Source organism: Pinus tabuliformis, chromosome 5_2 (assembly GCF_031772625.1).
Source record: "Pinus tabuliformis cultivar Carrire ecotype Pingquan chromosome 5_2, CPIR1, whole genome shotgun sequence".
Lineage (NCBI taxonomy): Eukaryota > Viridiplantae > Streptophyta > Pinopsida > Pinales > Pinaceae > Pinus > Pinus tabuliformis.
Genome location: NC_142306.1, coordinates 56,281,461 through 56,353,549, shown reverse-complemented (window position 1 = coordinate 56,353,549; position 72,089 = coordinate 56,281,461).

The following is a 72,089-nucleotide window of genomic DNA, read 5'->3' as shown; positions in this document are numbered from 1 at the left end:
GGAAATACTTAAATACTTTAGTGAAAATTCTTAATTGCTTTCACTGGTTTTTTCACCTGTTTGTGTTATAAATCAAAAATTTTGTTGTATGAAATATCCAAATGGCCCTGTAAGTTTCACCAATTCACCTCAAGGTTTCTAGACACCTACAGCCATAGACTCCATTGCCCAATGATATTTGACTCTTTGAACATTATATCACAAGACCTGAAAGAAAATCTTCAACCAAAACATAAACAAAACCTGTGTATAATACCTAGCCTAAAACACTATCATAACAGATACAAATCATAAAGAGAGAGCCCTCTCTGATCACACTTTGGCTAGAAGCAGTGATCCAAAGATTGGTTAGTGGTTACCCCGGCCGTATTCCCTTGGGAGTCATAGGGAACAACCTGGGTGTTAACATAATTGGCGACTCCACTGGGGACTTCTTAAGATTTTTCAATTACTATCTATCTTCCAAAGCTACCATCAAGCCTGAAACTAGCCAAGAGGCCTTAGAACTGTTTCTGTAATACAGGGACAGCTTTAGGGAAGAGCTAATTAGGGAATCTTCATCCTAGCTTTGGAACATATATAGCCATTCCAAAATTTTCATCCAGTCCTTGCATATATAAACTTCTTGTACTAATTCAAAAGAAATTAGAAGCTGGCTCCCAAAAGAAACCCAAGGCACACTAGGGCAAACCCTGACCCTAATCAACCTATCATTGTTGATAATCCAAATATCATTCCAAAGAACATTAGGAGACAGCAAAAGCAGGAGGAGCCTGCTGAGTCAGATATAATTTCAGATCAGCCTATCTGCATTCCCACACCCTTCAAAGTTCTTTTCCGGTCCACTCCTAGTTCCCCTAGTTCATCATCAACACCTCAAAGCCCTCCTCTTACATCTTCACCCACTGCACATACTCTTTCAACCAGTTCCCCATTTGTTACCCATCCCATTAACCTTGCTACACCAGTAATCCCTGCTGTCCCATTTATTCCTGTCAACCCTGTAAATCCCATAAACATGGCCAACAGGTATGCACCTCTGCAGATACCAGCTAATGCTCCAGCTCTACCCCAAGACTACCAAACCAAAATCTCATTTTTTGACTCCCATGGCCCTTTGACAGCTGTCCAGCATGCTAAGAAGATGCAAGACCACTTTGAGACCTATGAAATAGATGATAACAGTGTCAGGATGAGAATTTTTGTTCAAAGCTTAACTGGGGATGTTAGAACTTGGTTCAGATCCCTCAATGCAAACTCCATTGCAACACCTGATCAGCTTTACGAAGCCTTTACTGAGAGATGGGAGAAGAAGAAAGATCCTCTCCACATACTTGGTGAATACAACACTATTAAAAGAGGTCCCCAAGAAACAGTTTTGGAATATTGTGCTAGGTTTAACAATGTATATAATGCTATCCCACAGAACTTAAGGCCCCCTCCCGATTTGGCCCTGTATAACTTCCCTGACGGTTTTGATTCTGATATGGCCTATCAATTGAAAGAAAGAGACCCCCCCACCCTTGAAGAAGCTCAAAGGGTTGCAGTCACTGTAGAAGCTAACCTAATTGCCAAAAGAAACAGGGCAAAGTTGGAAAAGAAGACTGGCTTCAGAGAAGAGCCCTCGGGTTTTGATCAAAAGCTGGATGCAATACTAAACAGCATGAAGTGATTGGGTGAAAGAGTGGAATCAGTTGAAAGAAAATCATCATGGGAAGCATCACAAAGCAACCCTCCTAGAAACCCGAATTTTAGGAGACCTCAAAACCCAAACATAGGAAAGACAAGTGCTGACCAAGACATTAGACCCCCTTTTCAAGAAAACTATGCAGAAACTTCCACAGCCAATCAGCTCAATGAAGATCCTGAAATCAACTTAATGGGTCTGGATGGCAAAAGCCATGTTTTCCTAACACAAGAAGACCATGAGGAGGATGAAAGCAAAACATTCCAAACTAAATCAGGAGAATCCTTTGACTTTAAACAAGGATATGATACTGCTGTCTATGAAGTCCATAAACAGTATAAACTGAGGAGTAGGACTGTGAATGTAAACCAGCCCGACAAGATAAAGGATAAACAGAGGTCTAAAGAAACCATGATCACAGAACCCAATGACAAAATAAACTTTCCTGCCGAAGAAATTGTAGTTGAGGAGGTTACTGAACTGCTGTCCCCACTACAACAGCCCATGGCAACTTCGTCCTCTCACCCTGATTCAAATTTTACCCCTCAAGACATGAGTAAAAGGGGCAGGTCTCAAAATCAAGATGAAATCCAACAAGAAGATTTAATGAACAAAGAAAAGACTGGTATCCGTGACTCTAAAACCCAAGTTGACAAACCTTTCGACCTAGGCACAGAGATTGGCAAGCTAAAAATAGCAATTCCTCTCTCAGAGCTAGCCAAGCATGACATATACAAACAACAGATCAAAAAATCCCTTCAACTCACTACTAGCAAAGATGATGTAAATGTGCTAGATGACACTCCAGAATTACTGTTTGGCCCAGAGGTAGATGGAAAAACAATGGTCACGGGGGTTTTACCTTTTTATGTCAGCCTGCATGTTCATGATAAAATACTACATAATGCAATGTTCGACTCAGGTGCCTCGCACAACCTTATGCCAAAAGCAGTCATGGAAAGATTGAACTTGGATATAACAAGACCATACAAAGACCTGTTTTCCTTTGATTCTAGCCAAGTCAAATGTTTAGGCCTAATAAAAGATTTATGTGTGTCTCTGGTTCAATATCCCAACAAAACCATTCTAATGGATGTTGTAGTCGCTGATATCCCACCCAAATATGGGATGCTGTTATCAAGATCATGGGGAGCCAAGCTCCAAGGTTCCCTGCAATTAGATATGTCATATGCTACTATCTCTGTCTTTGGGCAACCAAAAAGACTGTACAGGGAAACACTCATGAAGTATATGGTCAGCAGTGAAGAAAAGCCTCAAAACTTTCCAATATATGCTGTCCATTCGGACATAGACTCCTTCATCCTCTTCAATGACAGCACAAGCCTCTCAAACAATGACATTAGGACCGAAACACTCATACAAGAACAAAACATTGATCAAACAAGTATCACCTGCCAAACATTAATCGGCCCAACAATACACAGTATCCCTCCTCTAGTTGTCAAAGACTGCCAAACAAGTGATCAAACTGTCCTAGAAAACAAAATGGAAAAGAAACCCCAACTCCTGCTTACATTGCCGTCCCATGAACACATTGCTAAACCTCCTTTTCAGCAAGACATCCTGTGGGTCCTAGAATTTGATGGCTCAGTTAACAAGCTAGGGGCAGGAGCTGGAGTGTGGATACATAACAAAGAGAAAGACTATGCAGAAGGCAGGGCTTATAGATTGAATTTTAGATGCACTAACAACATGGCAGAATATGAAGCTCTGTTGCTGGGCCTAAAGCTAGCAAAATCACTACAAGCTCCTAAACTCTCCATCATGGGAGACTCTGATCTAGTAATTCAACAAGTGAAAGGAAACTTTGTCACCAATGACAAAAGATTGAGGTCCTACAGATCTGCTGTAAATGAAATTTTAGAGACTTTCTCTGAGTTTGTTATTACAAAAATTTCAAGGGGCCACAATCTCCATGCACACAGCTTGGCAACGTTTGCCAGCACCTTCAAATTCCCATTAGAACCCAATAACTGTTTCACAGCCGAGGTCAAATACAGACCCTCTATTCCAAACAATGTCAAAGAATGGCAAGTATTTGAGGATGACATGCAAATAAACAATTTTTTAACCTTGCAACAAGAGTTCACAGGATTAAATATTGACATTGATGGAGCAAGTCAATCACAAATACTTGATGGAGCAAGTCAATCACAAATACTTGATGGAGCAAGTCCGTCACAAATACAGTTTCAACAGTCTGCTCACCCAATGTCACCTAGAACAGCAAAACAATTACTGAGTCCAACCATTTTCAGCAATGAAAACATTCAGCAAATTCACCAAATTGACTGTGAAGAGATGAGCAACGCTGAAGCTGAAATCATACAACTCAAAGACAATTTCCTTCCAGTAGGCCTTACCCCACTAGAGGATATTTTTGACTCAAATGACATCCCTAGGAAGCCAAAGATGCAGCCATTAGATGCAACAGTTGAAGAATGCAACATTGGTACCACTGACAAGCCTAAAATAATAAAGCTATCTGCCTCTTTGCCCCCTGATCAAAAGCCCAAATACATTGATCTCTTTAAAGAATTTCAAGATGTTTTTGCTTGGGGATATGAGGATCTAAAGTCTTATGATACCTCTGTCATCCAGCACACCATTCCCCTCAAGCCTAATCAAAAACCATTCAAACAGAAATTGAGAAGGATCAATCCTGTGCTCCTTCCTTCCATTGAAAAAGAATTACAGAAAATGTTCAAAGCCGGTATCATAGCACCAATCAGGTTCTCTGAGTGGATTTCAAATTTGGTCCCTACAAGAAAGAAAACTGGTGAGATTAGACTTTGTGTAGACTTAAGGAATTTGAATCAAGTATCACTCAAAGATAACTACCCTTTACCCAAAATGGATCACATTCTTCAAAGAGTAGTAGGCGCTTCAAGGATATCATTGCTTGATGGATTCTCAGGCTTCAATCAAATCCTAGTGCATCCTGATGATCAAGACAAAACTGCATTTACAACCCCATGGGGAACTTTCAAGTATGTGAAAATGCCCTTTGGATTGAAAAACGCAGGGGCAACGTTTCAAAGAGCAATGGACATTGCTTTTGCAAAAGAGATTCATGACTTCTTGGTCATTTACTTAGATGATCTTACACCCTTTTCAAAATCTGACCAAGAACACTTGAAACATTTGAGACAGATTTTCATAACATGCAGGAAATATGGTATTTCCTTAAACCCCAAGAAGTCATTATTTGGCTTGGAAGAAGGGAAACTCTTAGGGCACATTATTTCAAAAGATGGCATAAGAATTGATCCGGACAGGATACAAGCTATCCTACAAATGCCTCACCCAAGGAATGTCAAGGAGTTGCAAGGATTCTTAGGGAAAATCAACTTTTTAAGAAGGTTTATCCCTAATTTAGCAGAATTAATCAGATTACTAAACAATATGCTAAAGAAAGATTCAAAGGTCAAATGGACTGTTGAAGCAAAACAAGCCTTTGAAAGCATAAAATTGGCCTTGACTCAAACCCCAGTGTTAACCAATCCACAGTTTGACAGAGACTTTATCATTTTCTCCTTTGCCTCCCAACATACTATTGCTGCTGTTTTATTACAGAAAGATGACCAAGGGAATGAGAAACCTATTGCCTTCTTCAGCAGAGCTCTTAGAGATGCCCCTCTAAAGTACCAAATTATGGAGAAACAAGCCTATGCTTTGATCAAAGCTATTAAAGACTTTAGGATTTACATCCTTTACTCCCATGTTGTGGCTTACGTACCAAGTCCTATTGTCAAAGACATTCTCACCCAAGAAAACTTAGAGGGCAGGAGAGGAAAATGGATTGCCAATATATTAGAATTTGACATTGAAATAAAACCTACTAAGCTGATAAAAGGGCAAGGTTTGGCCAAATTAATGACAGAAGCAAATTTCCAAGCCTTAGATATCAATCAACTGGACAGTGAAACAGAGCTGGCGACTCCAAAGATCAATGTAGCCTTTGAACAATCTCCTTGGTACTCTGATATCTGCTATGTGTTACAAAACCTGTGTGCTCCCCCAGGACTGTCCAGAACTAAGTGTAGGTTCCTAAAAATGAAAACATCTAGATTTTGTGTGATGGATGGAAATTTACTTTGGAAAAACCATGAAGGAATATTGCTGCACTGTCTAATGGAGAATGAAACTAACAAAATCATGCAAGATTTCCATGCTGGAGACTGTGGTGGACATTTGTACTGGAAGTCCACTGTGGACAAGATATTGAGGGCTGGTTATTACTGGCCCATCATGTTCTCTGATGTGAAGAAATTCACAGCCTCATGCCACAAATGCCAACTGTTTGAAGGCAAAAGACAGTTGCTGCCACTTCCCTTAAGACCCATTGCAACGGAGAGACCTTTTCAACAATGGGGCTTGGATTTCATTGGGGAAATTCATCCTTCATCTTCAGGCCAACACAGATGGATTTTAACAGCCACAGACTACTTCACCAAGTGGATTGAAGCTACCCCATGCAGACAAGCAAATGATTCAGTAATCATTCAGTTTTTGGAAAACAATATACTGGCTAGATTTGGCTGTCCGGACAAGATAATAACAGACAATGCTGCTGCCTTCAGATCCAAGAAAATGGTGAACTTCTGCCACAAATTTCACATTACTTTGGGTCATTCTACTGCTTACTATCCTCAAGGAAATGGCCTCGCTGAATCATCAAACAAAAGTTTAATAAATATCATAAAGAAGGTGCTAGAAGAGAACAAAAAGAACTGGCATAAGAAACTAGTCAATGCTTTATGGGCAGACAGACTAACAACAAAAAGATCAATTGGGACCAGCCCATATGAGTTAGTCTATGGATTAGAAGCCAAATTTCCTTCATCACTAGGAGTACCGGTTATGAAGCTTCTGCAAGAAAGTCAAGCAGAGCCAAATGATATGCAAAGGAGGATCAATCAGATAATTTGTTTACAGCAGACCAGAGAACAAGTTTTCAGCAGAGTGCAGACATTACAAGAGAAACTGAAAAAGGCCTTTGATAGAAGAACCAAAGCAGAAGATTTCAATGTGGGGGACAAAGTCTTAAAGTGGGATGCAAGAAGAGAAGAGAAAGGAAAACATGGAAAATTTGATTCTTTATGGAGAGGACCATTTGCTGTCCAAGCAGTACAAGGTAACAACACCTACTTCCTCAAAAGTCTGACTGAAACTGACTTGGATGAAGGTCCTGTCAATGGCAGGATGCTGAAGCATTATTTTGATTATTTCCCATGATTGCAACATCAGGTTCCCTTGTATATATGCAGATGTACATATTATTTCTATTTAGATTGTAAAAATGCAGTTTCCTAAGCAATTCACCAAACAGCAAGAGGCAAATAGAATCAGAGGTCTTCCAAGAAAGAAGCACACAATTTTGACACATTAATGCAGTAAAGTTCAAAGATTGGTATGGGCAGCTAAGGAACAAGGCAATCTGACCTGCTGTTCTTGGTCTTTCAAAAGAAAAACCATCCCCATGTGGAGCCACTGTTGGATACCTATACCAATAGGTTTCATATTTCATGATTGGCAAGAGAAAGTCCAAATATGCTCTGCTTTGAGTTCACAAAGATCCCATATTTCCTAAAGATAAAGAAGGTGTGTAAAGTGTTTCAAATGTTGATGACCTTATTTCAAATTTTGATGGATGATCCAACAGTCTAATCTGGATCATGCCATGTGTTCAATTTTGTGTTGTAGACTAGAGAAAGAAGTCTGTCCAAACTGTTTAATCTTGGCAGACAACTAGTTTAGGTAGAGAAGAAAAGGATCCCAACAGCTTAATCTGGGACCTTGGAAGAGATAAGGGTAGAAGTAGATAGAAAAAGCAAAAGAAAAAAGCCAAAGAAAAGAAAAGACAAGTAAGGGTTTGCAAGTCCAAATGCACCCTCCAAGAAGAAATAAAATGCTAGGCAAGTAGCTGGGTAGGTAGCTGGGGTTGCAGAAAGGTTATCCCTATCATTGCAAGATTGGTGATGGTGGGCAGCAAGGCAAAAGATTACAGCTGGAAGCATGACTAATTTCCCTCACTCCCCTCCAATTTCATTTCTAACATTCCCTCACTAGCCTGAGATTCATGGAAAAGACTAAGTTTTCATGGTGGTTCTTGATCTTTAAAGGCCACATTTCTTGTCTAAAAATCTTTTCATCTTGATCTACTCTTGAAACCAAGCTTGTTTCACATAAACTCAATGGTTTCCACATCCACTTACCCCCTCCTCCATAACTAACACTTACCCTACTATATAAATCCCTTATATCACCTTTTTCCCTAATACTACTAACACCAAGGTGTATAAATCCCAGCATTATCTACATATTCTCCTTTTGGCATTATAGCCAAGTAAATGGTCTAAGGGGACTTCAGTCCACCTGGGACTGTGGTCAACCTTGTCTTGGATGTGCTCTGACCTCTGGTTATGAGCAGAAATCCTCTCCCTCAAACCCTCACCGTCTCTCTGCTGAAAACGCACAAAAACCCCGTTTTCCCATAAAAACCCTTGAAAAAGCTCAAAAAACCCAAAAACTGCGGAAAGACCCACTTTCCTATAGTCCTCCGCCCAATTATTAAATTGAACATTTTATTACGCTGGCGGGACCCCTCCCCAACATGCTCGACCAGTCGGAAGGCCCGTTAGTCGTCAGATCTCCGTCGCCCAGATCTAAAGGTGGGCGGTCATTTTCACTCCCCGACCTGCCGACCTTTAGCGTCCGGGGAAAGTGGTTTCGCCCATCCCGTACAGGGGACGCGTGGCAGGCGGCGGGGTTGTTCGGAGCCCCCCTCCCCATTACCGCCTTTGCCCAAAGGTGGTGCGGGGAACCCGCTTACCGCCACCCCTAATACCACTTTCCTCCCACGTCAGTTGCACGTCACCCTGACGTCACCTCGCCGGTACCCGCCCCAGCGTCCCGTGGCCCTCCACGCGGACCCACCACTGTACCCGCCCGCCACCGTGTCCTGCCACCCTGGCGAACACCTCAGCCGCCACGTCACCTCCGTACCTGGGCCCCGCCATGACGTCATGCTGACGTCATCAGCGGAAAAGCGCCAAATGCACACTTTGGTCAAATTTAACGATTTAAACGACTAAATGAGTCGTTTTCGCTCATTTTCATGCGAAAGAGAAACTAGCCGTTGCCAACAGATGCTGCGAAACCTCTCACTCAGCCATCAAATTCGACAATCCGACCATTCAAAGTTCAGAATTCGACGGCACCAAGTCGCCACAACCCGGCCAGCGAGCTTCCAAGTCGATTTTCCAGGTATTTTGCCATTTCCTTCCACTTTGCCCATGAATTCCAATTCTCTGTAGAATTCACCATTAAAGACTGGTAAATTCACTTAATTCAGCTCCACCTGAGCACCTAAACCAAACCCAAGCAACTTGCCCCATCCCTAAGCCACAATTTGACATTGGAGAAATCAGTTCGCGGGTTAAAACTGCAAAATTTGCCCCCGAGGTACTTGGCATTGTTCCCTTTTGCCAAGTACAGGCCACCTGCACTCTTCCTAATAAATTAGCATTGTCCCTGCAGCGTCCCCTTAGGCAATCCACATCCCGGAGATTTTACAGCATTTTACCAACCTGCTTACAATTTGACACTAGAAGAGGACATCACACGGTGTACAGTTTTCCTGCTGCTTAAGTCTTCAAAGACTTATCAAACTTTTACCTCTCCCTGCACACATACAGATTAAATCATGGCAGCCTCTGCATCCTCTTCCCTCAGTGTTACTCCACTGAATCAGACCAATAAGGAACTGGAGGCCTTGCCATTTATTGACAAGGATTGTCTCATCAATGACTTTGAGGGGGACAGGGACTTTTTGAAGACCTTCACTACACTGAGGGAAGACCATAAGGAGGGATTTGGTACAGATGGAATGTGGGAGTCAAACCTGCCCTATTACTGTCTCCCAGCTGTGAATGTTTTCCCTGAAATCATTCACTTATGTGCTCAAAACTATGATCTGGAGCACAGAGCTGTCAATACTCCATCAAGGAGGATCCTTTTTTATATAAATGCTGAGTCCATCAACAAGATGTTGCAGTTTGATCAAACGGAGTTGCTAGTCCCATTCTCCATGAGGTACTTGCTGGAAGCTGGTGACAAGATGACCAGTGAGGAGCTGCAAAAGGTCACCAGGAACTACATGAGAGCTGAGTGCCAGCCTACAGGGCCACCCCCTTATCTGCATGAACATTTCAATGACTCAGGCAGGCTGCTACTAGACATGATAGCCTATGTGTTAGGTTACCAAAACAGTAAGCATGTGGATCAAGCCATGCTCGTATTGCTGTCTGCTTACAGCCCACGCCAACCCCCTGCCCGAAAGTATAACTTTGCTAAGTTCATAGCCAATAGGATTCATGATCAATTGAGCAAAATGGACAGACAGGGGGTCTTCAGATACTCAGCTTATATCTACCACCTGTTCATGTTTTATCATTCTGAAGCTTTCCCATGCTACATCAGAAGGCTGGATAACAAAGGAGAGAGGAGATCTGTCATTTTCTGGACCTCAGTCTATCATGAAATCACAAATTCACCCTATACCTACTGTGAATTTGTTGACCAGTTTGTATACCCAGTCTCCTGCATGCTTATGAAGTCCCCTCCACCCAGAGTATCTAATGAGATCAAGAAAGCTTTGCAGCTGTCTAAGAAGTACAAAATAGGTGATTGGTACCTATATGAAAACCATACTGTGTTCAGAGTATATGGCTGTGAGCTCTGTCCATACAGGCTACCCAAGTATGTTCCTATGAGATTATTTGCCTTGGAGTATTACAGGCAATTGATTCAGTCAGACCTTACCCATTTCCACAGCTCCAAGAAAAAGGCACACCTTAACTTCAAAAATGAGTTGGGTCCTTTCATCATGAACAAGAAGGAAGGATGGGAATCTGCAGACCTGATCCTCAAGGACAAATATAAATTGTCATACAGTTTTCGATGGGTCCCTTATGACCCTCAAGGTTTCATCACTGCTAGGAGAACTAAATACAGACTCCTAGGGATTAAACACTGCCACTACCCACACATAGAAAAGTATGCCAACTTACAAGAATGGCAGCTGGACACTCTAGTTGAGAGCTTAACTGAAGAAGAAAGAATGCTTAGAAATATGAAAGAACTTGAGAAGACAATTGACCTGGACTATGTGCTCCAGGTACCTTTCAGATTGCCTCAATCAGTAGGAGGAGGGACCTCAGTTACCAGGACAGCGCCGCAGACACTCTCTACAGCAGCACCAGGCTTAGATAAAGGAAAAGGAAAAATGGATGCAGAGGATGAAGCAAAAAAGGAACAGTCAGAGCAACAGTCACAGCAAAAGATCATCAAACAGAACAACAAACAGAGCAGCAACAAGGACAAACCATTCTGCCACAAACTGGGCTGCCAGAAAACCCCCTAATGCAAACACCGCCACCTGAAATTGAGCCATTAACTACCTCAGTTTTGCAGACCCCGGCACATGAAGAGAGGGGTACTAAAAGGCAAAGAGAAGAGTCCACTCCCCTCAGTGGATCCTCCCACCAGCCAGAGGCCAAAAGGCAAAGGGCAGATTCCCCAGAGGTGGAAGACATCACTGAAGATGTCTTGAACGATACAGCAAAGGACAGGGAAGGCAGCCAACATACAGGGACAAGCTCCTTTCAGCAGGAGCAGAATTTACAGCTTGGTTTGGAGGTGGCATCCTCTTCTCAGCAAAGCCATAAGCTTAAAAGTGCTAAGGCTACCTTCAAAGAAATCAAGGCAGCAAATGAGTTATTGAGGGCTGAGGTTTACAAACAGTTTATAGATGCCACTCCAGCCCAGCAGGAAAGGTTGATGTCGGTCTACGACTTCAAAGAGGAAAAAATGATATTCAGCCATTTCAAACCCAAGGGGCCGCACCCAATGACAACTGCAGATTTCATCAAAACAAGGGTGGAGGTCCTGGCCAAAGACATACATCCTATGGACCAAATTGAGCTCCACAAGCAGACTGGGGAGATGGTCTATGCCACCTTGGTAGAGAAGGCCACATTAGCTCATGAGCTGAAAGAATCTTTGAAGAACACAAACACTCAACTAGATTTTGAGAGGTTGTCCTCTAAGGCCAAGGACAATAGGATAAAATCTCTTGAGGAGATTATTGTTGATCTAGGACATGACCCTAGTGATCCAACCGGGGTAAAAGCCCTCATAAAGAAAAAGGATGATGATCTAAATGCCATGAAGAAGAGGTTGAAGCTGTTACCTACAGAACACCCTCAGACAGCTGAATTGCAAAAGGAAAAGCAAGTTAATGAACAACTTGACCTCTTATTACAGCAAGATCAAAGAATCCAAGAACTAGAGAAAGAGCTGGAAGGAGCATTGCAAGACAAACAGGGAGGATCTACACTCCAAGTTCCTCCAATAGATTCCACAACAGCAACAACTTCTGGGGCAGCAGTGGCCCCCACAACAGAAGCAGCAGGTACAACAGCAGCTACAGATGCCCACCCCAGTGTAGAAGAATTAACCAAAGCTGTCAAAGCAATGGAGCTATAGGCGGATGAAATAAGGAAAGCAAAAGAAAAACTGGCAGAGATAGATGCCAAATATGACCAATCAAAGATAACGGTAGCAGAACAGGGCAGACAGATTAAGGCTCAAAAAGATAGAATAAAGGCCCTGGAGAAGGAGCTCAATCTGGAAAATACTATGGCAGAAATTAAAAGAATCCTGTGGAATAAAATTACCCAAGCTATTATCAAACAGTGGAAATCCATTAAAACAATGCATGAGCATATGGATTTAATTGTACAAGCCCAGACAGATGTCCAGAGAGCCAAGACAGTGTTAGGAAACAGACCTGAGCAAGCTAGCCAATTGATAGAATTTTTGAACAGGCAAGACAAAGAGGAGCTGGCAGCCGTTGGAATCACCAACAGAACAGAGGCCATCCTCATGGCTAAAAAGGTGCTAACTCTCAGAGGTTATGTACAGACGGCAGAAAGAAAAAGTTATGAGATACAGACTGAAGTTGAAGATTATAAACTCAGAATGGGAATGCTACAAGCAAGAGGACTGCCTAGCCTGCTGAGCAGCACAGGAAAATTAATCAGCAGAGATCAATTTACAAACAGGGTGGCCGCTTACATTGAAAATCAAATCACTGCATCCAGCAGTACTTCTGAGGAAACAGTTCCTCCAACAGGACAGAGCTTGTACACTAAGCTTGAAGGCTCATTTTTTGTTGAAAATGAGGTAAATCATTTATTTGAAACTCCTCCTAGTTTTTTCAGATATACAGAGCTTGACGAGACTCTAATTAAAATTCGGAGGCACCAAATGCCTAAGGAGGACTGGTGGCAGGCCATGCTCCAAATTTTGCCACGGTAGTTTCAAGACATTCGTCCACTGCCAGCTCAGCTCACCAGAAGACAAGTGTAAAAGGATTAATGTTTGAAAAGCATCCAAAAAGTGATTCATCACTAATGATGACAGCTCGCCACATTTTGAACAGCACGTCCCCAACCGACTCAGCAGCTCCCAAAGGCCAAAAGTATCTTCTGACAGAACATCAAGACGCCTTTATTTTGTATTCAATGCTGTAATAAATTTCTGATAAAAATATCTCAAAGTTGGTGAGGATATTAAGTCTGAGATAACTAAGAACTCAGATATTTTTGTAAAAATCGAAGTATATATTCACCCCGCACATAAGCTGAAGGGGTTGTTGTTATTTTCATTTTGGAGTTCTCACTTGCTGTAAAATTCTGAGAGAAATAATACAAAGGGTGAATGGAACTTCCAAAGCTTGGCGTACCTTGATGCATTGTGATGAATGGTGAATGTTGCAGGATTCCAGAGTGTTTCATAAAACAATAAGTCTTTCTTAAATCTCTGTGTTACATGTTTTTCGAGTCTTTTGTTCTCTTTTATTGTTTAAATGTTTTACACTTAATAGCAAAGTAGAAGAATAGTTCCAGGATTTAATCACTGATTACCCTGAACTCAATCTGAGCTATTATCTATGTTTTCCTCAGATACAGTGAATGAAGTGTAATTCTTAATTGTTGCACTTTAAAACTATATCTTTTACAGTGATAGACTTTCCCAGGAATTCAAGTTTGCTCCTGAGACATCTATCCGTTTCTCATATCTAGTTTGGTGGAAATACTTAAATACTTTAGTGAAAATTCTTAATTGCTTTCACTGGTTTTTTCACCTGTTTGTGTTATAAATCAAAAATTTTGTTGTATGAAATATCCAAATGGCCCTGTAAGTTTCACCAATTCACCTCAAGGTTTCTAGACACCTACAGCCATAGACTCCATTGCCCAATGATATTTGACTCTTTGAACATTATATCACAAGACCTGAAAGAAAATCTTCAACCAAAACATAAACAAAACCTGTGTATAATACCTAGCCTAAAACACTATCATAACAGATACAAATCATAAAGAGAGAGCCCTCTCTGATCACACTTTGGCTAGAAGCAGTGATCCAAAGATTGGTTAGTGGTTACCCCGGCCGTATTCCCTTAGGAGTCATAGGGAACAACCTGGGTGTTAACACAGTGTTACTTGGGAGTAGGAGCGAAAGCGAGGAGCGGGAGTGACATTTTCAGAAGCTCCCGGTTTGGGAGCGAATCTCGGAGCGTTTTTATATAATATATATATTTTTTATAATTTTTATATTTTGATACATATATGTCAACAAAAACATGTAGAATAATGAATTAGATATAAAAAACATAAAAAAAAAACATAGATTGAACCATATAACAACAATCATCTAGATGTTATAATCTTCATCAACCACGTCCACAAGTTAGTAACATAGTAACATACAACATATTGAGTCTCATGATTCATCAATCTGAAAGTTTTAAGCTTTCAAAATTCAATATATAACATTTATCATCATTGATCACCAAAGTTGTACTTATAAGCTAAGTGTAACCATTACAACAAATAATATCTAACATAAAATGAAATGTTATAAAATGAAATGAAATGAAACAACTTTCAACTTTCATGAAGCATCATATTCATAATTCATTACTAATGAGTTATAATTGCCAACTTCAAACTTAAATTGTCATATATTGTTTAAAAAATTATCATAATAAATATGAAAGAGCTAATAGTTATAAAAGCTACTAGAAACTAGAAAAGAGAAGTAAATCTATTATCTATTTCTTATGCTCGGGCCTCTTGCCACCACGAGAAATGTCTAATGTTTTAGTCTTGTTGGAAAATCAGGATCTTTGTCATTAATATCACCCTCTAAGCATTAATATCCAGAGGTATCTTTGTCATTACCTCTGTATCTGTATAGGGATCTTTGTCATTAATATCACACTCTAAGCATTAACATAAGATAGAAAAAACATAGCATGTCAAGTCAAGATTTTGTTCGAGTGATGCGTACATTTTTAGGAGAGTCATGATAGAGGAGTTCAACAACCAATGTCACTAACATCAAGGTACGTAGAGGGATTGGTTCTCTTGATTAAATACGAGTTCCATACCCTAATACATGACAAAATTTAATGGAAACATTGTAATCCCCCAATCCTGAAATCTTGAAAAACTGATAAGTCCGCTGGATTTTGAATGAAATCTAAAATTCTACTTTCTCCATATGAAATCCAATGAGGTCGGAACCACTCTCAAACATCCTGAGTCATTTCATGGTAATGTTAAAAATTTAAGTAAAATGATGAAATGAAGATTAAGTAGAATGCCACTTTTACTCTAAGAATTTAAAATTACCATGAATAACATATCAATACTAGGGCCTAGACTTGATCATTAAGCTACCCCACTCAAAAATTATTTGTTTCTTAAAAAAAAATTGCATTTCAAACATTACTACAAAAAAAAAATTGCAAAAAAGGCAAAACGCTCCTGAAAAGGTAGGGAGCGAATATTTTTTTAGGCAGCGCGCTCCCAAAATCGCTCCCTTTTCGGGAGCGATTATGGGAGAGCGCTCCCGACCCTCTCCCGAGTCGCTCCCGCCCGGAGCGCGGATTGGGATCGGGATCGAGGGGGGGTGCATGGGCGCTCCCCCGCAACACTGTTCATGGCAAATTTTTGCTGCTAGTTACTTATATTCTTCGATTCGACCTTCCACACCTGTCAAGAGAAGATCATACAGATACAAAAGAATTATTACAGGCTCACCCTTCATAGCCTTGATATAAAAGTTTAGATCAATAGACCTCTTTGTGAAGATCAATTTTTGTAGGTATGCATCTGTTGTAGAATCTAGGGCATGCCATTATTAGTGAGATTCTTCTTTACAAGATAACAATTTGTGATGTTTTGTTACAATTTTATCTTAGCTTGATATTCATATTATTATTAGTGTGTGATTGCTTCATCAAAATTCTATCAAAAACAAAATAGGAAAGAACACAAAGTATTTGGCTTTCTGCCAGGGCCAAAACCTCTCCCTCTTGGAGAGGAAAACCCGCATGAAATTCTTCTTATAGAGATTCCAATTGACAAATACCAAGACCATGACCCTTGACACTATCTGCCACTCCAAGACCAAGGCATCAATATTCTTCTGTATCACTACTGAGATCATCATGATTGTTGCACCATTGAAGCCATCACTGTTGCATCACTGAGATCCTCACTGCTGCTTCTTCACCATGTCAATGACGTTTATTGAGATTTTCATTGCGATCCTTATTCTATGCTTTCATTTGTGGACCAAGAACTACCTTATGACAATCACCATGATGATTGTTTCATCATACCTCCATTATTGTATTCTAGCCAAGATCATCATCAAATTAATTGTGATCATGCCGAGAGTGTATTTCTAGACTGTGATTACAACAATGAGGTATTATTCCGAGACAGTGAAACTATATAAATACAGTGAGGGTTTCGAGCCCTTCTTCATCATATGTATACATTGATTGTTATGAAACAGGTCCACCGAGATTGTGATATTGAGATCCTTACCTTCCAGTTAGGCCGAGACTATAGTAGTTACTTCTAATTGTGTCCACACTGTGATCTTAATTCACTACCATAATTATGACACTGATCATCTTTGTCACTGTTGTTTCTGCGTCTCTTCATCACGACTGTGTGATTCTCTTCTTACATTGATTTCATCATGATACCTTTGAGTATTCTAGGATATACCGAGATCCTTATCATTTTATTTGTGCCGACACTACAACCTTCAAGGTATGTCGAAAATGTAACTAACACATAACTCCTTGCGTCCTCTTGTCATGCGTTCCTTAGGTCCTTGTGATCATGCGTGTTGTCATGTGATAGAGTGGGACTAGCCTGGGTTTCTCTTCTGCTCCTTATACCCATCTCAGGTAGCAGTCAAGCCCGAGTTCTGTCCCTCCCTTGATTCACATATTTTCTCCCATATTCACCCGAAATTTCAGAGAGAAATGCGAGTTCTTATTTCTTTTGCGTTGACCCTAGACGGGTATTTATAGTGGTTCATGCTCCTATTTTGAGCCAACTTGAACTTGTGAACCGACGTGTCTATTGCTCAAGATGACATGTCATTTGGTTATGTATTTAATTCATTTTTGGAGCCGACATGAAGAATTCTTTATCGATTTGCTTGCATACTTCTTGAGCTTGCCAATGGAGGATTGATCTTGGTCTTGGAGGGCTACTTTGACTTGAATACATTTTACATAAGCTCTTAAAGAGCTCCTTCATACATGACTTGACTCTTTGACTTCATTAATAAATTCTAAAGACATCAAGAAGTTGTCTTTGACCTAATGACACTTCTTGCTCATGAAACCCATGTAGCAATATATACAAAAATAATTTATTACATCATTTGCAAATATGATGTGATTATGAAGACTGAACCTAGTTATACTTTCTTCAACACTACCTCTTAACTAGGGAGGTATTCATAATGGTACTTGGTCATTCTCAATTTGAAGATTTTTTCATAAAAATATCGGATTTGCAATCTATGTGTTATAACATCATTTCAACCAACATTGTTTTCATTTAGCAAGGCCTTAACTAACAATCCTATCTCTCACTTAGAGCACACAATGTTGGCGAGACCAATGAGTGATAGACACACATCATCATTGTATCTCTTAGGGTCATACCCACTTGGGTGTTCTTTGAGTATGCCCTACTAGGACTATTCTGATCTTGGGTTCCTAGCCCTCAAGAATATCGGTTCTCTTGCCCACTCTTGTCTTGGATTCCCTACCACATCCTCAAGGAGTGTCGAATGCCATATGATTACACAATCCTCCATTCTTTCTTCCAAACAGAAGAAAAGAATGTCGTTTCTAACTCTCCCTCTTAACCATGGATGAGTTCCAAGTTTCTTTTTACTCAGAAACTTACTCGAGTTCCTTTACTCATAGGAACCTCCCAGAGCTCCCTCTTACTCAGGGACACTATCATTAGTACTTTATAGGGTCTTCTAGTTGATTGATGATCCAAGACCTTGATGTCATAAATTTATTCATATGTAGGGTTCATCCATCCATCACTTTTCTTCATCATGTCATTCCTTCTTTCCTAGAAAGTATCCTCCTTAGCTTTACATCTGGGGCTTCCTTCATAGGGCCATCTATCTTCACCTTTCCTTCAACGGTGATTGCTCTAGATTACGAGGTACATAGTTGTGACATCCTTCGTAACTTTTCTTACCATGGCCCTACACACATACCGAAACCTCCAAGAGGTCAAAAACCAAAATCAAATCACATATTACCTTTTTGGTGATGGCCTTTTCCAGTGACATCTTCTTGTAGGTATCAACAACCTGAATACAAGTCGACACATCTCCCAAAGATATTTGTTGTCAAGGGTCTTCATCTTTTCAGACTTCCACTAGAGTGTCCATATCTTTTCGGGAGATTTCCTAGTCAAATCTTCCTAATCCTACGGATGTTGATTGCCTTCATCATGGTTGCATATTTCACGATCTCTTCCATCGTCACATCTTCCATTCCCAGGATCTTTCAATCAAAGTTCTTCAATTGTAGTCAACCACCTCATACTTCATATGAGGACATATTATGTTAATTTCATCTAATGTGACTTATGTCTTTCTGCATCCTTTTAGAGGAAGAGATATTTTTCCTCTTGATCATGCTTGATCCATGTTACCTACAATGATATGTCATGACACAACCATTTTAAATACAAATACAAGCATACATACCTCATTTTTCCTTCAGGCTTATTCCAACAACTTTCTTGATTGAAAAGATCTTCAATTCCTTGATCTGCTTCAATTTCTCATGTCATCGGACCATCATCTCATGAATTTCAAAAGTTGGATTTCCCGATGAAGCACTTGTTGCCTTCTCAGACTAGGGGATCCTCCACTGAGTTTTCTATCAGAGAATCTTCAGCATCTTGTATATCCCCATCTTGCAAGTGTTTTTCTTTGACCTGGATGACTTATTCATTTCTTTAATGTCTAATGAGGTTCCCAAGAGCTATGTCCTTCATGTTTCTCATGGTGATATCACGAGCTCTTGTTTCTAATGCTTCCATGATGCCACAATGCATCTTCTTACCATGGTCATATCAACAAGGACTTTCTGACAGGATCATTTTGAGAGCGACACCATCTCATTCATAATGGAGATCTCTTACTCCCTCTTTCCTTGGTCCTTTTCTTCAACTTCCTCAATCCTTCAGGCGGTATGAGCTCCTCTCCATAATATATCCATAGTATTGTCTTGTCAACCTTTCCTGCACACATGTTTGAGTCCTTTCAACTTGTCTTTCTCTCTCTGGCATAGAGACCACAAATTGTTGATTGAGGTAACCTTCATGTTCATGGACAATTGTTACCTTTCTTATCCATGATGATTATCTTCTCATCATTTTCCCAGATCTTGCAATTGAGATTTCATGAAGATATTTCGTCATTCTTTGATACCTTCTTCATTGCATTTCAGAAAGTATATCTTCTAACATTTCATGTAGCTCTTTTATGTCTCCTCTCTTACTACATAGGAAAGAGAGAACCTTAAGAGTTCTTATGAATTCAAAGGAGACCTTGATATGTTCAATGAATTTTATTCTCCATAAGGATTCTGTCAAGGACCTTAGATAACCCATCTATCCTATAGATCTCCTTGCAATCATGAATTCATTGAACCAAACTTGATTATAGAATGAAAAGATACTCATTTGATATGTGAAGATGAAATCTTGACCCTGATCATGATGGTTGTTGATGACGCAGATGTATTGATGCTTCCACCAGATGAGATCCTTGATAGGAAGATTGCCTTCTTTGCCTTTGAGCTATCTTGATATACAAACTACTGATATAGTTTGGCTTCATAAGGAGCCTTGAAGTATGAAACATCGATTTGAAGTTTCTTGTCATGATGTATGAAGACCCATCAGTTGGAATAGTTTCTATATTGAGTACTGCCCATATGAATTGCCTTCAAATATGTATCGAAAAGTTCAGAGGATCCAAGATTTTAAGACTGTGTTCTTTTTTAGAAATGGAAACAATCTAAGTTAGTGACTACCGTTGGCATGTTGTAGACCAAAACTGTGGGAGGTACCAAAACTGCTATCATGTATCCTGAGATCTGAACACTTCTTCTTTTGTTTGATGTGTACCAAGACCTTTGCTACTGAAGACTCCTAATGTAGACTACTTCTTTAATCTAGGTCTTGATTCTTGAATGTAGATCTTTATTTCTACAGCTTGATTTGATGCTTTGTTTGAAATTTGATCCTTGAATATCTCCTTTTATTTTTCCCTTTCTTTGTATTTTGAACCCAATCGCTTTGATACCATGTTGAAGAATCTAGGGCATGTCATTATCAGTGAGATTCTTATTTACATTATAACAATTTGTGAAGTTCTTTTAAAATTTTATTTTAGCTTGATCTTCATATTATTATTAGTGTGTGATTTCTTCATAAAACTGCTACTAAAAACAAAAGAGACAAGAACACAAAGTATTTGGATTTCTGCCAGGGCCAAAACCTCTCCCTCTTGGGGAGGAAAACCTGCACAAAATTCTTGTTATAGAGATTCCAATTGAAAAATACCAAGACCATGACCCTTGACACTTTCTTCCACTCTAAGACCAAGAAATCAATCTTCTTCTCTGTCACTACTGGATCATCATGATTGTTGCACCATTGAAGCCATCACTGTTGCATCATTGAGATCTTCACTGATGCTTCTTCACCATGTCAATGAGGTTTATTGAGATCTTCATTGTGATCCTTATTCTATGCTTTCATTGATGCATCAAGAACTACCTTATGAAAATCACCATGATGACTGTTTCATCATACCTCCATTACTGTATTCTAGCTGAGATCATCATCACATTAACTGTGAGCATGCCGAGAGTATATTTCTAGACTGTGATTACAACAGTGAGATCTTATTCCGAGACAGTGAGACTATATAAATACAGTGAGGGTTCTGAGCCCTTCTTCATCATATGTATACATTGACTGTTATGAAATAGGTCCACCGAGATTGTGATACTGAGATCCTTACCTTCTAGTTAGGTCGAGACTATAGTAGTTACTGTTGCTTCTAATTGTGTCGAGACTGTGATCTTAATTCACTGTCATAATTCCGAGACTGATCATCTTTGTCACTATTGTTTCTGCGTCTCTTCATCAAGACTGTGATTCTCTTCTTGCATTGATGTCATCATGATACCTTCGAGTATGCTGGGATATATCGAGATCCTTATCATTTTATTTGTGCCGAGACTGCAACCTTCAAGGTATGCCGAGAATGTAACTAACACAGAACTCCTTGCGTCCTCTTGTCATGTGTTCCTTAGGTCCTTGTGATCATGCGTGTTGTCATGTGATAGAGTGAGACTAGCCCAGGTTTCTCTTCTGCTCCTTATACCCATCCGAGGTAGCAGTCAAACCCGAGTTTTGTCCCTCCCTTGATGCGGATCTCTGCTCCCATATTCACCCGAAATTTCAGAGAAAAATTGTAACGAATAAAATATATAAATAATATAAATATAATGTAAATGATAATAATCATAATTATTTATTAGTTAAGTAGTAATTAGGTTGAAGAGGCATGTCTAATTGAGACATGACTCTTCATGAAGAGACACTTGCCTGATATATAAGCAAGCCTCTCGTTCTCATTGTAAATCATTCATTCTTATACACATTTAATATAATATTTATATCCTCAATGGATAACTTCATATTCCAAGTCTTCTGGAGTAATTAATTTGTAGAAGGAACTTTGTTCGCTTCATTTGGTATTAGAGCAGTTCGGTCCTCTAGATTGTTTAATCGGTGCACAAAGCTCGTTCTCCGATCCAAGTCGTTGGGTATCGACTCTTCGTCAAAATTATCGCTATTGCAGTTCAAGCGTTTCGCTAAATATTTGGGGATTCTCCGTCTCGCTACCAGGGCTTTGGCTATATATATAACAAAAATAATAATAAATATTATTTAAAAAACAAGGTCACAAAAAAAAGAGAGATTAAAAAAATATAAAAAAGAAATCAAATTCAAAAAAGAAAAGAAAAGAAATAAAATAAAATAAGTGCATAATAAAGATAAAAGGGAATCTTTCCAAGTATATTTAAAACTTTTTACGTGGAGAAGCACGTGGTTTTAAAAACAACCCATGGTAATTGCCCATGGTATTTTAAAAAACAAAAAACAAAAAACAAAAGGAATACATTTTACTTTTTATGTGGAGAACATTTTAACGGAGGTTTTAAAAACAACCCATGGTATTTTAACATCGTGACCGTGTCATATGAAAAGACGTGACCTTTATATTTATTAAGTTGAGTGACATTAAAATTTTATCAAGGAAGTAATTAAGTATATAAAAAAGGGACCAATTTACTATTAAAAAAGAAGAAGTGAAACTATTATTATTATAAGATAATAAAGTTATTTTGAAAAGGGCACTTAATATAAAGAAATATATACATATATAGAGGGAAACAATATAAAGAAGTATTTTTTTTGTTGACACCTAATCCTCTGCGATTGGGTGAATGTGGAATGTGAACAGTCATCAAGAAGATGAACTGATCAGTCACATTCATGTATATAACAATAGCTACCTAATGAAATTTATGAATTAGTTTTTTGCCTAGTCTGGAGTTACTCCTGGTCTGACATGGTATCAGAGCCAGTCCTAAGAATAGTCGTAACTCCTCTCATTGATTCTCTGCGCATGAATACCTGAGCGCTGCCTCTGTCCTGCGTCTCATTGATTGTCCTGAGTCTCATTGATTGTCCTGCGTCTCATTGATTCTCTGCGCATCGGTTTCGCTGCCTCTCCACCGCTGACAAAGGCTCAGATCCCAGCGTGGTTTCGCTGCCTCATCAGTGTATGAAAGCTCTGGGTTCATGTCACGATTTGTTTTAACCACTCGCGTATAGATCAGTTGACCAGTCTCAAACTTTGGTGTATACCTTTTTTTGTGAGCCTTCAACCCAATATTTGTTTGGCTTTGTATACCTGAGCCTACCAACCTTTGTTACAGTAACATTGTCACAGTCCTGACGAAGACCGCCGCCCAGTCTGAGAGTCTGATTATCGAGTCGCGTTAGGTCTAGCACTGTGTCTCCAGGAGCCAGAGTTTTGTCTACGAAGGGCGAAGAAGCGCCGGCAACTGAGGGCTTTGTTGTCCTCTCCGCCTCCATGGACGCTGCTTCCTCTTTCGCCATTGCCGCTTACTACCTTCTCTTCTACGTCCAGTGTTCGAACATGTGAAAGACGGAATCGAACATGGAACTGTGGAGGAAATGGTAATGACAGTATTTCCCTCCAATCGCAAATATTACAACTCCATGTTTAGGCCACCATATCTTATGGCATATTAACCACAAAAGTTCAGCCTCTTCATTATTTTTGCATAGGCCGGCGTGACAATAGCAGGTTGTCGCAGCCTTCGTTTCGACTTTTTAGACTTGGAATGGGCATTGTGTCGTTTCCCAGCTCTCCAACGCCGGATTAGACCACTGTTTTCGTCCGCTTCTGGATCATCAGGAGAGGGTGAGAAAGTGAGGCAATGGGCAGCATATGGCGCCATTGAGGTTCTGATCTCAATGATGCAATTGATGATGGGATGATTTGTAGGCGGGGGTAGGAAAATGCAGCGAAGGCCGCTTTCCATGTTTTGCAGCCGCTACAGCAATTTCACAAATTGACCGACGGTGGAGCAGAGTACACTGTCTCTGCGCTTGCAAGAGACTCAATCTGCTGAAATAGTGAAGACTGAGAGTTTAAAAAGTTTGAGTATTGTGCAGTATCATTCAAAATTTTTAAAGCGTTTATATATTGTGCTGCTTTCAAAATAGTATTGGATGATATATTGAAGTGATATATTAATACATTGAAATGATATAGTCATATACTGCGCTGCTTTCAAAATAGTATTGCATATTGATACATTGAAGTGATACAGTGATATATTGCGCTGCTTTCAAAGTGGTATTACATGATATATATTGAAGTGATCCCTTGTGCGTTTTTTTAACATAGTAGTATTGCATGATATATTGAAGTGATGCTGATGCTTCTATCAAACGTTAGAGGAAAATAAAGTGCATAAGGCTGTGACATAAGGATTTTTTTTCAGCAGAAGAATTTTTACAGAATGCATTCAATCATCTCTATGGTAGGGATAGTTCTCACTGGCAAGGAGAACTATCCTGAATGGTCCCGGATGATAAAACACACCCTCATCTTCAATGAGTTGTGGAAGGGAGTGTGTGTCGGAGAAGGAGACAATGACCCAGTACAGCCTACATAAGACAAAGAGCTCGTCATTTGGGATAACAAGAACAGCAAAGCATATGCATTAATCGCAACATCTGTAAATGAAGAAGTAAGTCGCCATATTTCATCATATTCAACTGCCTTTGAAGCTTTACAAAAGCTCAAAGAACTCTATGACTCACATTCTGCACTTGAAGTTGTTCAGCTCATGATTAAACTCTTCACTCTTGAACTGAAAAATAATGATCCTCTTGCTCTTGCATCTGAAGTTAAATCCATAATGCATGATATCAAATCCACTAAGGTTGAGCTGGATATCCCTCTTATTGCTTTTCTCAAGGCACTCTATCCTACTTATTCCAATTATCTTGAGTCTTTACAAGCAAATGGAAATCTTAAAGATATAACCTTTGACTCTCTTGTGAAAAAGTTTGCTGAAAGAGAGAAAGCCTTTGGAAAGAAGACAGTCCTTGAATCTTCTGAAGAGACTGTTTGCCTTGCTCATAAAGAAAAGCATCCTGCTCAAGATTCTACAAGAGGAAGAGGTGGACGAAGAGGAAGAGGAAGATACTTCAGAGGCAGGGGGGGCAGACATTCTCAAGGAGAAAAAGCAGATCTACATTGCATTCGCTGCAAACGAAATGGATCACATGATGCTTTTACATGCAAGCTACCATGGGACAAAATTGAGCAGAAAAGAAACCAGCAGAAAGGTAAAATTGATGATACAGACAAAGGTAAAGCACCTGAATCCGCTCACTATAATGAGGCACAATGTAACATTGGAGTAAATGAAGATTTGTTTAATGCTTCACTTGCTTCTTTGAAAAATGATTGGTTGCTTGATTCAGGAGCAACATGTCATATGACTCATAGGAAAGATTTTTTTGAAGATTTCACTGACAATGTTGATGGAGCAGTATACTTTCAAATCAGTCAAAAATCAAGCCATCAGGGCTTGGCACAATCAGGCTTAAACTGCCTGGTCTTCCAGACTTTCTTCTGGATCATGTTCTATATCTCCCACAGCTCAAGAGAAACTTGCTGTCCTTGGTCCACATCCGCCAGCAAGGTCACTCCATTCATATGTTTGATGGCAAGCTTGAGGTAAGAAAAGCATCTGACCACTCACTTGTCATGAGGGGAATAGAAGAAGAAAGGCTTCTCAAACTGCAAGGAACCTCTGCTCATGCACATCATTTCTCATATATTTCTCATCATGAAGAAGGTACACTTCCATCAAGTTTATTATGGCATGCTAGATTTGGACATTTAAACTATGACAGTCTCCACTTATTGAAGAAAAATGGTGTTGCTGGTTTGCCTACAATTCCTAGGAAACATAAGCAATGTGATGCTTGCATTCTAGGAAAGCATAGCAAACAGTCTTTTCATGATTCACATTCAAGAGCACATAGGAAGCTTGAACTCATTCATTCAGATTTATGTGGTCCAATGCCTGTTCCTTCTGCAAATGGAAATAAATATATCATGACATTTATTGATGATTACACCAGAATGTGTTGGGGTTTATTTCTTGAAGAACAAATCTGATGCTTTTCAAACATTCAAGAATTTTCATAAATGGATTGAAAATGATGCACAATCTCATATTGGGTCTATTCGCACTGATAATGGAAAAGAATATACATCAAATGAATTTGAACACTATCTTCGCCAACATGGGATTAAACATCAAACAACTGTACCTTATAACCCCCAACAGAATGGTGTAGCAGAAAGAATGAATAGAACAATTTTGAATATGGTACGATCCATGCTTTTCTTCAAAAATGTAAAGATAATGTTTTGGGCTGATGCTGTTCTATGTGCTGCATATATAAAGAATAGATGTCCATCTAATGCTATAAGAAACAAGACTCCTTATGAATTGTGGTATGGACATGTTCCTTCGGTAAAACATCTCAGGATCTTTGGTTCCACCTGTTATGCTTTGATACCAAAGGTACATAGAAACAAACTTGGTGCTAGAAGTCGTAAGTGTATCTTCCTGGGGTATTCAAACACATCTAAAGCATACCGCCTCTATGATGAAGTAAATAAAAAGTTTGTTGTATCTAGAGATGTCATTTTTCTTGAATCATCCAAATCTGACAATGTTGTTGAGCGGCAACTTGATCGCTTGGATAGATTCACAAAAACGAAATCATTTCAAGAATTTGATAATCAGATTCCACATCTTGAAGGGGGGATTCCTATACTAGAACAACATGTGGAATCTTCTTCTGAAGAACAATCTCCCCTGCATGAAACTCCAACAACGGATGATGCTTTAAGTGATGTAATTGATAGAATTGGGATACTCAATCTTGATTCAGTCCCAACTCAATCAACAGAGCAGCCTGGACCATCTCAGAAAGGTCCCCCAAAGTGGCTGACAAAGACACTTGAAAGTGTTCATCCTGATGAAATTGGAAAAACAGGAACCAGAAATTCAAACCGACAAAATGGAGGTGATGTAGATGACTCTAATTCACCTGTTGATATGGATGTTACTTATGATTGTGAATTGAACTTGTCTACAGATTTTGAACCAACTTCCTTCAAAGAAGCTGCTTCTCATGATGAATGGAAAGAAGTGATGAAAAAGGAGTATGATGCCCTCATAAAGAATGGCACTTGGAAGCTGGTTGACCCTCCATTTGGAACCAAACCAATTGGCTGCAAGTGGGTCTACAAGAACAAGTACAAAGCTGATGGCTCACTTGACAAGCACAAAGCTAGGCTTGTGGCAAAAGGTTTTGCACAGAAGGAAGGGGTCGATTATGAGGAAACTTTTGCCCCCACAGCAAAATGGGCCACCATCCGGACACTCTTTGCACTAGCAGCTCAGAACGGTTGGAAAGTCCATCAAATGGATGTAAAGACTGCATTCTTGAATGGAGATCTAAAATAGAATGTTTTTATGTCCCAGCCTGAAGGATTTGCTGTGAAAGGACATGAACAAAAAGTATGCAAACTTGTGAAGTCCTTGTATGGCCTCAAACAAGCACCGCGAGCCTGGTATGAAAAATTAACTGAGCATCTTCTGAAACTCAACTTCAATCATTTTGATCTTGATGATGCAACTTTATTTGTCAAGAAAGTTGGCAAAACAGTTGTATATCTTGTGGTATATGTAGATGATCTTTTAATGACAGGGAACAATGAAAGCTATATTGCATCCATAAAGAAAGAATTAGGAAAAAGTTTTGAAATGACTGATTTGGGCTATGTTCATTACTATCTTGGCATTGAAGTAACCCAACATCCAAAATCCATATTTCTTTCTCAAAAGAAATACATTGGAGATTTGTTAAACAGATTTGGCATGACAGAGTGCAATCCTCTTTGTACTCCAATGGAACAAAACTTAAAGCTCACATCTATTGAAGGAAAGGAATTTGAGGATGCAACAAAGTATAGACAGCTTATAGGAAGTCTCATCTACCTCACTACTACCAGACCAGACATTTCATTTGCTGTTGGAATCCTCTCCAGGTTTATGCAAAAGCCTTGTAAGGGACATTGGTCTGCTGCAAAAAGAGTTCTAAGGTACTTGAAGGGAACTCAAGACCTTGGAATCAAGTATACACAGGTGGACGACTTCAGCTTGATTGGATACTCTGATTCAGACTTCGATGGAGACAAAGAAACTGGAGTATCTACTTCAGGATATGCTATGAGTCTTGGATCAGGAGCTGTCTCTTGGAGATCACGCAAACAATCAGTTCCAGCAGATTCCACAACAGAAGCAGAATACGTGGCAGCAGCTGAAGCAACGAAAGAAATTGTGTGGCTCAGGAAAATTCTTGAAGATTTGCAGGTAAAACAAGTACAATCAACTCCACTCATGATTGACAACACCTCTGCAATAAAGTTGGCCAAGAACCCAAAGTTCCATGATCGTACAAAGCACATCAATATTAAATATCATATGATCCGACATCATGTTGAGGCCAAAACAATCCATCTTCGTCATTGTTCCACAAATGAGCAAATTGCAGACATCTTCACCAAAGCGCTTGGAAGAGAAAAGCTTGAAAGATTCAGAACGATGCTTGGACTCACCAACATCCCTTCAGATTAAGGGGGGGAATGTTGACACCTAATCCTCTGCGATTGGGTGAATGTGGAATGTGAACAGTCATCAAGAAGATGAACTGATCAGTCACATTCATGTATATAAAAATAGCTACCTAATGAAATTTATGAATTAGTTTTTTGCGTAGTCTGGAGTTACTCCTGGTCTGACATTTTTAATTAAAGGGTGTTCTAGTTTTTAACAATCCACATTAAAGGAGAATATTTGAAAAATATATATAGAAGAAATAAGTGATATTTTATAATAAAAATAACTCCAGTTGACATATTGTTTATGTAAAAACATCAAGGCAAAAATGGAGACTAGTAATGAAAGGTTTCCTGAAACCTTTAGTACACGTGTTTACACACTATTTAAAATCAAAGGATCACTCGCAGGAAGAGACATCATAATCTCTATCTGTCCTGCTGAAAAAAGTAATTATGTTAGTCCTAAATGTGCTAACCAATTGGTGATTCCTGAATCAAATATAGTTGAAACAAATATTTTTGGCAAACTATATGATATAAGCAATTTACACCTAAATATTGGAGATTATACTTTTACCTCACAATTCACCGTGAAAACCTTACGTTTTAATGATAGTGACCTTGTTTTGGGTTTACCTTGGATGAAAACTTTAGGTTCCTTTATTCTAAATACAAAGAAGTTTTTAACATTTTCGTACAAGAAGAAGAAAATAATGCTCCAAGATTTTACACTAAAACCAAATTCAGTGACACCAGAAGATATCTCGGATATTTCAAAAGTAATGTCTCAAGAAGGTAAAAAGGTATTACAAAATATGCAAAAAGAAATTGACAAAATCAATGTTGACAAAAATGAAGAAGTTTCTCGATTTAAAAACCATAGCGAAAAATTACTGTCGCAAATTAAGAAACTTAAGAAGGATAAGAAGTCATTAGAAAAAAAGGTACAACAACTTATTGAGAAAGACACATCAAATGTAGGAATTCGAGTTGATGACAAAACAACAAATGCCGATCGAGTGAATATGACAACTCAAGAAGACAAGTCAGTTAAAGAAACGACACACTTAAATGTTGCAGTTCAGAAAATGGACATCCCAAGTGAATGTTCCATAATCAATTCAACAACATCTTCGCCAGAAGAAAATATAAAAACTCCATATCGACATCCGAATCACGAGAGTAGACCAATCAAACATGCTACGTATCTGTACCATTCAGACCAGAAACAACAAACTGATGTTCCAGAGAATAATGAAGTAAAATCAATCCAGTCTTATGCTAACAAGTTGTTACAAAATTCCAGTGATCATAATACTATACAAAATATTAATTTGGGATGGTCTGATCCCTTCTTAGTGCGACAATTTTGTTTGTCACTAAGAAGATCATATCAACTTGTATCGACGAGGATGACTATTCCGAGAGAGAAAGACATTCGAAGCCGAAAAAGAGATCAAGCCTTTTTTCATCGACAAACTTTGAGGACAAAGCTCTTTGAGGAAAGAGGCAATGTAACAAATAAAATATATAAATAATATAAATATAATGTAAATGATAATAATCATAATTAATTATTAGTTAAGTAGTAATTAGGTTGAAGAGGCATGTCTAATTGAGACATGACTTTTCATGAAGAGACACTTGCCTGATATCTAAGCAAGCCTCTTGTTCTCATTATAATTCATTCATTCTTATACACATTTAATATAATATTTATATCCTCAATCGATAACTTCATATTCCAAGTCTTCTGGAGTAATTAATTTGTAGAAAGAACTTTGTTCGCTTAAGAAATGCGAGTTTTTATTATTTCTTTTGTGCTGACCTTAGACTGGTATTTATAGTGGTTCATGCTCCTATTTTTGGCTGACTTGAAATTGTGAACTGACATGTCTATTGCCCAATCTGACATGTCATTTAGTTATGTATTTAATTAATTTTTGGAGCCAACATGAAGAATTCTTTATTGATTTGCTTGCAAACTTCTTGAGCTTGCCAATGGAGGATTGATCTTGGTCTTGGAGGGCTACTTTGACTTGAATGTAATTTAAATAAGATCTTAAAGATCTCCTTCATACATGACTTGACTCTTTGACTTCATTAATAAATTCTAAATACATCAAGAAGAAGTCTTTGACCTAATGACACTTCTTTCTCAGGAAACCCATGTAGCAAGATATACAAAAATAATTTATTACATCATTTACAAAGATCATGTCATTATGAAGACTAAACCTAGTTATACTTTCTTCAACAACATCCATCCTATCATACCATGCCCTTGGTGCTTGCTTGAGGCCATATAATATTTTCTTCAACCTACAAACATATTCCTCTCTATCTTTGACTTCAAATCCCAAGTGTTGCTCAATATAGACTTCCCCATCAATTGTGCCATTCAGGAATGCAGTCTTGACATCCATTTGATCAATATTCCATCCCATTGATGTTGCCAAAGAGATCAATGATCATATAGCTGTATACCTTGGCGTTGGAGCAAACGTCTCTTCATAATCGATTCCTTCTTGTTGAGAGAATCCCCTAGCCACAAATCTTGCTTTATTTTTGTCAATACTTCCATCTGATGCATGTTTAATCTTGTAAAGACACTTGGAAGTTATCACATACTTGTCTTCAGGCCCGGGTATGATCTCCCAAACTCCATTTTATCATTATCTATTTATACTCTTCATTCATAGCATCCTTCTATTCTTGGTGTGTGACTTCCATTCTTGGTGTGTGACAAGTTCTTCAAAGGTGGATGGTTCTGCTTCTATCAATTTTGTGATATAGGAAGCATACCCAGAATATTGTTTGGGCTTCTTTCTTTCCCTCAATGTGCCTTGAACTGCTCCATCACCTTTTGCATCTAGAAGTGTAGACTTCAACCAATTATGTCTCTTTCTAGTTTCAGGGATTACCATAGGTTCTATAAGTTCACTAGGACCTTCATCTTCATGATTTTCTTCTTCTTTCTCCCTAGTGACTTCCTGTTCAAATACAGTAATTTCTCCAGCATCAATATCCATAGGGAGATCCTTTGATTTCTTGAATGTAATAATTTCATCAAATATGACATCTCAATTGACTTCTATTCAATGGCCTTCCTTTCTGTAGATCCTATCGGCCTTAGAGGAATTATTGTAACCAAAAAATGTTCCCTTCATTCCTGATGGATCCAACTTCTTATTTTTGTAGTTTGGTATATGAATATAAATAGGACAACCAAAAATTCAGGGGTGATCCACATTTGGTTTCTTCCCAGTGAATGCTTCTTCAGGAGTCATGTTATCCAGTGATCTATGGGAACTTTGATTTTGTGTGTATATGTTATCACCAAAATATGATCACCTAGCCATTTCCAACTAGTTGGATCGAAATACACCATATAGATTTAATTTTACCACAGTAAAATCAATTTCACTGTACAAAATAATTTAGTAAACCACTTTTATTAAATTATTTTCTGATTTAAATAAAAAACCCATGAGAATAATTAGATAAATCATTATTTATTTCGTTTTCTCTAGGAATGATTATTAAGTCATTATTTAATAATTATTCCTTGTCACATTTGACTAAATCCATTAGGAAAATTTAAATAAATCACTATTTATTTAAATTTCCTTATTTATGTTAGTAGAATAATTATTAAATCACTATTTAATAATTATTTTGATTTCACACCTTTCTTAATTCCTGCGAAATAATTAATAAATCATTTTATTTGTTAATTATTTCTAAATAAAGGTATTTAACCATTTTAAATACCTTTTCCCTCTCCAATAAATATAATAAAGTATTCCAAGTAGTTAGATTTGAATTTGGTTAATAATATTTTATTATTCTCCATTTTCAAGATTAACTCCATACTTTGTTATAAAAAGGAGGTTTTTTCATTCATTCTTCACCATGATCATAATCATCGTCAACATTATCGTCATTTTTCTTGAGCTCCCATTTTGAGTTCTTCACTTTTGTTTGGGTTTTTCACATATTGAGAGAGAGAATCAGTTTTTGAAGCATCAAGGATATCAAAGGACCCATCCCACGGAGGGGGACTTACAAACCAATCTGTAGATCTCCTTCACTAGGTGTTATCAATAAAAGATTTATTCATTTAAAATAGTCTTTCCAATTGGGTTATTATACTAGATACTTTATATTGTTTATTTTTTTTTTGGATTATATCTTCTTTTACTACAGGTTTTCTATTTGTGTTTCAGATCTAAGAGCACTGCATCCATCAACTTGTTGTTAGGGTCAATTGTCACCTAGTGACTTAAGTGAAATATTTTTGGTACACCTTCCAAGATTTTTCACACTAACAAATGGCGACTCCACTGGGTATTTAGTTACACATTTTTCGTCCAACAAATGGTGAATCCATTGGTGTAATAACAACTTTATTTGGTGACTGAAGTTTCAAAAAATTTCAGGGTTTTCTTAAGCTATTTTTAGCCTCTCAAATTCTATTTATAGTATTAAATCCTATTTTGTCAAATTTTCGGATTTTGTTGGGTTTCTGGTCTTTTTTGCAGGTCAGAGGTACCAACCAAGCAGGAGATGAAAAAATCTATGCGAAATCTTCCAACCAAAACTCCCGAGAACATGAAGCACTTTTCAGCCGCATAAGTTGCAGAGAGCAAATGTTTGACCAGAAAACTATGTTTTCCTTAGAAACAAGTTATTACCTACGTTTTGTACCTTTTTTGGAAGATTTTCAAAATTTTTACAGATTTTGAGAGAGTGTTGTCTACATACTAGTTTGGGTACTTCATCTCTGTTTTGTCTCTTTAAGGTAGGAAAAACCCCCCTAGGGTTTAGAGTACACCTCCACATTGTTAGGAAGAGATTTGCTAAGTGCAGAGTCCAGGGTTTTCAACATTTTCAACATCTGTTTTTCAGATTTGATCCATTAATTTTTAGATCCCTTGGATAGGTTTATTTTACCTTTTTATCCCTTTAGAGTTTGGGTTTTCCTTTCCCCCCTTAGGATGCCCTTGAGCATCCTAGGTCTTTGAGCTTCACACCTGTCCTTTGCAATACTTTTCACCTCTGATTTTTGTGGTTTGTCTGCATCATTTCCAAAAATTTAGAGCCTTTAGATCCCAATCCCTTGACATTAGATATTTTTTGCCTCTTTTGTGTCTTTGAGTTGCTTGTTTTCCTTCTCTTTTTTAGCTTCTTAGTAGCCCTTGTGGGTGGGGTCTTGTGTGCATGATTGGTTTTGTAGTTTTATTTCATTTTCAGATTTAGTTATAGTATTTCAACATTTTACTTTCACCATCATATGGCATCATGAAACATGCTTAATTAACTCATACACATGATACATCATTTCCACACAATCACACCTTAAGTGAATGTGAGCTTGGTTAACACCACCAAACCAAGACTTGAAACACTACACCTTAATAAATCAACAAACATAGATTAGGCCCACTTGGGCATCAAGGCCAAACAATCTTTGTAGTGTAAGTATAGGGTCGGTGGGATAGGATTCCAATAACATCCATCAGGCACTTTCATTGAGACCTGAGTGCGTTAGAAACCCGATTCAGATGGGGGTTAGGTCTTTGAGCTTCACACCTGTCCTTTGTATCATTTTTCATCTCTGATTTTTGTTGTTTGTCTGCATCATTTACAACAATTTAGAGCCTTTAGATTACAGTCTCTTGAAATTAGATCTTTTTGGCCTCTCTTTGTGTCTTTGGCTTGCTTGTTTTCCTTCTCTTTCTTAGCTTCTTAGTAGCCCTTGTGGGTGGGGTTTTGCGTGCTTAATTGGTTATTTATTTTTCTTTCATTTTCAGATTTAGTTACAATATTTCAGCATTTTAATTTCAACATCATATGGCATCATGAAACATGTTTAATTAACTCATCCACATGATACGTCATTTCCACACACTCACATCTTAAGAAAATGTGAGCTTGGTTAACATTGCCAAGCCAAGACTTGACACATTACACCTTAATAAATCAACACAAATAGCTTCAACCCACTTGGGAATCAGGGCCAAACAATATTTGTAGTGTAAGTGTAGGTTCGGTGGGATAGGCTTCCAATAACACCCATCGGTCACTTTCATTGAGACATAAAAGTTGACATATTAGGGAGCTTAAAATCATTCACCATCCTACGGTCAAAGCCGAAGTGCGTCAGAAATCCGATTCAGAGGGGGTTAGGCTAGGTCATCGTGTGAGCATTTCTCCTTGGGGCTACCCAACTCGTGGCAGGGAATTTCATGCAGTGGCTAACTACCAAGAAGCTCAAGACTCGACCACCCCTGTGGGATGAAGGTAACCATAGTGACCAATCTTAGGAAAACACCTTATATGACTGGTTGTGGGAAGAAGTTGCTCCTATACCCCACCTTTCTTTGAACAAATCTCCTTGCGGGGATCAACTTCCGTCCAATAAGAAGTTATTTGGAAGGCCATCTGAAACAGTCGATCTAGGATTGTTTGAGGATTTAGATCACCTATAGGCTAGAGGTAATTTTCTTTGTTAGGAAGTGTTTTCTTGTATTAGAGTAACATCATTAAAATAGTTAGTTTACACTTGGAACCACTGTACTAGGTCTTTCCTTGATGTTTGTTGCTCTTTTATTCCTATCATCATCCTTTAGTTTTGACACCATTGTGCCTCCAAGGCGTTTGTTGCGTCGAATTCGAGGTCTTTACCCTTAGTTCCCATCAGGCCATATTACACCTCCTCGTCGATTTAGAGTTCATCCTCCCAATCCTCCATCAAGTCATCATTCTGATTCTAATTCTGTTGATTCATCTAGTTCATCCTTTGATTCCACGTCTTCTCAACCTCATATCGCCACCATTTCAGGTACCAATGTGGGTGCGGGACCCCAGGGTGTAACTCAGGTACTAACTAGGGTACCCCCACTAGCGGAACCCCTACCGGGGTGGTCACTCCTTCTCCCTTACTTCCTTTTATGGTTGGTTTAAGTCTCCCAGATTTTAGCCAACTTATCAATGATCCTCTTCTCCATGATCCCACATGGCTTGCCATGTCTACTAAACTCTCTTCAGACATCCCCAAGTTTGAAGGTAATCCTAAAGGATATCCAACTAATCATCTTCACTCCTTCCATATGTCATGTTCGTCCAATTCCATTACTGAAGACTCCATTCATTGTCGTTTGTTCCAACACACGCTCACTGGAGTTGCTGCGAAGTGGTATGTCGACCAACCCAGAGTAACCCATTCCATTTCAGTGACTCTTGCCACAACATTTCTTTCATATCTCCAATCATCTCTCTATTATGATACCAATACCAAACTCTTGACTTCCTTCCGTCAAAATTCTGTCACTTGCCTTTTCGACCATGTTCAGGAATGGCATAGAAGGAGGAGCATATGTAGAGCTCCTAACTTCGAAGACTGAGTCTATATGGATTGATTTCTTAGATCTTTGTTGGCCCTCATTTCCAAAGATGTCACGTCACACATTCCTCAGTTTGAGGAAGAGGCACTCCAAATATCTCTAAAATTTGATCTAATTTACGTCGAGTCAGGTTATGTTTACATTGTCATTCCCGATCTGCCTCAGCCTGGTGCTATCAATGCACCAGTGAAATCTCATGCCGCAGATGGAATAGTTGGAACCCTTTCACACCCTCAACCATATGCTCCCCCTCATATGAGTTATGCTCAACCTCAGAGAGGGACCAGTTCCATGTATAATTATCCCTCTCCCAATCCCCTTAGGGCAATCCTTATTGAGGTCCCACCACGACATATGTATATCCCCCTCTACATCAACATATGTTAAGGCTAGTTGTTGCTCCACCTACTTATACCAATGTTTTCCCATCTCCTTATTATCAATATGCACAACCTAGAACCAATGTCCCAACCTCCCATGCCCATTCCCCCTATACTGCAACAACCACCTCCTCGTCAAGGACAAGTGTATGCTTAGCAGAGTGGACCCAATCCCCCTAACCCCAAGAAAAGGAGAAAGGGGAAGGGTAATAGGAACTTGTAGTCTTAAGGTAATAAATGCAACCAAGGTCCTCAACCCAATGCCCCTCACGACCCTCAAGCTAATCCCATAACCCAGCAATAGGGCGGTCAATCTAAGAAGAACAAGGCTCTTCATACGAAAAAACCTTGTGCTTGTTGCAGAGTCTATGGTAATTATACCCATGCGTGTCCTCTTTTACCACAGATGTGGCAAGTATGGGAAGCTCAAGCAAGATCTCAAGGATCGCAGTCCACCGCTCCTCCTCCTCCTCCTGCTTCATCTCAACCGGTCGTGTTTACCAATCCTTTTCCTCACCAAGGATACATAGTTTCCCAACCTACAGAAGGTCGAGAAGCTCAACCAACTTTGTCATCTGGTCACCATGATTATCAGATTCATATCATGAATTCTGATGAGGTAAATACTGAGCAAGTCAACCTTCAGACTCGACTGTGCCAGTATGACAAGCCATCTACTAAGTCTACAACCGAGTCCCAACCCAAAGTGTCTACCGAGCCTCTATCATCACCCAACGCTACCTTACAGATCCCTCCACTTAAGGTTAAATTTATTCCCAAGATCCCCAAAGGTATGTTACGTCGAAATGTTGCTTCTACCAAAGCCGCCCATACTTATGGCATAGTAGATGCTTTGGTGCAGTCTCCTGCTGCCATGTCAATGTTGGAAGTCCTCTATAGGTTCCCATCACAACGAGAATATCTACTATCTAATCTGGGTGCCATGGACCATCAAGATGATCAGATGATCATATTTCATGTTGACAAGTCGGAAAATCCTCCCTTACCTTCATCTGTTGCATTTCAAATTCCAGTCTCCATTAAAAAAACCATTATTGAACGGTGTATCATTGACAAATGAGCCTCCACCTATGTTATAGCCTCCAGTGTTCGGAAGAAACTTGGTCCCCATAACCTCTCCCCGTCCACCATCACTTTGCATGCATGGGATGGTCACCCTTCACAACCCGTCCGCTTATACCACAACTTCCCAATCATAGTTGCTAGCAAGACCGTATGTATTGACATCGAAGTCATTGATGTTCCATAGACTATAACATCCTTTTGGGTTGTAGTTATATTTATGCAATTTCATTTTTTGCATCTGCGGTTCACTGTAAGATGTGGTTTCCCCAAAATGGTAAGATCGTCATAATTGATCAGTTGATGTATTAGGATGCAAAAGCCCAGACTTCACCTCAGTATAACATTTCTTCCATGGCTCACAATAATATTGTCTCGTCTGTCTCTTGAAGAGTCTATAAATATTCCTCTTTGATTGGTGCTTACTATGGACCAATGCCTACTCCTTCTCAGCCTAACGCATCGAGTGTCTGCATGCTCCGAGAATTGCGGGCCACCCACAAATGGGCCGCTATGCCTTCATAATAGTCTGCACCTCCACAACCTGTTGTGATTGACTCAACTCCACCTACTGGTACAAATACTCAAGGATCAGTTCCTTCTCCTAGTATCTCTCCTAATCCATTTTCGCTCGGAACCGTTCCCCCAGGCCTTAACCAGTGCAGAGAAGTTCCTCTAGGTCATTATCTATTTGGTCAGATACCATTCTTATTGCCACCGCCTAGATTCTATTCTACACCTTTCATGGCTACGTTGAGTTTACCCAGTATTACCTTAGGGATCCCAGTCTATTACATCGATCCCACCGCAAACACTCCACCTAATCAATCAAAACCTTACACCACTTTTACCCCAATCCAATTAATTGTTCATACCCCTTCCTTTGCTTCATTTCTAAAACAAACTCAACTGGAGCCTACTCCCATTGCAAAAGCACTTGGAGATGGGGGAAAAGCCTGAAAGAAGGGAACTCAAGACAAGTCCCACCCCTGCAACTCCAGCTCCTCATAAGCCACCAAAGCCTCTTCCTCCTTGCGCTTTGTGTGATGTTGTCGGTCATGCAACCAATAACTGTGCTGAACTCCCTCATGTTAAGGATGTGGTCACTGATACGTTCCCTGACTCTAACATTCCTAAGGTCCTTGTTACCTTACATGAGTCAGCTAAGAAGATCTGATCTTTATTAAAAACCACCCCCATGCTTTGTGTGATAACTATGGCCTCTATTCCCATCACTGTCCCCATCTCGAAGATTTTCGCGATACAATTCAAGTGCTTCGTGAATTAGAGGTTGCTCGTAATGATTCAACATCTCCTTTACCTATGGATTTTGGTCCCACTTCTACACCAGAACATGAGGTCTCTCCAATTCCCATTGTGATTCCCCCCCTAATGTTTAGAGGACAGATAGTTTCGCTCCAATTCTCTACCTATTGTCATTCATGAGATCGATACCTAGGAACTCCCCGGATGTCTTGTTTTGTGATTCTGTTGAACGTTCTTCATTGAACACATCAGTCTCAACATCGGTAGATATTCCGTCTATTACTCATATGTCTCCCACCCTTGATGATGCGTATGTGAACCTTGTATCTCATGAATATGGTTTTGGTAGCTCTTCACCATCATGTGGTCCTTCTTCCTCGAATCCACCCATCTTCCATTTTGATGAAGACATCATGGAAGCTATGACCACCCCTGATTATCCTTGGGATGATATGCACCATCATGCATACTTCCTTGCACAAAAAACCCATGATCAATATGTTGTGGAGTCCAACGACTTCATCCATGGTGAGATTGATTGGTTCAATCACCCCTTACTTCAAACCCATGAATTTGAACCACATCCACCTTATGGCCATTACATTTCCACACAATGTTTGGGTAAGTGGGCATCCATCTTTAAGAGTCGAGGAGAAGCAATTCTCCCCAACACTCTTAGTGAATCTAGTAGTCTAGTAGTGTTGACTCTAGTACCATTATTCTTCCCCATTTAGAAGAACCTCTAGAGTCCTGTAGCACTTCAGATCACTTTAAGGATGATCTACTTAATCATTTCTCCATCTTACATCAACAACCCAGTCTCTTAGACATTGTTGTTGTTCAAACCTCATGTTTTTTAGGTGACCATCAGTTCATTATATCCGAAGCCACTCTTTTGTAAGTGACACCATGTATGCGAACCCATAAATTCAATCCATTTGATTCATATATGCAGTGCCAAAAAGTTTGGTAATCCATAATTTCCTTTGTCTAACTGTATCTATCCACTCTTCCCACAAGAATACATCCATAACATAAACAAATGGTGAATCACATCATCAAAATGTGTTTGGAGTCCACTACTCTAGATACATTTGGTATTCCCATAACATACTCCATTCATCCATACATGGTGGGGGGAGGTATCTCATGCTTGTGGGTATGATGGCCCATAGCCACCTTATCAACATAAGTCTCGACCTAGACCCTCACGATCTAGGTATGGTCTATTATACTCTCATTCCTTGGATATTTTGTCCTACCGGCCTCTCCAGCGAGCCATATACACATCGCATATCGTAGATGTTTGATACCATATCTTCAAATATTCTACCCTATGTCATACCAAATTTACCATTTGGTACCCAGGTTTGACTTAGTGTGCGAGGATGATTCTAGACCTTCTCTAGTAGGTCATCCCATTATCGCTTCTCACCTTGATTCTTCATTAGGAACCATTTTTCCAAGAACCATTAAGGCCATCTTTCGACAAGTAAGGCCACCTACTTGAAAGTTTCAGATCTTGATTCCAATGGTTAGTTTGTCTGTTACGATCTCCATAAGATTTAGATACTTCTCCTCCTCTCCAAATTCTCCATAGCTTATAATGCAAATGAATTGGATTTGGAGGCAAAAAGCCCTTTTATATGAAAAACCATAATTTTTTCCATCGTCCATTGCGACCAAATCGTAGCTCCGTTTGACGAACCATCAACACTATTAGAAATTTATAACCGAGTTCTATAATGGGTCTCTCCTTGTTTTTGGTAATTTGGAACTTCACCCGAAAGCCATTTTTTCCACAAGGTCTCACTTTGTTGCCTCTTAAAACCGAATCTCTTCATCTGAGCCACCCGTACTTTGGTACCACTTTACCTTTGCACTGGTTGACTCACGTGTCAATTCTCGTCATGAGTAACCATCATTTACTCATGTTTTCATGGTCCCCACTGGGCCTCTCCCACGTGGCAGCGTCATTGAGTCACCCTTGTTTAGAGAATCTGAGATGTGTCACGCTTGTGCTTATGGAGTCTGTTTCGAGTGCCCATTTGAGTTCCATTATAGTGTTTCATTTGTCTTCGCGTTGCATTTCTCTCATTTTACTTATATTTGGCCTCCAATACTTCTGATCCGTCTTTGTCGAACCCCCGATTAAGTCATCGACCACCCTCTCTGGAATTGAGTAAGTCATTGCCAGGTCAAACACATTTTATTATGCTCTGACAAGCGAAGTCATTAATTCACCACCCATCTTATTTCCTTCCATCATTATCCATGGTGTCAGTCCATCAGTCACTCTACTATATTCCCTCGTGCCTTTGTTAAGAATTCGCCATTACCTTAACTCTTGCGGGCTCTCTTCTGTCAACCTCAGCACATTTATTCTAGAAGCATGGTCTAGAGGGTGGTGTACCTCTGTTCCAAATTCCATCTTTTTTCGGTGACTCAAATCAAGCAAAGGGACTCATTATTTCTTTGACTTGTTTGTTTCTCACATGCTCGACATCAACTCCTTATCGCATGATCGAGATTCGTACACTTGATGATTTGGTGATCCAGGCAATCGTCCCAGTGATTCCTAGGTATGTGTGAGATGTTCCATACCTCATGAGGCGGTGGCCCTACAGGTACCTCCCCACATGACCAAATGACCACATATGTTGATCCAACCTCCAATGCAGTTCCACAAATTTGATGGGTTCGGTTTCTGTTGCTTATAACGCCCACAACATGCATGTCTCCTCCAAATGATCCATTCAGATCTTCAGAGCCCTTTCTTGTTCAGTAGGGCTTCCTTGGTTGTGATCCCCCCCTCCCCATGTCATCTTGAGGGAAATTATATCTCATGTACTCTGATGTTATTGTATTCATTCCGAGCCTACATTTTTCTAGCCGCATTATGTATATGGGATCCATTCTATTATTTTTTGGCCCATTGATGCCAGTGTATCAGGTATCATGTATTTTATAGCTTAGTCCCACATGGTTGGGCTCATCATTATTCTTTTTACTCAGTTATCTCGGTGAGTATGGGTATGCCTCCCCCGCCTCATTTGAGATCATGTACTACCACATAAAAGGAGACTTCTATCAGTTTAGTAGGTCTCGCCCCCTCCATTATTTGTCCATCCTTGACTTGCTTCAGTTCTCTCTCTCTCTCTCTTTCTTTGACTCCCCTTTTGGTGTCTCGTGGAAGTGTAATCTACAATGTATTTTGGTCATATGATTTTCTCCTAACACTCATATGTGTGGGGGCAATTTGTTATCAACAAAAAATGATCACCTAGCCATTTCTAACTAGGTGGATCAAAATACACCATGTAGATTTAATTTTACCATAGTAAAATCACTTTCACTGTAGAAAATAATTTAGTAAACCGCTTTTATTAAGTTATTTTCTGATTTTAATAAAAAACCCCCATGAGAATAATTAGATAAATCATCATTATTATTATTATTATTATTATTATTTTTTTTTTTCTAGGAACGATTACTAAATCATTATTTAATAATTATTCCTCGTCACGTTTGACTAAATCCCTTAGGAATATTTAAAGAAATCACTGTTTATTTAATTTTCCTTATTTCTATTATCAGAATAATTATTAAATCACTATTTAATAACTATTTTGATTTCACACCTTTCTTATTTCCTGCGAAATAATTAATAAATCATTTTATTTGTTAATTATTTCTAAATAAAGGTATTTAACCATTTTAAATACCTTTTCCCTCTCCAATAAATATAATAAAGTATTCCAAGTAGTTAGATCTTAATTTGGTTAATAATATTTTATTATTTTCCATTTTCGAGATTAAGTCCATACTTTGCTATAAAAACGAGGGTTTTTCGTTCATTCTTCACCATGGTCATAATCATCGTCAACATTATCTTCATTTTTCTTGAGCTCCCAGTTTGAGTTCGCCACTTTTGTTTGGGGTTTTCACATATTGAGAGAGAGAATCAGTTTTTGAAGCATCAAGGATATCAAAGGACCCATCCCATGGAGGGGGACTTACCAAGCAACATGTAGATCTCCTTCACCAGGTGTTATCAATAAAAGATTTATTCATTTAAAATAGTCTTTCCAATTGGGTTATTATACTGGATACTTTATATTATTGCTTTCTGTTTTGGATTATATGTTCTTTTACTACAATTTTTCTATTTGCATTTCAGATCTAAGATGACTGCAGCCATAAACTTCTTGTTAGGGTCACTTATCACCTAGTGACTTAAGTGAAGTATTTTTGGTACACCTTCCAAGAATTTTCACACTAACACTATACAACTGTCTTTGTAGGTTCACCCCATAGAAACTTCGGTAAATTTTGATCATATAACATATATTTCACACTTTCTTCAATGGAACGATTATTTTGTTCTCCGAGTCGATTTTTCTTGGGATGATATGGGACTATCAACTCCCTTTTAATCCTAGACTCCTTACAAAAGGATATAATTTCCTTGGATGTGGATTTTCCTCGATTACCATACCTTAATATCTTGATTCTCCTTTGTGTAAGCTTCTCCACTTCAACTTTGAATTATTGAAATTTGAGAAATACTTCATCCTTGGTTTTCAGAATCAAGTTTTCCTTGAATGGCTATCTATGAATGTGACATAATATAGATGACCTCCAAGTGATTTTGGATTCATAGGACCGCATACATCATAATGAATAAGATCCAAGATTTCTTTTGACCTTGAATCACTACTTCCAAATGGTCTCTTGGTGTTCTTACCCAATGCACATCCCTTGCATACTCCTTCATGATCTTCTTATAGTTTTTGGATGCCATTTACAATTGTATTTAGAGAAGGTAGTATTTTGTAGTGAAGATGACCAAATATTCTATGCCAAAGTTCGCATGGGCTAACTTCAATGTGAAGCAAATCTTGAGCAAGGGGAGTTTTTAATTTGTAAAGTCTTCCTTCATGAATCCCAATCATCCTTGCATCTTATATGCTTGAGTTTTTATGCCATACCATGATCTTTCCATCTATGAAATAAAATCTATCACTTTTATCTTCTAGACTTGAAATGGAAATTCACTTCTTATGCAAACCTAGAACAAATATGATGTTGTTGAGAAGAATATTTTTCCATTCTCTAGCTTTAGCGAGGTTGATCCAATTCCTCTCACAGGGGAGCTCTTATTATCACCAAGTTATACGAAGTAAGAGGAATTCCCTTTTGAGAATATTTTTAGTTGCTTGTGATTACTAGTCATATGTATTGATGCTCCATTAATGATTACCCAAATGGTCTCATCTTCAAATGTGCCAATGAGTGTTGAGAAGAGTCCTTCGTTCTTTGTAGTTATCTTGGTCACTTTTTTTCTTTGGACTAAATAAGAGATTTCATACTTATTTGATTCCCTTCTTGAGATGACTTTCTACCTTTAAACACTTCCTTAGAAACTTCTTCAATGTAGTAGACGTCTTCATAATGCCCTTAGCCAACCCTATCTCCGATACCATGTTGATAAATTCTATAGGGAAGTAGTTAGATTAATTTATCCTTCCTTGATAATTTTTTCAGATGTATTTTTATTTTTTTTATTTACTTATTATTATGTTTTCTCTTATCATCAAACATCTACCAAAACAAGAAGAACACTAGTACACAAGAACACAATATATTTGCTCCAAGCCAGGGAAAAAACCTCTCCAATTGAGAGGAAAACCCGCAAATATCTGCTCTTCTTATAGATTCTTTAATTGAAAAATTCCAAGACCTCTAGACCAAGATAAATACCCTTTGAAGACCAATTCCAACCTCCTTGAATATGTTCTACCTTTTTCCAAGTCAAACCCAATCAAATCTCTTCCAACAACATAACTTCGACCCCCAACTTCAGAATTTTGGCCGCTACTACACGTCTAAAATTTCGGCCCCCTAGCAACTATTGTTTCTTCCACATGTGTGAGACAAATTAGCCTTCCAAGGCTTTGCAACAACTTTTATTTCCTTGCTTCCTTTTATAGGGTTAGTAGGTGACATATTAGGTCTTTCTTTCAGCAACTTTGATCCTCTCCCAGTAGATAGATAATTTTGACCTTGAAGCAACAAACCCTAGCTTCTACTTCTTCACATGTGTGAGAGTGAATGAGCCCATAAACAATCTTTCTTCATCCTCTTCCTTATTTTCTAGCCTTCTTGTCTTCCTCCTTCGCTTGAATGAGTGAGATGATGAATGCGCCTCAAGGAGGTTGAGTTCTCTCCTTTATATAGACTTCTCAAGGTGGACATGGCTCCTCAAATTAGGCTGACTTCTTAACTACTAGGCCAACTTAGTGTTGAAGGGTATTTTTACAATTTGAAATACAAAAATAATTTTCTTCACAAGTTACAATGTGTCAGATTAGGTCTTCAACTTATGACAATGAATCTTTTGACTTATTGACCTAAGACAAACCCTAGAAACACTCAACGGGTTCTTGAAATATAAAATAAAAGATCTTGAGCATCAAACCCATGCTCCAATAATAATAATAATTTTATTTCATTGTACAATATACGAGAATCAAAAGTACATTTCATATTTATGAAGACCGAACCTAGTTACACATTTTTCAATAAGGAGGACCATCAATGCGTAAATGAGGAAAATGAAACTTGTTTATGGGAGGGTTTAGAGTGGAAAATTATTAGAAATATAAATACAATAAATCGAAGAAATAATTTGTTCCATGGGTGGAAGTTCACTAGATGACCTAGGAAATGCACCTTTGCCTAAATGAAGCATATAGTTTCCAAGCTTTGCCACTTCCAAAAATGGAGAAAATATGAAAACAAGGTGTATCTCCCCTTGAATTATGATGTGAATCATGACCTCTTAAATATCCTCATAACGAGTAAGTTAAATGTCAAGTAATTCCTATGAAATAGGATAAGTGCCAACATGTGTTTGTAGAGTAGCCTGATCATATTCGATATCACTTTTTAGTTTCTAACTAACATCAGATGGTGTTGAGATGATTACTAGATAGATAATCTCTTCCATCACATATGGAATTGTGACCTCATGATATTCTTATTTCATAGGATACATTGAGAATTGGAATACCGAAGTGATCCATTGGTGATAGAATATTTCATATTAAGAGGATCTACAATGTAGAGGTGTTTAGTGGGGGAATGGGAAATGTACTCATTAGCTAAGCTTTTTTGGGGATCATAACTAGTCAGCCACATATGGCACAAATGTACCATCATTGGCTCTGTTATTAGGCATTTGGTAAAAATTTTGATGGATCATCGCCACATTTCCTTGATGTGTAAATTAGAGAATATGAATGAAAACTCATTCGATAACTATCATATCATATATAAAACTATATCTGGAGTAAGTTACAATGTAGAGGTATATTAACTACCTTTACCTTAACTAATATAGTTTATATCCTAATTCTGTATGACGTGGGGTGAGAACTTCTATTTTAAAGAGTTTAGGGAACTTCTATTTTGTTGAAAAGTGTGACTATCAAAGGATTTAAGTGTGGTATTATGCTTGGCGAGGGCTAAAGAGCCATGATATTTCCATCATGAAATGGACATAATGAAATTAGAAGCACCTTTATTAACAATGATCATGTATAAGTGCTTCCTATGAATTATCACTTGAATTTAGAAATCAATATAGTCAAAAATCCTATTTTGACTTGCATTCATGTGAAACACAATAATACTTGGCTATGACAGATTTTCCATACATATGTAAGTCAACAATGACTTGCACTACATGAGAAAACTTAGCAAAACATTCATGGAAGGCATTGAATATGGTGCTTGGTTAGGGTCTTCAACAATCCTAGAGTTGTGTGCGACTTGTGCATTTGAATTATGGGCCCACTAGAAAAGAACACACTTTTTTGGTAAGGAACCATCTATAATAGCTTATCTGTTGAGAGAAGGCCATTAGGTTGGGAATAGATTAGCAGATACTTATTGAAAGGAACATTCTCAAAAGTCTCATAAATTTTTGGTCACGTTGATAAAAATTCCATCTCATAATACACAAAAGTGTGGATATTGGATGATTTTCTTCTTGATTGAAGGTTACCTACCAAACTCCCTTGTGGAAAAGTAAGATTTTGTGGAACTATTTGTTGTTTTTTTGTAAGGGAATGGATTATTCATGGTTGTAGGTTGTTAGTTAGTGACCTACATGAAAGTGTACATATGAATCTCATCCATTCATGGTAACTCACGAGTAAGATGGTATCCTCTATAAATATTTCAAGGAAACTTATTCCTTTTCTTCTTGCCAATGGTGCTCTTGCCTGCATCTGTTTTGGCATACTAACTCTCCTACTCTTTTTCAGAAATTCTATTTTTTTTATCTTATTCTTCTTCCATATATATCCTTAAGCATTATTGGATGTCATGGACTACAACAATTCACCTCAAAGGTATAATAATGTACCATGGAAATTTTTGCGCTTGATGTTACAACTTGTGGGTTTGATGACACAAAAATTTCCCCTAATTGCACAACTATTTCACCCATAACTTCACTTGATATTAAACCATTTTCATGTGTTCCTAATTTAGGTTTTCAAGGATCATTTGATAGCCTTAGAGCATTGGGAATGATATCATACAATGTGTCAAGCTAAGAATAATTTAATTCGAGGTGTTAGTTATAGATTATATACTACTCTTCAATAACCACCACTACCATCACAACATTCTTCATGATAAGAGGTATACATGAAATTATAAACCAATCATGCAATGATTCATTTCGATTATTAGCTAGAACGAGCCTTACCCATCTCCTTCATCAAAGGGAAAGATAAAAAATGTTAATGGCAATGTTTTGACATAAAGTTGGTAAAATGTTATTTCCAGTTTTGTAATGAATGGGTAACTAGAAGTGCACTAAAGATACTGTGTCCAAAGACATAAACTCATAATATGATGCATATTCAATTTTGATGTAACATTTAATAACATCATTGGTTATGGTTCACAAGAAGAGATATGGTAAAAAAACATTAGTTGCCATGGAATTAAATGAGCACCATAGATGGTAAGTGATAAGTGATGATGCGCCTTGACTACTTCTCTCCTAGGTTTTTGTTGAACCTTGGATTACTAGTAAAACAATTTAACTAGAATGGCTAGCCATAAAGGGCCATGATAGGTAGGGGTTTTCATTAATTTTTAGAGGTATGGAAATTCTCTTTCTGTAGAGAATAGTAATTGAATGTTGACAATTTTTTCCTAGGAACGAAATTTTTTTTAAGGCGACCAAGATGGACCTTATGGTCCACCCATATTTAATTCACAACTTTATATAAGAATGATGAATTTCTTAGAATGATATCATACAATCATATTAACACATTAGAAGGATATAATGTGTACACATTGTGCACTATTATGGTTGGATTTATATTAGAATACACAATACCAGTATTTAAAATCTGAAGAAGGATGTAACCTTTAAAGGATGTAAGCATATTGTATGGTTTATTCAACCATATTAATGAAATACCTTAATATAATACACAAAGAATATAACATACATATATTAATTCAAGGTAATAGTATAATTTATTAAGCAAATAATGCAAGGTTCAATGCACAAATTTGGTGCACCTTTTAGATGAAAGTGGAGCTACAAAAATCATTCTTTCATTACAAAAATTCAAAATATGAATGTGATGGTAGGAGTTGGTTTAAGGAGGCTCAACCCTAACAAATTACTTGATACATACCCTAGGTTAAAGGAACACACACCTTTTTTCTTCACTAAAATGTATGTATATTTTACTTCATGAAAATCAACACAAATTTTTTCTTTCATAAAGTAAAAAGTTTTTTTTTTTTTTTTCTCACTATTGCAACTTGTTCTTCACATTAGAACTTTGCTCTCATTGTTAAAACTAAAACACCATAACACTTTAGAGAGAAAACTTCCCTAATCCTTGTACATTTCAAATTGAATGAGAAAGTTACTATTGATATTAGGTATTGTTTTTTGGATTCAATCTAATTTATAATATTGAGAAAATAATTCATTCACTAAGAAATATTATCTTTTTATTTTTATTTTTTACTATTAATTTTTATTCATTTTTTTATTATCTTCATTTACATTTATTTAAATATTTAATTATATTAATAATAATAAATACCAGAAACCCAAACCCCTACTCAAAATTCAGGAAATCCTATCATTAGCGTGAATGAAAATCCAAAAATTCACAATATAAACCCCCAATGCAATGACCCATCAATGATTAAAATGCGAAAATCCTAATAGAGATTCCCATCTTAATAAATTGGAGAAATATTATGAGGAGTGGAAATTTTATTTCATCCTCACTTACCCAAACAATATATGTAATTGCCATACTATTTCCTAATAAAATGGGACATTGTACAATATTACCTCTTATGGAGAAGATATGTGCCCTGACCATGTAGATGGATTAGATCATAATGAAATTAAAAAAACAAACATTTGAAAAGATGATATATTCACCCTTATTATAAATCCTCATATAGTTGAAATCTAGGAATCTAGTTACCGACACACATTTCTAACATATGGTGAATTATCAACTATTTATTGATTATTGGGTGGATACATTATACATGATTTTTAATGTGCTTCTTGATATTACGAAATCCCACTATTTTTTGAGAAAAAAAATATGTAGAGCATTTCCATCACCAAGGATTCTTCAGGTGGGTTTAGGGATTTTGAAAAACGAATTCAATGTGAGGAACCTAGATGTAAAGCGTAAAATATCTATACTCTCTAGGTGTTTACCTATGGTAGACTTATTTTCTATAAATAAATTTATTATAAAAGCACAAGAAACTTTACCTTATTTGAAATGGATGATAGTTTGTTACGACATTCATTAAGTGTACTAAGTGGTCAAGGTCATCATCTACTAGTAGGGTAGATCCATTATCCTAGTTAGCCAGGACGATCATCTCATCATGGGGTAGACAACCATGTATGACTAGGGTCATACTATAATATATTTCGAGCACAATTGGTACTCATGTTCATGCACCTTTTTTGGCTACATTTACCATAGTGAATATGGAGTTGTTTTCTATAATGGAGTATTGAGATAATAGTTTTTTTCACACATTATTTGTTTCCTTATTATATATATCAATTGCTAATGTGTATATTTTTTTTAATTGGGGTTATAATCTCCTTTTCTAGTAACATAAATGTTGGTGTGTATGTTTCCCCTCTTATTTTCACCATTGAGATATTCATTTAATTTAATTTGTACCTAAAATCATTTATTCTCCACGTATAATTCTATAGAAAATTGAATTATTCAAAGTAGGGGAGGGAATTTCCATGATCTTGATGGAAACAAGGTTATTTATTATGATTTATGATTTATAGGTTTATCAAATAATAGAATATTATTAATTTTGCAGATAATTTCCATTTCCAAGAAAAAGGGCATGAAATCCTTGACAATCTTACGGGTTTCAATGTAAATATTTAAAATATTTCACACAAAGTAGATATTGGAGGATACAAACTAAAATCTATCACACAAATATCAAACAAATCTTAAATCCCTTTCAATGAGAATCATTCTAACATATTAATAAATGAATAAGATCATTGGGCCAAGGTGGCCTCCTCTCTTGAGCTCAATGTCTTGATTGACAATTGGATTATTATTCATAGCTTAATACCTTTATTAAATGGGAATTCAACCAATGAATATGACTTACATTAGTACACACAAAACAAAAACCAATAGTTGGAATTGATATGGATTAGGTATATATGCATGGTATGCCCATCTCTATCACTTCAAACAAACTCACTTATGGTTCATTAACGTGTTGTGTTAATGTCTACGGAAAATACAATATAATAAATTACTTATGGCACATTTGGTTTTTTATTATCGATAATGTCATTGTGGTTGCTACAAGGTTTGGGATCAAGGGATGTGTTTCCTGGAGGATTTGGGGTGATTGCAAATAATGCAAATTGAGATATCAAGCATCTACCTTTTCCTGAATTGAGGAATTTTATTAGAGCTAAGATATCTATTGAAGTGTTGATGGTCAAAAATGACCTCATCAACATGTAAGGGAGATCACCCGATCATAGCGCCAATTAAGCTCTTATCCTTTTGGTGTAGTGGTTATGAGTGGTTCAATTGGGTCTAGTTACCATCTTTCCAATAGAAAAGAGACATCATATCTTCCCTCTTGCAGAGCTCTTGCAAGAAAGTGATCCTTAAGCTAAATTAATGGCTCAAACAAGCCACTCTAAAGTCTACTCACGTGTAAGAGGACTTCTAGAATACAATAATTAAAACTCAATGTAGATCTACTCTAGTATGCAAGTAACAAAAAATAAATCCTAATTCTATCTTGATTGAAGGAAATATTAGTACCTCTCTCAACCAAGAGAAAAGTAAAAGGGTATTTGGACCAGTTTTGAATTTGGAATAAAAATTAAGTTAATAAGCCAAGGAAACAGTTTCAAGACTTATTACTAGTTCAAGAAAGTATTTGTATTCAGCTATATGATGAATAGTCATTAGATCCCTAGTGCACATACATTCAAATTCAAATAAAATGAATTCAAACTAAAACATATATGATTGCATTAAGGAAATAGATCTCACAAAATAATGATTAATGAAACCAATCTAAACTGGACATGAATTTTCTAAATAGTTAACAAGTATGTCATGCTCATCATTTTGAACTCATTATTTAAATTGATAGAAATTAGATCCACCATAAATGATAGTTGTCAAATGATTTAAACAAGCATATATTAAATGAATTTACAATAGTAAAAAATGTCAAAAACATATGTTTATCTATATCAAGAATTGCATAAAATTTTATTAAATGCAAGCCATCAATCAACCTATATCTATGACAATAGTGTACAATAACTAAAGCTTTGATAAAATTATTTGAGAACATGAAATTCTCAGAAAATTTCATGATAGCATGAAATTTTCAGAGTTGCAATACATCTATTTTAATATCCATTGATCTCGTCTAAACCAGCTAATTCGCTACAAAAAAAATTCTCTCTACAATAGTGCATGTTCGTGCATGGGTGAGATCGCCCCTGTACAACTTCAATTGACTCCCATTGACTTTTCTTGGAAATAATTATCCAGTCAGCTTCGTGAGCTGAACTGCACCTCCAGCTGTAATTTCCTTCACAACATATGGCCCTAGCCAATGCATATGAAATTTTCACGGGAACTTTGTGAACTTACTATCATATAACAACACTAAATTATCGATCTAAAAGGTGCATTGTTTGATATGGTGATCATGCCATGCCTTTTCACGGTCCTTCTGCACCTACTGATGAAATCCTGCCAAGAAGCGGTCTTCCCCCAATTCAACGAACTGCGCGAGCCATTCTTCCATGGTATCACGATCAACCATGTCAGTAAGTAATGCAATCCTTAAACTTGGCACTATGTACTCCATAAGCATTACAACCTCTTGCCCATATACCATTCTGAGTGGTGTTTGTCCTCCCAACTTTTTGTAGGTAGTCCTGTACGCCCAAAGGTCTGCTGGTATGCATACATCCCAGTCATTTCGCTTCACATTGTAAAACTTCATCAAAGCGCTTTCTAGAATTTTATTGAAGGCTTCTACTGTGCCATTCGCTTGAGGGTGATAAGGCATACTCTTCTAATGATATACTTGGAATTCCTTGAGCAACGTAACAATTGTTTCATTCAAAAAGCGTGTACCCCTATCACTCATCAAAATCTTATGGCATTCGAACCGAGACAAGATATACTCAAAAATAAACTTCACGGCGGTAACAATGCTGTAATATTTTATAGGTTGTGCCTTCGCCCACCTGGTTAAGTATTCAGTCGCGGTAGTGATATATCTGGCCCATGTCTTCTACCCCAATGGCTGTATTGGTCCCACAAAATCAATTTCCCACTTATCAAACGCCTGCGACGTCACTTATGGATTTAGTGGAAATTCATCTCTTTGCGACGATCTCCATATCCTCTGACAGACATCGCACACCATGCAATATAGTTTGGAGTCCTTGTGTACAGTCGACTGCCAAAATCTTGCGCCTAGGTTCTTTTGTGTAGTTTCTCTTCCAGCATAATGTCCTCCTGCTACTCCTCCATGCGCTTCTGCAAGGATACTTTGCCTCTCATACTCCAGATAATACCTACGCAATATTTCATCAGAGGCCATTTTATATAGATGTCCAATGATAATAGAGAAATCTGCTGCTCGAACCACCAATTATTTCTTTTGGTGCATCGAATACCCTTTTGGAGTGATGCCTATAGAAAAAAAATGAATTATATTGGAGAAATGATCGTCTGTGATGCGAAATGCATATAACTGTGCATCAGGAAACCCTTCCTCGGGACTCGCAGGCTCATCTCATTCTCAATTCACGATAGGTGATCTGGATTAGTATTCAGGTTCCCTGGCTTCACAATTAACTCAAAATCATATTCCTAGAACAACAACAACCATCTGCAAATCTTCCCCCAAACACAAGCTTGTTGACCAAGTATTTGGGAGAAGAATGATCTGTATACATCTTGAAGTGCGCACCCAATAAATAGTTCCAGAATTTTTGCAGCGCATACACCATCGCCAAACCTTCGCGCTCTATGGTGGAATATTTCTTTTCTGCCTTAGACAACTTTCTACTTGCAAATGCTATTGGATAGTCAATATCTCCTTTGCCTGGTTGGGTCAGCATAACTCCTAGCGCAATGAAGGAAGCATGTACATGAACGTGGAACTCCTTCTTCCAATCAGGGAACACTAAAATGGGCGCGGTAATGATTTCCTCCTTCAAAATATCCAAACTCTTATGGCAGGCCTCATCCCAACAAAATGTCGCATCCTTTTTCAACAATTTCTCCATAGGCATAGTGATTTGCGCATATGCTTTGATGAACTTCCTATAATATCTTGTATGGACCAACGTTGAGCGTAGTTGTTTAACATTATTTGGGGCTTCCAAATTGATGATTACTGCAATTTTGGCTAGGTTTACCATCAATCCCTGCTTGCAAACAACATGGCCCAAGCATATCCCATAGGGTACGCAAAGTATGAATTTCTTCAAATTAAGGTCTATCTGATGCTTTCTTTAAGTATCCAACATGAGGTGCATACTAGCAACATGTCTCTTTACTAACTCGAACACTGTCCAGTTATCGAAGTAGACTTCCAAAAATTTGTGGATAAATTCCTTAAAGGCCGCAATTACCACGCTTGAAAAAATTGAAAGGGAATTCTTAAGCCTGAAAGGCATCACTATATACTGAAAAAACCCATTCAGTCGCGAAGTTGGTCTTACTCCGGTCTTCCAGTGCAATCTTGATCTGATGGTATCCTAAGAATTCATCCGTGACCGAATAGGCTTCCTGTCCTCCAACATTATCCAATGCCTTATTCGTGAATGGATCATGAAAACACACATCATTCAACTTCCTTAAGTCTACGTATATATGAATTTCACCCTCGGTCTTCTTTTCTTGAACCAACATAGGACTGAGCCAGTCCGATTCTTCGACAAGTTCAATGATCCCATCTTAGAGCATTTTTCCTAATTCATTTCGCACCTTTTCCTTATACTTGGGATTTAATCGGTAGGGGCACTACTTCACTGGATTCACATCTGGCTTCAGAGTGATCTTCATGACTCCAAAATCCCCTACTATACCTTTTAGAATGGCAAGCTTTTGCAGATGGGGTACTCTGGCACCATAGCGAGTCCACCATGCATCTACAACAAAATTACAAATATTAAGATAAACGTAAGAAAAAAATGAAATTTGAAAGTTGAAGCAAAGTATGAATTTATGAACTTGAAGAGACAATGAAATTTGAAACAAAATAAAAAATACCTGGTATTTGAGTCTTCCTATCAACCACAACCATCTCAAAGCTAAATGTGCGATTGACCATCCTGTATATCTCCATTTCTTTGGAGATTTTTGCACGTTCTGTTGGAGATCGCACCATCCTCTGAACACAGGTTAAGAATCCATCCATGATCTCAACATCAAATAAGAACCGACATGGGTAAGAAAATGTGGGGTTCAGGTAGATCCATGTAGCATGAATGGGATGATGGAGTGTGTTGTTCCATCGTTCATCAATCACTTCCCATAGGAGGAGTTGTTTCTGAAACCCCTCATCTACCTTATCATTATAGTTGGCCCGAATGGATTCTTTGGCCCTGTTCATGGCCTCATACAAATAACCCATTGCGGGCTTCTCACCATCAACTATTCGAAGAGCCTTTACCAAAGGTTCAGTAACGGTGCACACCTCCTGCACTCTCGCCAAGAAGTTTTACTGGTATGAAACTAATCTGCATATGGCCTCTCCCTCTGGTTTGCAGCTACTTGTCAAAGCACGCCACTCTGAAAGAAACATTCTCTTCACATCCCACATAGAATTCAAGAGGGATTGAAGAGATATGAAACTGGTGGCAAACCGTGTAATGGCGGGGCGCACCAACTCCTTGTTTTTGGTGTCATCAACTTAAGCACAAATGCATGATTATATATAAATTTTGTAATGCTTTTTGATGAGTCAACAATATCTTTGACAAAGGAAAATTTTTCTATGTCCTCCAATATCAAATCAATACAATGTGCAGCACAAGGTGTCCAAAATAAAGTAGGATGTCTCTCTATAAGCATCTTGCTAGTAATAACATAATTTATAGCAGTTTCCATTATGACTTGGACAACATGTTCTGCACCCACCTCCAAAAGAAACACATCCAGCGAATCACATAATAATTTTGCATTTTTGATATGTGAAGATGCATTACAGATTTCATAAACATTGTCCCTTTGGGACAAATAACCAAGAAGTTTATAAGGGTTCTCCCCTTTTGGTTGGTCCAACCATATGACATCACGGTGCATCTTGTTCATGCCCATGATGCCCTAAATTCCTCCAATATTTTGGTGCAGTCAACCTTTTCATCTTGAGGAATGCAGCCTCTAAAGTCATCATAAGAAGGGATTTTGTGCCCTGGGCCAACAATTGCAATAACATCAACAACAGGCTAGAAAAATGAATTATTCCTTGCAACTTTGAAAGAAATATCACTCCAAAGGAGAAACTTGCCCAACAGCTTGTCATCTTGTTCTTTCTCATTTTTTTTAAGCATTGAATTGATAGATGGTTGTGAATCAGATGTGGTTCTAGGAACAAAAAATGATGAGGTAGCTATGGGGTTGGTTGTAGACATTGATACTGAAGTAGAACCAATGCCACTTCCATATTCACCTCCTAATACTATCCCTGCTAGTTGTTTCTTTAGATCTACTTTGGTCTCTTTGTCTTGCTCTAATTCTTTCAATGATCTCATGGCTCTTCGGATGATTTCCGCATTTGTATTGGTGCAAGGCCCTACATCACATCTAGGGATTTGTGCAAGGTGATACTTCAATCTATAAACCCCCCTGACATATGCTACCCACACAACTTGCAAGACAAGTTAATTCTATCAAACCCTCCATCATGTTCATCAAATTCCCACAGAGGGTCCAATTTCCTTGGCATGTTTGTAACTTGGTTGAACTCTTGAGTTTTGAAGTTAAACCTATGGCACAATAAGAATTACAAGTTAATTTTTTTTTTTTTTTTTTACATATATGACACAACACATTAAATTTTTGACAAACAAAAAAAAACCCTCAACTCAATCCAACACTAATAGAAAAAATATACATTCAAACCCAATAAAAAATGATGCAAAAAATAGAGCACAAGAAAAAATTAAACTAATAAATCTAACAATCAAGTTTTTGCTTTTTTGACCTAAATGAACCCTCTCCACTCTATGCAACAAAAATGAAAAAAAAAAAACACCATCAAATCCAATAAAAAATCGTTGATAATCAATGGGTTATAGAAACCCAAGCAAAAACAAGAAAAAAACCAAAACAAAATGGCCAAATTCGGTGCCCATACTTGGAAACCACGGTTTGGCGAAGAAATTTGGTCCAAACACGAGTTTCTCTTGCTTGGGATGCTAAAATCTCCCGTTTTTCTCCTCCTATGCCCTAGTAGACGCCTTCCTCTCCTCCTCAGCTCTCAAACATGTCAGATGTCTGCTAAAAATGAGAAATAAAACTCATAAATTTGCTTATAAAACATGATGTTTCGAAGGGTCGCGATTTTTTCCAGTCGAATAGCGATTTTTTTGGAAAAAAAAACTTTGTAAAAATCACGTGATAATATTGCGATTTTCACAACACTAAATCTCATGGGTGTTGATTGATTCCTTATTTCATTTCTCTGTCCCTTCTAAATCTTGTGTCATAGCTCAAGCTTGTAATTTATCCTTGTAGTTTCCATGTGGAACATAACATTTTATTTGTTTATTGATGTTGATAAAGTTATCATTTCATGCTATATTTCATTTTAAAAGTAATATATATCTATATATTTATTTGAAATATATATATATATATATATATATATATATATCTGATGGTGAATCTTATTGGGAAATTTGAATTTGAACAGGATCTAATTGTTACTGAACCTGAATTCAAACCCAAACCATGTGACTTAGCTTGACAACACTTCAAAAAGACAATCTATACAGAGTATCAAACCTATAACCTCAAAACAACCCCTCGAAAAATAGACAGCCCATGGCCTTTGTGAGAACTGCTTATGCAAAATTTTTACATATATCAGGAAACAAAGCATAATATAAGGCGTGAATCCTCCTGTTAACCGTCTCCAACTTAGTAATAAGAACAACATTTGCAATAGTAATGTTATAATCTAAAGCAATATTATCACAGGCCAACTGGAACTATCTTTATTGTTTTGGGAATACCAGAAAGCTAACAAATTTAACTAGTGGTGCCATAAATTTGTTGAATCATACGATTACGATGGGAACAAGATACACACATTAGTCTAGTTTGTGTTGAAAAATATATTTATGGACCATTGAATATTATGAAATTTCATCTTTAACAGAACATGACATGAGTAATCAATTATTAATGCAATCACCATAGATTTTCCATTCTTATATTTCATTGTACAGTTGGTACAATATTAAAGTATTGTTGGTTGACAACATTCTTTATAATTGCCATTGTTCAATCCTCTGCCTTGGGGTTGTCCCCACAGTCAACTCCTATGATTTATGTTCCTCCATTATTGTTCTCAAGGATCTCCATGTTAAGGTGGTTCTGTGAAAAATTTTCGTTCAAAGATATATTATATGGTGGGTAACTATTCTGGGCACGCGAGTGCATGATATGTTGGTTGGGGCTGTCGGTTGCCACGCTCCCCACTAGGTTTCGATCCCCGACGCTGCGCAGCAGCATATATTTGCTACAATGTGGTTTTTAATATGAATGTAAATATGATGTGACAGTTGTCAGCTTGTCTGACATGCATATGTACAAAAAAAGAGGGCCCATAATGCTTCTTCTGGGAACTAGCCCCTCCCATTTAAATTTTAACTATTCTGGGGAGTTCACCAATTTTATGATGGCTCTCGAGTCTCTCTTTTTGCACACTGAAAAGGTGTGGCATTGTCAAAGAACATTTCTGCTCTATGGGCAGAATAATGGAGTTAGTATTGAATTACAGTTCTATTGTTAAGATGTTGAAAGTTAAGTGCAATACAAAGGACTAAATGAACATGTCTTCGAAGTTATCTTGTCACGTGTATTCAATACTTTAGTTTTCAGTCATTTCGTATTTGACAATGTTGGACATCCATATAAATCCAATTTAAGAAAATATTATCACATTTTTTACAACCGTATAATGATTAATGCCAAGGTTATACTTATTGCCAATCTATCAGCCAGTATAAATTTGACATGCACTCCTACTCAAATATGTATGTTTTTTATATCTGAATAGATCATAAAATGGATCATTAGGTTGAAAATTGGTACAAACCAATAATGCTAAATTTTATAAAAACGCACGCCATTTTAAAATGTAGTCAATTACTTCTATTAAGAAATGATCAATTTAAATTGGATATCACAAAGCCGTTGATTAACTTTGAAAGGATTAATAATTAAAATCCAACCTTATGGTTCTATAGGATTTTCTTTGTACGAAAGGGAAACAAATTAATTTACATTTTTTGGGAATAAAAGAGACAAATTATGTTGATTAATATAATGACCTTATGCTATCACAAATTCCAAGGTCCTCATAGAGTTACAATTGATGTTCAAATGAGAATAGTGTGGCAATGCTCACTTAAAAACAACATCAACTAAAATAGTAATTTTATACCAAATATCAATGAGCCTTGCCTATCTTAGTTTGAAACAAATTTGGGTGATCGCATGTGGGAATTGGACAATATTCTTTGATACCAATCTTTTATTCTCAACATTTAGTTTTCAACCTATGGGATTGCATATGTGGTGGAGACTAGCTTTTTATAGCACACCCAAAGACCCAATGTGGGTGCAATTTGTGACTGTGTGGTGGGAATAGGGATTTATAACCTCAGGTCTGAAAATTTTCTTCCCCTTCATGTGATCCAGATTTTGGGGGAGGCTCCCAAGATCTAAAAAATTAAAATGGATCTTGTGGGGAGACCTTCAAGATTTGAAAAATTGAAATGATAGAAAAAGAGAGGAGATGACACAGTAAATAAAACCACAAGTATTTTTTTTGTTATTAAAATAGAAAATACTTGTAAAAGCTATGTTGTGATGGACAATTTGTCATTTTACAAAATGTGGCTTGTTACTTATAGTCTTTTTTTTAAGTTACAGTACCGCAAGTAAATTCCATGGGTGAGTAAATACCATGGGTGAATGAATACCATGGGTAGATGCAACTTACAATACCATGAATGGATGCATACCATGGGCGGATGCCATTTACAATACCATGGTTGGATAAATACCATGGGTGAATGAATACCATGAATAGATGCCACTTTCCATTCAGATCATTCCTCCCTCCTTAAGAAACAATGATCTCCATTGCGTGAAGTTCCCTCTTGAGAAGTTTGTGTTGAATATGAAGAGTCACTAAAGAGAAGGGTTTTGTGTGGTTAACCCATAACCGTGATAAACGAAAATCTGATGATAGAGATACCCTGTAATGCTCTTGACCAACTGCGATACTGACCATACGCAACCTAGCAAATGGACTTTGATGAAGTGTGTGTTTGTGGATGACCCATAACCATAAAAAAAAAGATCCAAGGATAGAGATACACTGTAATGCTTGTGACCAACTGTGATACTAAGAGTGTGCAACCTAGCAAATGGACTTCGATGATAGATTTTGTGCGGTTGACCCATAACCGTGACACTGATTGTTGAGGAAGTAGCAGGTGCCTACATAGCTTGGGGTGGGAAGACACGTCTTCAAAGAACCCACGCTGAATGCTACTATGATGAAACTGATGAATGTGAAGCAAGTGCTTACTAAAGTGGGGTAGGAGGGCACGTCTCCAAAGGGAACTCACTTCGAATGTTGCTCCATATATAAAACAAATGTAAAATGGGCATAACTCGATCAATATAACTCAAAATCTTTATTATAACCTGTTTTTGGAAATAGAATGACTATTATGTATCTTCCCATGTGATTGAAATCCCTATCTAGAAACTTTGGAATCTCAGATTCGCGCAACAACTGTCCCGTCGTCACAAAAGTTCTAAAAAAATAGTTGATTTTAAATTAGCGATATCTTCTTCATCCAAACTTTGATTCGACCAATTGTTTTTTTAAATTGGGTGATTTTTCAAGATGAGCTTATATTTTCCATCATTTTTCTGAAATTTTGCACAAACACTGCAAAAAATGATAGGAAAGCCACCATCCACGAATTATCATCAGAAAAATTTCTGCAACACAACTAATTTTAAATTAACGATATCTCCCTCATCTAAACTCCGATTCGACTGATTTGTTTTTTGAATTTGAATATTTTTCCACAAGGAATCGGTATATGTTATTTGGTTTTGTAAATTTTGAACCAAAAGTTTCATATCTGATCTGCAAACTTGCCCCCCAATTTTTTTTGCAAAAAATGAAAAAAAATTAATTCTTTCTGCTTTGTCCAAGAAAATGCTTTGTGGAGGTCATAGCACGTGCATGAAGTTTGTTGAATATTGGTGCAAAATATTGAAACAAAAATATGTGTCACACCCTCATTCCCATGGAGCTGTAACCTGAATTTGATGCCACTGATCCAGATCTTGGGGGGAGGCCCCCAAGGTCTAAAAAAATGAAATGGACCTTGGGGGGGAGGTGCCCAAGATATGAAAGATTGAAATGCTAGAAAAAAAATGAGAGAACACAGTAATTAAAACCACAAAGATTTTTATTATTATTATGAAAATAGAGATTAATTATAAAAACTACATTGTGATGGACAATCTGTCCTTTTACAAAATCTGATTTGTTACTTTTAGTATTTTTTTTAGTTACAATACCACGGGTAAATTCCATGGGTGGGTAAATACCATGGTTGAATGAATACCATGGGTAGATTCCACTTACAATACCATGGGTGGATGAATACCATGAGTGGTTGCCACTTACAATACCATGGGTGGATGAATACCATGGTTGGATAAATATCATGGATGAATGAATACCATGGGTAGATACCACTTTCCTTTTGAATCATCATGCTTCAACTTGTGGGATTTCATGACGAACATTATCATGAAAATTTTAGGGGCAAATGTTCGCCCTTTGGCGAAATTAAGGGGTTTTAAATTTTTAGTGGGCGAATATTTTGTATCATAGTAAATTTTTACAAATTGCCTCAAATAGCCCACCTTATTTTAAGGGAGAGGGTAAAAAAGGTAAATTTAGCCCTTGAAATTATGAGTTACAACCTTCCATTCGCCCTAATTTTCAAGAATAGGTTTTATTTAAGTGAATCCTATGGGTCAAATACCATATTTATAAAAGAGGTATGGTAAATTAATAAAAATATAAATAAATGAGAGGTATGGTAAATAAATAAAACATTTTTTATATTTACTGCATAAGTCACCTTATATACATGCAAGGGTGTAAACAAATAAAAATATAAATAAAGTGGAGATATGGTAAATAAATAAAACCTCTTTTTATACTTACTCAAAAGGTATGGTAAATAAATAAAAATATAAATAAACTAGAGGTATGGTAAATAAATAAAACCTCTTTTTATATTTAGCCCATAACCCTCTTTCTATTTATGAAGGCTCAAAAAAGAGGTTTTATTTAAGTGAATCCTATGGGCCAAATACCATATTTGTAAAAGAGGTATGGTAAATTAATAAAAATATAAATAAAAGAGAGTTATGGTAAACAAATAAAACAATTTTTTTAATATTTACTCCATAAGTCACCTTATATTTACAAACACTCAAAAAGTGCGTTATATTTAGGTGAAACCTATGGGCAAAATACTATGGGCCAAATACCATGGGCTATATTATTATTAATACCATGCAAAAAAACATTATTAACCCTAATATTAGTATTAATAAAAATAAAAATAAAAATGACACATGGTATTGACCCATGGTATTCACGTGGAATGTAGCCTATTTAAATGGGGGAATTAAACCAGCATAGATCCATCTTTACTCTGGATCTACTAAGCCGAGAGGTATCAAATATCGTGATATGCAAACTAGCATAGAGTGAAAAATATTTGATTCCTCTCGGGGCTTGGTGGATCAAGAGTAAAAATGGATGTTGTAATTTAATGCATGTTAAACATTTTAACTTGGTTAAAATAAAAAATAAAATAAAAATCAATTATTAATTTATTAATTTTTATAAATTACTAATAGTAATTTTTAAGCTCTTATGATAACCCATGATATTGACCCATGGAATTCATGTGAGCATAGACTATTTAAAGGGGAAATTCTATCATCTTAGATCCATCTTAATTCTGGGTCTACCAAGTGCTCAGAGGGATAAATAGATTTCATCGCACCAAGAGTGGTAGATGTGGAGTTAAGATGGATATAGGTTGGTTTTTATGCTAATGAAGATATTAAATAAACTTAGGAAATTATGTTGTAAAAACATCTTAAGGTGAATGATTAAAGCTACATTTTGTCACTTCACAAAATTTAGTAAAAAATTGATCCAGGTGGATATTGGTGGCCACCTGCCAAGTCCACCTGGACCCCCACCATTGTATTTCTCATCATTTTCAGTTTCCTTAATTGTAGCACAACTTACTATTTTTAGCAGTTTTTCGGGTCCTGAACTTCCGGAGCCGTTTTGAGGCCCTAAATGACGTTTTTTGGGGAATCCGAGGGCAACATGGGTCCATGGAATGGACCATGTTGCCCGTTCCAACAATGATAGTGCTCGGATAGATCTTTCTAATGAGCTATTGTACGCGTCAAACGGAGATCATGTGCCAAAGTTACAACCCCGGGAAGTTGATGTACCAACTTACCCCCAAACGGGGCCCATAGTTTGGTGTTTCATCTCCTAGGGTTAGGTTTTGGAATGTTAAGGGTTTTCCATTGTTTCTCAACAATAAATAGGCCTTCGAGCCTCATTGTAACACAGTTCAGAGGCATGTAGCCATCACATCTCTTCTCAGAGATAAGCTACCATCGCCCTAGCTGGTTTATTTCCATTTCTAATTGTAAGCATATTTCAGTATTTTCCATTAATGAAATGAAGTATTATTTCCACTGCATCTTTGTGTATATGGTTATCTCTGTAATTTGTTGCGTTCCTGTTTAAATCCGGATCAGTGGTATCAGAGCGGTCTGCTTTTTCTCTGTTTTTCTTTGCATGTCCCCAACAAGGTCGGGATATAAGGAGTTAGGGCTTGAACTGGTTGAACCTTTGCAAGACCAGCCTCGCAAATCCCGACGGCCTCCCATGGCGGACGAGAAGAAAGACGAGGGGGTAGGAGATCCCATCAAAATCTTGCTCGAAGAAGCCCTCGAGCGACAACGGAACGCGATGATGGACAGCTTTGCTCAGATCCTTCAGCGGCTACCCAGAAGCAACGCATCGGCTTCTAGTAGCTACTCTGGAAACGCCACACCCTTTAAGGTACAAGTTAATTTTGAAATCCCCATATTCGAGGGTCAGATAGATGCAGATGCCGTAGATAAATGGTTAAATCTGCTAGAGGGTTATTTTTCTGTTCATGAATTTTCGAGTCGGGAAAAGATTGTTTTTGCTCTCCTCAAAGCAGCCCCCCACATCAAGGACTGGTGGGAAACCTACTGCGAGCAGAGGGATGAAAGTACTGGCTCACTATTTTCAGCCGCACCCACCTGGGATTCGTTCTGGGATGCCATCAAGGAGCAGTACTACCCTGTCGGGAGCTATGAGGATGAATACATAAAGTGGACCACGCTGCGGCAGGGAAGGGACCAAGACGTGCCGGAGTTCACCAATATTTTCCATACCCTTCGCACAAAGTTGGGTATCAAGGATTCGGAGCAACATTTGATACTCAAATACCGTGGCTGCCTGCACAAGTACATCCAGGAAGAGATACAATTCCTAAACATCCCCTTGCTCGGCGCAGCATACCGGTATGCCATCAAGGTCGAGCAGAAGTTTAAACAAAAGAAGCGAGACTTTGGATCTGCGAATCCAAAGCAGGGGAAAGGTGCCCCTAAACCACAGAACAAAGGACAAAGCCAAGGCGGGACAGCCCAAGACAACCAGCCGAAGCTGCAAGCAAAGAACAGCGCCGCGAAGCCGAGAAAGGACACTGGAAAATGGTGCGAGTTCCATAAGAGCTCCACTCACAACACAAGTGAGTGTCGGGCCAAGCAGTCACTGGTGGCTGAGCTAAAGGTTTCAGAATCAGATGCATGTTCCGACTCTGAGTCAGAACCCGATAAGGGGTATGAAAAAGGGAAGCAGATCATTGATGCGGACCCCAGCGCCACTGTTGCTACCGCAAAGATCCAGAAAAATGAACCCGAAGATCTAGAGGAGGAGGAGCGTCTCTTCCACTCCCAGATGTGGGTAAAGGGCTCCCCGATACTGTTCATTGTTGATAGCGGGAGTCAAAAGAACCTCATTTCGGCAGAGGTCGTGAAGCGGTTGGGCTTACCGACCACAACACATCCACAACCATACACCATTGGGTGGCTTCACCAAGGACGAGATCTTCGCGTGAGCCAGCAGTGTCGCCTTCCATACAACATCAAGCCCTTCACGGATGAGGTATTGTGTGACATTGCTTCCCTTGAAGTTTGTGATGTATTACTAGGACAACCATACTTGTGGAAGCGACATGCTGTGTATGAATCAAGGCCCCGTGCTGTTATTATTACATTGGGAAATAAGTTGTTCAGGATACCAGAGGTAGCACCACCTGCCGCCCTCTCTCTGATTACTGCCAAACAATGCAGTAAGATCATTTCCAAAACCAGGAAATTTATTTTACTGATGATACGCCCTCAAGGAAAGAAGAAGACAGTGGCCGCGGCCTCCAAACGGGGCCCCTCTGCACGACAACTACAGATGGACAAGATTGTGGAGGAGTACGAGGATATCTTCACCTCCCCGGCAGGGGTTCCTCTGCACTGTCAAGTCAAGCACTCCATCGATCTGACCCCAGGTGCGCCGCTACCCAATGGACCAATTTATCGGCGCTCCATGCTGGAGAACGATGAAATCAAGAGGCAGATTCAGGAGCTCCTGCAGAAAGGTCACATCCGTCCGAGTTCATCGCCCTGTGGGAGCCCGATCGTGTTGGTACAGAAGAAGGATGGGACGTGGAGACTCTGTATTGACTATCGGGCGCTGAACAAGATCACTGTCCGTAATAGGTACCCGATCCCGCGGATTGATGACCTCCTAGACCAACTAAAGGGGGCGAAATATTTCAGCAAGATCAACCTGAAGTCGGGATATCACCAGGTACCAATCGAACCCTCCGATGTGTGGAACACTGCCTTCAAATCCAAGGAGGGCCTCTTCGAATGGTTGGTCATGCCTTTCGGATTGACGAATGCTCCTGCAACCTTTATGAGGCTAATGGATGACATCTTGCGGCCATTCACCAACTCCTTTGTAGTAGTATACTTGGATGACATTCTGATCTTCAGCCAGAGTTGGGAAGAGCACCTCCACCACATCCGACAGGTTCTCCAAACGCTGCGGCAACACAAGCTATGTGCCAATTTGGAGAAATGCACTTTTGGCATGACCCAGGTTCAGTATCTGGGATACATCAATGATGAACATGTAGGAATTTACAGGGTAAGTTCCTCAGAAAGAATACCAAAAGGACACCGCTCACAACCAGATCTCAAATCAATACACCAGTATTTTTGACGTGGTTAAAACCCTCAGAGTGCAAGGAGGGAAACAGTCCACGGCCTGTCCCAACGTGGGTACAGACAATTTATTAATCAAAGAATGAAAATTTACATAAGCTTCTCTCATGCACGGATTACCCGAACAATGACCCTCCATGCGCTTTAAATAGAACTCATGGACCAATCGGGTGTCAAGCCACGGATCAAGTGTCGGTAATACCGAGGTGAGAGTGAACCGTCGGATCACTACATATCGTGACCGTCGGATTGTAAGTTACAAAATGTACAACGGTAAAGAAACACACTTTACCTAACCTAACTCTATGCTAGACCAAGTTGAACTTAACTATATCCTATGTGTCGGAATATCCTAACATCCCCCCTTAAGAACAACTTGGGATAGGATTGAAGGATTTACAAATATGACACAATAGGAGAAGGAAGGAGGCACTAGAGCCTATCCCCCCTTAGTGACAACTTCCTGAACTCCAAGCATATATCGAAGTTTAGTGAACTTCGCCTCTGTGAGAGCCTTTGTGAAGATGTCTACAACCTGATCATCCGTTGGACAATATTGCACTTCAAGAACATGGTCATGAATGAGCTTTCTGATGAAGTGCATGTGTAGTTCAATGTGTTTGCTGCGTTGATGCTGGACTGGATCTTTGCATAGCTGAATGGCACTTTGATTATCACACCAAAGTGTGGTTGGATGCTGCTGCTCAAAGCCAAATTCTGATAGGATCTGACGAAGCCACAAGGCTTCCTTACTAGCTTCCACGGCACCACGATACTCTGCTTCTGCTGACGAAAGAGAAATGGCAGCCTGTTTCTTACAAGCCCATGTAATAGGTCCTGAACCAAGAGTGAAGACATAACCGGCAGTAGACTTCCGATCATCAAGGTCACCAGCCCAATCAGAATCAGTGAAACCAACTAACAGAGGAGCTGCTTTGGCACTGTAATGAATCCCAAACTGTACTGTACCTCGAACATAACGAAGTATTCTTTTAGCTGCTTTCCAATGACTTTCACGGGGGTTTTGCATAAAACGAGCAACAAGGCCAACAGCAAAGGAAAGATCAGGACGAGTATGGGTTAAATACAAGAGTTTTCCGACAAGTTGACGGTATAAGGTAGCATCAACTTCAGGAGAAGTACAAGAGACTGAAAGTTTGACTCCAGACTAAAAGGGAGAAGGGGCTGGCTTACAGTCTTCCATGTGAAAATGATGAAGAATATCACAAGCATACTTGGACTGGGAAAGGAAAATACCTTCTTGGGATTGCAAGACTTGAAGACCGAGAAAATAGTGTAAGTGTCCTAAGTCTGTCATTTCAAATTTCTTTTTAAGGCTGGACTTCACATGGTTTATAAGGTTGGGATCACTACCAGTAAGAATAAGATCATCAACATAAAGAACAAGGATGATAAGAGAGTTGCCCACTTTCTTGGTGTAGACAGTATTGTCAGAATGACACCTAGAAAAGCCAGATTCTAAAAGAAAGCTATCCATTTTGGCATACCAAGCCCGAGGAGCTTGTTTGAGGCCATAAAGGGATTTCTTAAGTCGACAAACGAGGCTGGAGTCTGTTTGTATGAAGCCAATGGGTTGTTCCATATAGATTTCTTCCTGCAAGTCCCCATGCAAGAAGGCAGATTTAACATCCATTTGATGGACTTCCCATTTTAAAGAGGCAGCAAGGGAAAGAACAAGGCGGATAGAGTTCATTTTGGCAACTGGAGAGAAGGTTTCAGTGTAGTCAATGCCTTCAACCTGTGAAAAGCCCTTAGCAACTAGACGAGCCTTATGTTTATCAACTTTCCCATCTGGTCCATACTTGGTTCTGTAAACCCATTTGCATCTAACAAGTTTGCGTCCCTTTGGTAGAGGAACAAGATCCCATGTATCATTTGTCATCAATGAATGATATTCTTCATTCATAGCTGCTTCCCAATGTGGATGGCCTGAAGCTTCTGCAAAAGTGTCAGGATCATGATTTACTGGAGCTTGAGCCAGTAAAGAAGAGGCTCTTTCAAACTGAGAACGTGTACGTCGCTGATCTGTAGGATCACCGGCAAGATCACCTGCTGCATCCCGAGTAGCACGGACCCATCTTGGAAGTTGAGGATCCTGAGAAGGTGGGGGAGGATTATCATCCTCGCTTTCATCATCAGAAGAAGAAATGTTTTCAAAGATAGAAGAGATAGGAAGAGGTGGCACATCCGCCGGACTAGGCTCGCAGGCCGATTTATTTTCATCAAATTTTACATCTCTTCTAATGATAACATTTTTGGACTTAAATGGAATAAGTCTATAACCTTTTACATCTTCAGAATATCCAACAAAAGTACATTTCTCACTCTTAGGTTCTAAAGCTTTATGCTTTTCATCTGGAATATGGGCCCATGCTTCACTTCCAAACACACGAAAGTGACTTACATCTGGTTTAATGGAACTCCAAGCTTCTTCTGGAGTGATATTCTCTAGAACCTTAGTAGGAGTGCGATTGATTATATAATTTGCACAATTAATTGCTTCGGCCCAAAAACTAAGACTGAGTCCTTTAGATTGCAGCATACAATTAGCCATTTCCTTTAAGGTGCGATTTTTCCTTTCAGCTACACCATTTTGTTGTGGAGTGTATGGAACAGTATGTTGCATTTGAATTCCATTTTCGGTGCAAAAGCTGATGAATGCGTTTTTAACATATTCTCCACCATTATCAGTTCTTAGCTTAAGAATTTGATGTCCAGATTGTTTTTCAACAAATGCTTTGAAGGCCAAAAAAGTGCTAAATACTTCGCTCTTGAGTTTTAAGAAGTATACCCAAGTGCGTCTAGAGAAATCATCAATGAAAGTTAAGAAGTACTTGCAGCCAGAGAATGAAGCAACAGGAAGAGGACCACATAAATCACTGTGCACAAGCTGTAAAGGGGCTGAGGCGTGCCAAGAGGCACGTTTGTCAAAACTGTCCCGATGATGTTTTCCGAGTACACATCCGGAACAAACACCATCTTTGCAAGATACCATAGGAAGACCTGTCACCATATTTTCTTTACATAGATGCTGAAGGGAGCGATAGTTTAAGTGACCAAACCGCTCATGCCAAAGTTTGCTCACTTCATCATTATGAGCAACAAACACTGAGGGAAGATGGGATGACCCAAAGTTGTGAAACTTATACAACCTTTTGGAATCATCAGCAAGACCAGTAGCTAGAATCTGTTTAGGATCTTTTAGATCCTTGATTACAACATCATGAGGTGAAAATTCAACAATTTTACCTTCACCTGAATGAGTTATCTGATAGACAGATAGAAGGTTGCAGGATAAGTTTGGAACACATAATACATCATTGAACTGACCATTGTCTAGATGAACAGTTCCAGTCCCTACAACATTAAGAGATCTATCATCACCAACATATATATTTTTGGTGTTACAATCATTTAAAGAAGAAAACATGGCTTGGTTTTTGGCCATGTGACAAGAGGCTCCAGAATCAATGAGCCACTCATGAGAATGAGAAGAAGAAGAAGATACATTTAATGCATAACCAGACTGAGATGATTGACGATGACATGCAGAAAGTGCCGTTCCGGAAGTTGAAGTTGAAGTAGGCTCCAGATGGATGTTATGTTTCTTCATTGCGGCTTCCAAGGCTTCCATCTTCTTAAAGCATTTAGATTCTAAGTGGCCATCTCGATTACAAAAGTTACAATGTCTGTCAGTCCTCTTCCATTTGTTTTTATTGGTCTTGTCATTTTGCTGAAATGATCTTTCATCTTGAGGCTGAGTTGGTTTAGGACCATTCCTTTGAGGATAAGACTTCTTAGGATTCTTTGAATTTGGTTGCTGCTGGGCGGCTAACGCTTTCGAGGAAGAGTTTCCAAGATTAAGAAGACCAAGGTGTAAGAGTTTTTCTTGTTCTCTTATTAAGGAATCACAAAAGGAGTCAAAGGAAGGGGGTTTGTAGTCTTTGCCTTGACAAATGAAAGCTTCCCTTGTAGAATGGAAAGTGGAAACAAATACAGAGTAGGCTGGTCCCAACTTAGTAAGGATGGAATAAATAAGGTTACCATCTTCTTTCTTAACTTTAACACCTTCCAAGAGATATCTAAGGGTCTTGAATTTGGACAAGAAATCTTCAATGCAAGAAAAATTATTAGGATCCAAAGTAAGCAACTCATTCTCAAGTTGATGGGCTCTAATTTCATTTTTAATCCCAAAAACTTTAGCAAGTTTTTCTAATGCTTCATGAGGAGTTTCAATTTCTGCAATGTGGAATCTAAGATCAGGAGAAACAGACATTCCTATCAAACCACGTGCTTGATCTTGTCTATTTTCCCATTTTTCGGCCTTGTCTTCATCTTTGGGTTTCTTCTCTTGGTCTGTGGCTATTCTGAAGAGACCTTTACTTCTAAGTAAATCTCCCATGTAGGCTACCCATTGGAAGTAGTTAGTGCTGTCAAGAATGACTTGGCATGGACTTTCCATTTTTTGAAAAAAAACCTGAAGCTGAAGATGCTGAAAGTAAGTGGTCCAATGGATAGATCTCGAAAAAATAGGCGGTTTTAAAAAAAACGGCTCTGAAAAAGGCTTCCGGATGAAGAAGTTATGGCTTTTTGAAAAAAAATTGTTGACGTTGCCGGCAAAGTGCGCGAATGTGCGGGAATGAAAAAATCCGCCCCCACAAAATGGAGACTTGAACCCAAGACCTCTACTCTCTTAAAAAGTCTTTGAACCAATTGATCTATACAAAATATTTGAGAGAGAGAGAGAGAGAGAGAGAGAGAGAGGGGGGGGGGGGGGGCCTCGATTTGCGTGCTTGCCTTGGGAAGGCTCTTTTCCCCTACAAAACACAAAACACAAAACCCAACACGAATATGCAAAGAAAAACGAACCTTACGGCTCAAAGTTAGCTTTAGCCAAAAAAACTAGAATTTAAAAAAAAATCTCAAAGTTAGCTTTTAACCGAAAAACTAAATATTTTTCTCAATGTTTCTGATTTTCCAAGATCACACTAAGGTGCAGGGAAAAGAGCATACGCATGAGAAAAATCCTTTCTTTCTGTTTCTGATTTGCCCAGATCGCACAGAGTCGCAGGGCAAAGAGCATACGCAGAAATGAAAGGTATAGATTCGGGAAAAAAAAAAAAGGCTAAATAAACCGAAACCGAAATAAGCAGAGAGAAAATGACAGTAAACTGCAAAAAAAAACACTGTATACCTCCCGATCTGAAAAATGACGCAGCTAGGGCTACCGGAAACCTTTTCGCATGAAATGAAAGGGGTTCCTCACTGAAACAGATGCTCCGAACGCAACAGAGCAGTCCTCTCGGCCCGAAAGCAGTCAGAAACAGCAGATCTAGGAAACGACAGCCGCATGCAGTTCTACCGGCTTCAGATTTGGATCACCAACGGACGCGGCCCTCAAATAGCTCTGATACCATGTAGGAATTTACAGGGTAAGTTCCTCAGAAAGAATACCAAAAGGACACCGCTCACAACCAGATCTCAAATCAATACACCAATATTTTTGACGTGGTTAAAACCCTCAGAGTGCAAGGAGGGAAACAGTCCACGGCCTGTCCCAACGTGGGTACAGACAATTTATTAATCAAAGAATGAAAATTTACATAAGCTTCTCTCATGCACGGATTACCCGAACAATGACCCTCCATGCGCTTTAAATAGAACTCATGGACCAATCGGGTGTCAAGCCACGGATCAAGTGTCGGTAATACCGAGGTGAGAGTGAACCGTCGGATCACTACATATCGTGACCGTCGGATTGTAAGTTACAAAATGTACAACGGTAAAGAAACACACTTTACCTAACTCTAACCTAACTCTATGCTAGACCAAGTTGAACTTAACTATATCCTATGTGTCGGAATATCCTAACAGAACAGGGGGTGCATGTCGATCCAGCCAAGATCCAAGTCATTCGGGATTGGCCCTCTCCAACCAATCTAACAGAGCTCCGCAGCTTTCTAGGTCTTGCCAATTTCTATCGCAGGTTTGTGTTGGGGTTTTCTCATATTTCTTGGCCCTTGAGTCAAGTCACCAAGGGCGGGGCGAAAGCAAAATTCTTTTGGTC